Genomic DNA, 63,087 nt, shown 5'->3' on the forward strand with positions numbered 1-63,087 from the left:
GATTCTGACTGGGCTGGTTGTTATGACACACGCGTGTCCACGAGTGGTTTTTGCTTCATGCTTGGAAGCTCATGCATATCATGGTTGAGCAAGAAGCAGCCTACTGTGGCCACTTCTAGTTGTGAAGCTGAGTACAGGGCAGCTTTCACAGCTACGGTTGAGTGTGTGTGGCTCAGACGCCTTATGGCTGATTTGGGTGTTGGGCAGCCATCTGCCACCACCATCTTCACTGACAGTCAGAGCGCATTGGCAGTTGCGCGGAACCCAGTGTTCCATGCTCGTACGAAGCACATTGAGGTGCACTACCATTATGTCAGGGAGAGACTCTCTGCAGGAGAGATCAGTTTGGCTTATGTGCCAACACAGGATAACCTTGCAGACCTTTTCACAAAGGCTCTGCCTCGTGAGAAGTTCGAAGCTTTTCGCAAAGCTTTGGGCTTACTCCCTTTTGTGGATTCGTCCACATAGCTAGACACTTCCCTATACATGAGTGCTAGCTCTTGTTCACCGCATCACTCCAGGGGGGATTTGTTACCATATTATAGTAGTGATGTGTGTGAACACACTTAGGACCGCCGGGGCACTTTTTCCCTCACTAGGAGGTTTTTTCCCCCGTGCATTGTATATACGCCCATTATCTTCTAGGGCTTGTAATCTTTCATTTTTGGCACTCATAATACACTACTGTGTTGTGCTCAAGCTTCCTCATCTTCTTGAAGTTGTGTGTGCATTCCTGCAACCCTAATTCCAACAACCTCACCCTCAATAATGGCGTTAACAAACTCTGAAAATAAAACCAACAACAATGCCCCTCGAGCTCTATCATGACGTTGCAAACCATGCTGAACACAGAAGAAACCAATTATGCCATCACCATCTCCTAGTGCATAGAAAACTAGGGCTATTTTGAGAACATCCAACAATGACCGAGATGTACACAAGTTTACTCCACTTAGATACCCTATTGATAGGTTAAAAAATTATGGATATATAGCCCATCACTATATATGACAGGTTAAGATATGATGGATCTATAGCCCATCACTATACTAACATGGTTAAAGCAATATAGGAGATAGAGCCCACTTATTTTGAGTAGGCACTTGAAAATCAAAAATGGGAAGATGCCTTGGACAAGGAGATGGTAGCATTGGATACAAATGCGACATGGGAATTAGTGCCTTTTCTTAAGGATAAGAAGGCAATTGGATGTAAGTGGGTGTATAAGGTCAAGCATAACTCGGATGGATATGTGAACATGTATAAGGCAAGACTGGTTTACCAAATGTTATGCGTAGATATATGGCATTGACTACTATAAGGAGACATTCAGTTCGATCTGGGAGAATGGTAACTGTGCGAGTTCTCATTACTATGGTTACAGTAAAGGGTTGGCATTTACATTAGATAGATGTAAAGAATGTATTCGTGCATGGTGATTTACTTAACAAAAACAAGTTTACATGATGTAGCCACTAGGTTATGAGAGTGATGCACATCCAAATTTTGTGTGTAGGTTACGCAAAACCTTATATGGTCAAACAAGATTGTGGAGTATTTTATTACCATTTCAGATATCCAATGCAAAATTTTCACTTTATGTGACAAAGATAGATAGAGGGATCGTGCTATTAGTCATTTAATTGGATGACTTTATTATCACTAGTGATAGTGATGCTGACATACATGATGTGAGGATGCTTTTGGAGCACAAGCTCGAGATAAAAGTTTTGGATGAGTTGCAGTATTTTCTTGATATAAAGGTGGTGAGATAAGGTTTTAGCTATATGATATTTCACTAGTATAGAGGTGGTGAGATCACTTGATGGCATTTTGCTAAAGTAGTATAGCTTGGACAAATATGTAAAAGCCATACTAAGACATGTTGTCCAAGTATGGGTATGACAGGATGTAAGCCTGTTTCAGTGCCATTGGAGTAGAACACTAAGCTTTTCCACATATACATGTGAGCTTTTGGAGGACCACACTATATACAGGTGCATAGTGGGTAGCTTGATCTAGATTCTACATGACCATTACTAGGCTATATTTGAGCTATACTATAAGACCTATGAGTCAATTTATGTAGGCCCCTAGGAAGCCACACTTGAATGTGACTAGACAAATTCTCAGATACATAAAGTCCGTTTTGTTAATTATGGACTTTTTTATGAGGCTGGTAGAGAGATGTAGCTACATGGGTATACAAATGTTTATTAGACTGGGTAGTGTCTCAGACAAGAGATCTGCCAATGGCTTTATGTTTTCTTTTGGGAGTGTGGGTGACTTAGAGCAGCAAGAAATAATCGATAGTTGCCTTATCAAGTATAGAGGTAGAGTATAGGGACACTCCTATGGGTAGCTTATGAGGTAGTTTAGTTTCAAAAGCTACTTGGTGTGATATGGGTGAGCTCATGGTGGATAGGGCCGTTGTCATTTATTATGATAACATGAGTAGCATTGGCCAATAACTTGGTCTATTATGTTAGGACAAAGCACATTGAGTTGCATTATCATGTTGTGATGAAGAAGGTTCTAACAGGTGATGTGGATTTGGTATATATCAGCACAGATCAGGTGGCTGACATCTTCACAAAGGCATAGGTGGATACAAAGAAGCTTCGCAAGTTTAGGAGCTTACTTGGAGTGCAGTGTGTAGAGTTGAGCTTGAGGGGGAGCGTTGAGATATCGAGCTCAACTAATGCTACAGACATTGATGACCTGCCTAGGTGATAGCTTCCACACTTATATGCTATTGGCATGGTTAGTGAGATTATGGGCAATATGCCACACCACTTTAGTGTACTAGAGTTATGGCATAGTTATAGTGCCAACTTATATAATTGGGTTCACTCTAGTGGACCAACCTTTGTATGTTATAGCGGAGAGTATTTTCTCTTTTAGTATAGTGGAGAGTATTTTCTCTTTTAGTATAGTGGAGAGTACTTTCTCTTATAGTATGTACTCTTATCTCTTTATGTTATGGTTGTTAAGAAGATAAGAGAATAGAATAAAACTCAGCCATCTTCTCTTATCTACTCTTGTGTGTGTGTGTGTGTGCTTACCCTTTCCTTCTCTCCTTCATTATTCTCAAATGGGGCATGGGCTAAATCTTTTATTCACATAGTGTGTGTATATCTCTTCTAATCTTCTTCATAATCAAAAACACTCTTCATCTATCTTCAAGATCCTATTTTTTCTTTAAGCACACTTGACTACATGCCCATATTCACATGTGGCTTACACATCACTCACTGGCCATGTGGGGGACATTTATTGCTCCTACATGCATGCGTATCTACCCAACACAATTGGCATTCATAAAGCCTCATTTTGATAGTGTTTTGGCTAACTCCCATCATCCCAATGTATCATAAAAATACATGTCATCCATGATCTGTCAAGCTTGCGTTCTCAATAGCTTGTGTTTTCCATGTTTTCTTCTCGCTTAACATATCTTCACTTCTCTCTTTGGTTCCTAAAACCATTTCAAGTATATCCTTCTTTATTCCTTTTGCTGCGTTAAGTCACTTGCTACCGTATAGATCAATTTCTTCAAGTTAAGTCACTTGCTGCCGTATAGATCAATTTCTTCAATTGGTATGATGTCTAGTGCTAAAAATCTCTCCTCGATTTCTTTGGTTGGCACATCTCAATGTAAAGTTGCCATTAGCCTAAGATATATTCTGTAGATTTGTGGTGGACATTGTGATTGTTCTTTCTTGAGCTCAAAGAGTTAATTGATCACTTTCCCAATCATGCACCACTTTATGTTATTTTGGCATCCATTATAATGAACATGGCTTGCAAAACAATTCTTCTATGCTAATGCATTTTTGCTTAATATTCCCTAAGGGCTATATTGTTCTTTGATATGCCATTCTAACTTGAAAAGTACTTCAACTTCAGTCTCAGCCTCCTTCGAGTTTGCTCATTCATAATGTTGACATCTACCCCTCTGTCAATGATGACACCTTCTACTATATTCCCCTTGAATTTCTCATAGCTACTATTGGAACAACATTGTCATGAATTAGTGGAATTTGTTGGTCACACCAGTCAAGTAGCTCCCTCTCTTGTTCTTCTACCATGACCTTTCCTTCCTAAAACTAATTTGGTTTCTCAACTAAGGCCCCTTGCTCATGAGGATGCATTGGTCTACAGTGTGGAGATTGGTTAAACAACTTTCTTTGGTCAGGCTTGGATGCGCATACTTGAGCCAATTTGTCCCAGACAAGTGGGCTGAATATTATAGATCCATATATTCAATGTAGAGCCTTTCTTTGTAAGATAGTGGTGGTCAGAGGCTTTCTTCCATACACTAATCTATGGAAGGACTTGTTTCTCTCTCAATTCTCCATACGTACGTCCATGGGAGTGGAGACTAGCAAGAACAACATATGTTTTATCTTAATAGAGGCAGATTATAGCCCACCTTCGTCTCTCCACATGCTAGCTATTTTTAGAGCTTGGAGTATGATGAGACTCTTCTTGAGACAAAGGATCCTTATATTAGAGGATGAGGTAGACATATAGTCAACATTTCGAGGCTTTAATCTATAAAACCCTTGTAGACATTTTTTACTGAGTGTAGGAACAAACATTTCTAGGTGTTTTTCCACTATTTTAGTCAGTTCGAGGTGTTTTTCCACTACTTCTAAAGTTCTCTAAAGATGGACTTGCCTTAAGTCCATCTCCTATATTGTACATAAGTCATTATTAATAGAAGCATCACACACACACACACACACACACACACATTTTTTTTTTGTAATATGTTATATTACTAGTGGGAAACCTCCAAGTGGAGGAGAAAACCCACAATCAAAATACAAAAAACATGAGGTAAGTTACAAGCCCAGCTGTTCAACTTTGAGACAGCTAAAATTTAAAGCAGTTAAAGAACACTTGTAGCTAGTGCAAGGGAAGAACTCCAAGGTCAAAAGAATCCCAAAGAGATAAAAGAAGGGATCTCCTCAAGAAACCAAAACAAGGGATATCTTGTGTGGCAAAAATCAACCGATTTTTTGTATAATAAATGGACCATAGGGCCCAAAATCTAGTCCATGCAATAAAAGCATGAAATTCTGGCAAAGCGGGGGAAATGCTGTTAAATAGCCATTTTCTTGCCAAAAGATTTGCCCCCAAATCTCATACAAAGATGTCTTAAAAATCTGTTTAGAAGGGCACGGGAATAGGCGCAAGACCATAGAAGATGAGAGACTCTCTCATGTGGATGTGAACACCTTCTACAAGATGTAGGAGCAATACGCCTTTCGGCCATAAAATTGCCAACCGGTAAAGCACCAATGAGGCATCTCCAAAAGAAGACTTTTTGGCTGAGGGGTAATTTACTCTTCTAGATCTTCGAGAGAGACACCCTCCACTAGCCAAAAGGCTTGTTAATGTGCCATAGTGAGTTTTCATGAGCCTGTATCCACGGTGGAGGCAGAAGCAATTTGTATGCACTAGCTGTAGTCAGATTATGAAAGGGCACTGCACAACAGGTTGTATTTTGACCCACCAATATCCAATCTTTCAGGGTATGACTCAATTATAGGGGAGGTACATGCTAAAAATCATGCAGTAAAAGAAGCTATGGTTCATATTGGTATGTGATGTAGACTTAGGTTATTGTAAAGTGTCATAGCAAAAGAAAGTACATAGCCCCTATCATTTACCACATCCTCAACATATCTAACTGCTTTGGTAGAAAGGAAATAAGCCTTTCTCGATTGTAAAATAACAAGAGGCTGCTAAAGTGCACAACTTCAATGAATGCTCTCTCTACGAAGGGAGTTGCCTTGATCATGCGGTATACCAGACCATTTCATTTAAGCCATCAGAGTCTGCTAGTCTTGAATCAATTTCATTTAAGCCATCAGAGTCTGCTAGTCTTGAATCAATTTCATGGAAAATGGGCATCCACGAATGTGCCCCTCTAAGCATCCAAATATAACCTCAAGATGAGTAATCAGCCCAAAGGTTGGAGTTTTCATTGCTGCAAGACTTGATAACATTAAAGTCCAAGGCTATTTTCGCTCCAAGAAACTCAAAAGAAGAGAAGCTTTCCTGGTGATAACATGAAAGTGTGAATTCAGTATGTTGAGACCACCATGTATTCTTGGAGTACATGCCAAATGCTTTTTGAGTAACCTGATGGGTTTTCTGTCCACCTTAGTATGCCACAAACATGCTAATGTTGTAGACATAAATTTGTCGAAGACCAGGGAACAAGAGGCAAGTGCCAATGTTGAAGTTTGAAATTCAGCTCATAGAAAAACACACAGACACACAGACACAAGTGAGGAACGAGCGACAAGTGCACACACCTCTCTCGAGTCTCTCTCTCTCACACACACACACACAAACACACGTGTGAGTCATAACGGCGGTGGAAAAATGGAGCCCTTATTTGAAGGACACTAGGATTACGAAGCGAGACCTAAGTTCTTGGGTGCTTAAGGGTTTTTCCTCTTCGCTTCCGCATCGCCTGAAAACGTTTGCCGCTATGGCTCCTCCCAAAGGTAGACTCTCTTGCTTCTCTGCTTCCTGTTATATCCGCTGTTAGGGTTTCAGAGATTGCCTGATTGCTTCGTCGATAGCTCTCCTTCGAGGGTTATGAGAAATGTCCACTCGCTTTATCCTTTTAGGGTGGAAAACAATGGCCTGCTGTGGGCACGAGCTGCCCCTTGCTGTTAAGCTTTCCCATTGCGAGATCTGTGTCTGTTGTTTGCGATTTCGGAGTTTTCTGGCGTTCCTTTCTCTGCGACGTGACCGGGTTTTGCAAAATGTATGTTAGGGTTTCGGAACGTCTTTTCTCTGTGTGAGGTTTCGTAGCGTGCCGTTCTTGGAATGCATCTGGACGATCCTGGCTTTAGGGTTTTGGATATTTTGTGGGCCTTTTCCTCTGGGGTTTCTATGTACGCTGTGGAATGTAACATGCCATGATGGATTTAATGGGCTTGCCATGTAGGGTTTCAGATCATGTTTGGGGACGTATTCATGTCAGTCAGTTTTAGGGTTTCGGATCTTACCGCTCACTGAATGTACGGCAAGGCGAGTATGTTTGTTTTCAACTGAATGCCTGGAACACTCGTTTATTGTTTTCAACGTGAGTCCATGTGTAGGCACAGCAGGGAAAACCGACCCCAAAGCTCAAGCTGCAAAGGCAGCGAAGGCTCTCAAGGCCAATGTCCACCTTAAGAAGAAGACCCGGAAGGTGAGAACCTCTGTGACGTTTCATCGGCCGAAGACTCTGAAGAGGGCCCGCACCCCGAAATACCCAAGGCTTAGTGCCCCCCACAGGCACAGGCTCGATCATTATGAGGTGCTCAAGTATCCGCTCACAACTGAATCAGCCATGAAGAAGATAGAGGACAACAACACTCTGGTGTTTATTGTGGATGTTCGTGCTGACAAGAAAAAGATTAAGGATGCAGTGAAGAAGATGTATGACATCCAGACCAAGAAGGTCAACACTTTGATCACGTAAGTACTCTGGCCCATATTCCGGTGACGTTTTGGGCTAGCTTTGTGTATTTGAGTGTAGGTGTTTTTTCCCTAGTTGTCATGCATTGGTGAGACACTGGATTCTAAAGAAATTTAGGGCTTTTTGTCAATGTCAAGAAGACCTCTCTATTGATGTTTAAGCACATGCCTGCCCCTAGGACTTTTAGCCATTGGTTTGGTTGTTAAAGTTACATGAGTATTCTGTCGCTATGCCTGCATGTAGATGCAGGCTGATCATGATGCTAGTCCCTTGCACAGGCAGGTTTTATACTTGTGCTAGTGCTTAGAGTGAAGTGTATATGATCTCTGCATTTTCAAAAGCATTTTTTGTCCACCTCTGTTTAATGCTTAACCACAAGTGTTCATTGTTATTCCAAAGTCATTTCTCCTAAAAAGCTTGTCTTTGTTGAACTTCTTTTTCTGGCAGGCCAAAGGGGCTGAAGAAGGCCTATGTGAGGTTGACACCAGATTATGATGCCTTGGATGTAGCTAACAAGATTGGGATTATCTAAATGGTACACATGTTGGTGCCTAGATATTTTACGTGTAGGAGGATCTTTTAAAATTTTGAAACTTGGGCCTTCATATCTGGTCAGACTTTGTATGAATTGATCACTACCTGAGTTTAATCATTTTTAGACTCTCGGAAGCTTTTTGAATTCCTGCATAATTGAATTTAGCATGGCTTGCTTCAGTTTGAGTTTCAAGTCAAGTGGTTTTTTACTTTCTGAATTCGTTACCATTTTATTTAATTTTATCTCCCATGATAAGTGAACTTTTTATTTAAAGAATAAATTGAACTAGGATTTTCCAAGATTTTTAGAGTTGGTGGCCATGTTTATGTGGTGAATTATGATTGTTTATCATATATAAGTAGACATGTGGTTGTAGTTTGTTTCTGCAGTGATATGACTTTAAGGATTACTTTTCTAGAGAGTAAGATTGTAATTGTGTCCTGCAAAAGTTGATAAATTTGATAAATGGGCTGTGATGAAATGTAAGAAGAGTTAACTAGGATTTTCAATATGTTATAAGTTGGTGGGCATGCTAATGTCGAGAATTATGATTGTTCATCATTTAAATATTACCATTCCTGCATATAGTTTGTTTCTACAACAATACCATTTTAAAGATTGCTTTTCTAGAGAGTGAAGATTGTAATTGTGTCCTGCCAGAGCAACACATTTGATAAAACAAGTGACCAATGCATCCGACTGTTCAGTAATTACTGTCAGCCATCAGTTGATGGTTTCTCAACAAGTCCGTCTTGATGGAATGACAGGTGTAGAGTCCGCCACTTGAAGCTATTATTTTTATGTTGGTTTCGTACTATTTTGAAATGAATGTTTATCACTCAAAAGGTGACAAGTGAGTTGAGCTATTAAAGGTTCAGATGAGTGGTGACATTTGAGTACGATTGGCATTGGTCAACAGTCTTAAAGGCCAAGGGGGAAGGGAGGGGTCGGTTGAGATGCGAAGGGTCTGTGGGGAGGATGTTTGAGAGGGAAGAGTGATGGAGCTGCAGGGGAAGTGAGGCAGAATGAACTCACCTGTATATAGATGTCTTGAGATTTAAACATATCACTAACATAGTCAAGAGTAGCTTCTCCTTGAGTGGATTGGGTTATGTGGATGGTGGTGATAGGGGAGCGGGGTTGTGGTGCGGTTGAATGTCTCTTCATTGCAGGACTTGTGTAAAAACAGATGGATTGTTAGATGGCTCCCATTTGTCTCTTTGAAAGAGGTTGGAACTTGGGGGTGCTGGAGATGCAATGCCCCAAAGTGCTAATGGGTTAGGCGAGGCACAGGGGTGGGAAGCTTTGTCAATGGCATGATAGGGGGTCCTTGTGAGCATATATGTAATGTACCTTGCTTGCCAGGCTCTTGCAAGAGTTGAAGAGTTCCATAGTGAAGGCTTTTGCCCAATTTGTCGTGCCGGAAAAGCAGCTTGATGAGGAGGTACAAGGCCTTATGGTTGTTGAGGAAGGTAAGCACATGAGCCAGTGGCACCCATTTTGGGATGTTATGAATGGAATTCCATCATTTGGCAACTAGGTGTCAAATCCCGGTCACAACTCCCTTCTCTGTGGAATTTGGAAGCGTGAGCTGAGAGATGTAGAGCTCTGTGCGCGAGACACTTGGTGAGTAGGATCCAACAAGTGACTATCTGGCATCTCAACCTCATGGCCTTCCGCAACTTATCTCCATGGACCTCAGATTACATTAAGAGTCCTACCATTATAAGGACAATTCAAGAGTTGAAGAGTTCCATAGTGAAGGCTTTTGCCCAATTTATCGTTGGGCTGGAAAAGCAGCTTGATGAGGAGGTACCAAGCCTTATGGTTGTTGGTTATGGTTGCTCTACCACTCAATGCAGATTGCATCTCTAGCTCTTTGACTTCTTATTCGCTTCGAAGTTGAAGCGTGGGCTTTGTGCTTATTAGTAGCCTTGGATGTTCCTTTGGCTTTCGTCCTTGTCTTGGCTTGGAGCCTCGTGATGGCATTGAGAGAAATTGTATGGACAAGTCCTCCTTGTCTGTTGAACAAGTTAAGGGTCGTCAAAGTGGTAGCAGATGCTTCTACCATAGCGGCCATTGTCACTTTGTTGGGACAATCCTTGTAAGCATGGTCAAATTCACACTCGTAGCATGTGCCTTCATAAGGAATTATGTTAAGGTTTGGCACTAGATTTAGAGGGCTTGCAACACTCGGGGGATTTGGTGCAAGGTCTTTGTGAGGGCACTCCGCAATATGGTGTAGGCCTTTGCATCAAATGCATTGCATTTGTGGCCTATGCACCATATTGTTGAGGTCTCTCGCCCTTTATTGCACTATGGCTTTGAATAGAGGCATAGGTTATGGGTGAAACTTGTTTAGGATATCCATAGCGGTTATATTGTTGCTGCTCATATGGGTCTTGGTGGTCTCTCTTGTTCTTGGTTTTTTGTTTCTACAGGCAGAGTCACCGAGTACTGTTGTATTGGTGCAGTTCTTGGTTTTTTGTTTCTACAGGCAGAGTCACTGAGTACTATTGTACTGGTGCAGTTCTTGGAGGAATCAATTAAGGTGGCAATACCAAAGGTAGATATAGCAACTAGGGTGGTCTATACATACCTTGCAGTAAGGGGTTTTGATGGATAGACATACACTAGAGCTTGTGCTTGTTGGTGGGGTTGGCAAGGCCAATGGTTTCCTTGGTATGGGGAGCATCAATGTCTATTGGCTTTTCTTGGTACCAAGAATGACGTGTCATGTTTCCCGTGGCGCTAGCAATGAGCATAAAATTGTTGCTATTTAGGTCTTAGTATTGGACACTTTGAACTTGTATGATTTTGGTGGCAAATTGTGCACCAAACCATATCGCTTCGTGGGAATAGATGTGGGTATCTTGCTTGAGGTGCTACCTAGGGCTGCCACACTGCTAGCTTGAACGGTTTAGCACAACTCATCTATGCTCATGTCCTTGATTAGGACTCTAGTTGGTTGGGCACCTTTGGCTGATAAGGCTTTGGATGATGTGTCCTCTATCTCTTGGTTCAAGTGGACGATTTTTACATCATTGTCTTGCATATCATCCACTAGGTCTATTGCCTCATGGGCAACACTTATCGAAGATGTAGTGCCTAGACTTGTAGAGATGGTTTTGAAGCCTCTTCCTCTTAATACTGATCATGAATCGATCGATAAGCAATAAATTATCTAGTCTTTGTGCGAGTGCTACATCTTATATCAAGATACTTGATCTATCAATGCAATCCTCCATTGTTTTTTCCACCTCTTGCTTGAGGTTATAGATCTATGCCATGAGGCTCCATTTGGCTCCACTAGGTGAGAATCCCATAATGGAAGTGTCTCAAGACATCGTAGCTATTGGCCTTGTCAAGTGGGTTTAGAGATCTAAACCACTAGCTTGATTTTCCTGCAGGTAAAGTCCGAATTAATAGATTTTTGTGGGATCATCAATCCGTCCTATGGCCTCACAATTTTGATCGAACTTCTCTAGGTACTGAATGGGATCTCTAGTTCCATCAAATTTGGTCATCATCCTTGAGATGTGGATTAGCTTGGTTTTACCCTACTCTGAGCCTCTAGGTGCTATATTGGTTACCATCCCCCTTCCCATTTCAAATGCCATCCTTATCATGCCTTTTGCATATTCATATGGCGGTGGAACGAAGGAGGTGGTTACACAAAACCCTCTATTTAGGGTATGGGATCTCTTGCCTACGGGGTTGTACTATGTATTTTCCAATGGCACGTGTCCTCTGCCAACCTGGCTTTGAGGCTATTGTGTCACTATTTCTACGGCTGAGGACATGTTATGAGAATGCTCTCGTGGATCCCTTTGACACTAGCTCTTTACCCTTCCCCGTGTTCCTTGTTCCTCATCCAAAAGGAAAAGAATTAGCACTTGGTTCCGTGATAAAAGTGCTTCTATAATGAGCTCTGATAGAGAGGACTCTTGCTTGTGTTGTGTACACTTGTAATTGGGTGTATCAAGAGATGTTTATCCCGTGTGGTATAGAAAAAGAGACAAGTCCCACTTGTTGTACCTGTCAATTATTAGGTTGCTTGTTGGTTATGGTCAACTTGGTGCCAAATATGTCAAGTCAAGAGCTTACCTTAGCCTTGTCGAAGCATGTGTCGTTGGGTCTTGCCTTCAACCACACTACAACTTCACTTTGTGGGTGCACTAGCTCATTCCTCACTCCATTGTCACACTAGAATGCTCATTTGCCGAAGGGGTGAAGGGAGAGCTCTCTATGCCTAGATGAAAGTGATAACAGATGGTCTTTTGTGATGGTTCTCTCTCACAAAAGGTAGGGAATAAAGAGTAAGCTAATGCAAGAAGTCAACCTATAACCAAACCTAGCTAGCATATCCATCAAGCAAGCAATAAGAGGGAGGAGGAGAGCTCACCTCCTCCCTCTTGTTTGAATCATCAATATTTCTTATTGTAAAAAATGACTTATATACAAATGATAAGTCTTCACACTAGGTCAGCCAAGCTTTAAAAAATGGTCTAGCTTCTATTACTAGTGTCACCAATAAATTTTAATATCTTTATTTTTAACTTATATATATATTTTGGTTGTTTTGCAATGACAATAAAGTGAAGATTGTTCAAGAAGATTGCGGCATCAACAATGGAATAACAATGCGATGGGATGACTACTCCGAAAATTGGCTTTTAATTCCTTATATTTTTTAAGGTTTTATTTTATGCGTCGATGTGCATATTATTGTAAATACCACAAGTATGATCTATAAATATTTTGCTATGATTTTTTAGTCTAGTGATATAGAAACAAAAGTAGACCTTACGTCTATATATCTTAGTAACTCTATTAAAATAAGATGGCAAACACATGCCAAGCTTGTGGAGAGCATCTTGAGTGAGGAAGGATGCATAATAGAGAAGAGTAATTCTAGAAATCCTATGTGAACTAAAGAGACTTTCAAGATGTGTACATGAAGGGCCTTTATGTGGGCTCAAATTGGGGCTAGATCTTATCCTGCAAGTTAAGGTTTCTTTGATTTAAAAATTCAAGGAGACACATGTCAAAAGTAGCCAAGACGGACAATTGATAGTGACATCCAACCTTATGTCACGAGAGTTGAAGACTTCCTTTTTTGTAATTTTTAACAAAAGGAGAGCGGGTGATTCTCCATCCTCTCCCTTTCAAATCAATGAGGAAAGCCACCATAATAGAGTATTCTTGAGTCATTTTGCCATTCTTTCATGCTCTCTTATTCAATAACTCTCTTCACATACAAGAGATTCTCGTTTAGCATAATCTTCTTATGCCTTATCAAATCTTCGATCTCTTGAGGATTCAAACTTATTATCTTGGTGGGCCTATGACTTCTCAAGGTAGTCCTTGTCTTATTACACCTATGGTTTTAGCAGTAGTGTGAGCATATAGAAAGACTTTGGGAACCATGGGTAAACCTTCAATTGTCCACCAAGGAATGTTAATCCTTGCCCTCTTGTTTGAATCATCAATGAGATGAAGGGCAAGAGACATTGTTAAAATTGAAGACTCATGCAAAGAGAGGAGTGTAATTTTTTCTACTTTTAACCAGTAATTACTCTTTGCTCGAGTATTCTTTTCTTAAATTGTTTATGTAGCCAAAAAGCATTCATGTCATTAAACTTTCAATTCGAAGTCTCATTTTAATGGCCATAAATTCTCTGAAAAATGCTAACCTTGAGGCATTTCTGGACAGCTTTATATCCCTATAGTAAAATGCTCATAATTTTTTACTCGATTGCTCATTTTTAAAAGTTTTTATATAGGCGTGAAGCTTTCTTTAAGCTTTGTGCACTTATGTAGTTCATTTTCAATACAATCATATGTATTAAGAACAACTATGCTTTGTTTTTCTTTATTTTTCTATTGTTTTGGCCAGTTTATATCCCTCTTTAATAAAATGCTCATAAAGTTTTGCTCATTTATCCGTTTTGAAAAGTTTTTATGTAGATGCGAAGCTCTCTTCAAGATGTACACACCTCTATGGTTCAATTTCACTGTAGCCATATGTGTAATAAATTATCATGCTTTGTGTTTTCTATATTTTTGGCCATTATTTTCAATGATAATTTTCTCTTAAGGTCCTTATAAAATCACAAACCCCATGCATCCTATCCATCTGTGGATACTTACTACCTTGTTTCTACTCTAAAATCTTTTGCAATCACCCAATTTGCTTAGATAGACCATACCAAAACTCTCCATATGTTTTCGTTCATATACTTCTGAGTTGGAAGATTTTCTTCGAACAAAGTATCACTCTCTTATTTGGAGTGGCAAGATTAGCTAAAATTCTTATCTCTCCCGGGCTTTTTATCTTTTTTTTCCATGAACTATGACCTTTTACATTTGATATTTTTATCTTTATCTTAACTAAAGGAAAGAAAGAGAGGTGAGGAGACTATGAAGTTTCATGCAAGTGTGTTTTGGATTCCAAGAAGTAACTAAAGTAAAATCCCCCAACTTTGTGTCACATAGTTTGGTAGAGATGACGGGTGGGTTTTCCTTATAATCATTCTATCATAACCTTAAGTGCCCACATCATTAAAGAAAGGAAGGTTATTCTTGGAAGAGAAATTTTTTGTTGTTTCTACTCATCTTTTGGTGTAAGATGTTTAACATTCCGATGTTTCATGGAGAAGATGTGGGAAGTTATCTTCAAGAGTTTAACCAATCATACTGATTTTGCGACGGGTTGGTCTATGAAAAGGAGTAAGTTGAAATACTTCCAGATTTCTTGGAGGGTATGGCCTTAAGTTGGCATGAGGCTTTGCAAGAGGAGACTAACAATTATTGGGAAAAGTTGACCGAAGCAATGAAGGAAAGATTTGGGATAGTGGAGTTGCCAAATGCTTTATTATACAGTTGGATAAGTTTTTGGGATAGTGGAGTTGCCAAATGCTTTATTATACAGTTGGATAAGTTTTTCCAAAAGGAAGGAGAGTCAGTTTTTGTGTTTTCAGTGAGGTATGAGACCTTATTCATTAAATATCAACAAGATTCTTTGCATGTTATTGCTTCTTCTTCTTCATATATTGTGGGAGATTCTAAGAATTCTTTAGCAATGGAGCACCTTAAGAGCAAGTTTTTCATGGCTTTGGATCCCCACTTATGCCGAAAAGTTCTAAGCAAAGATCCTAATAATTCTAAAGAGGCTCTTCACATTTCTTTGAAAGAGGTTGATTTCTAAATTGAGTTTCAATCTTCTCCAAGCGTGATGCCAACTCCACCACCTCGAGTAGAGGCAACTTCAACGGCTTAGGTACTAGCTTCATTATTGGATCATAACATTGCACAGCTTATGGCAGAATTTACTGATTTGAAGTTACACTTAGTCTCAATGCAAGGCCACATACTAGGGTTCCACATGTTGAGGATAAACCTAGAGGTAGAAGTAATGCACATGCTATGAATGCTAAGAAAAGGGGCACTATCGTACAACACCAAGTGTCCAAAATTGAGAACAAAGAGGATAAAAGTGTAGCCCTTCTAGAGGAAACATGTTCATAAGAAAAAGAGAATAAAACCTTGATGCCATTAATTATAACAAAAGGGGTCATAGAACTAGGAGTTAAGAAGAAGAATAAATAGACGATAAATCCAAAGAAGAGGAGAAACATAAGAAGAAGAAGAAGTCGTTTCTAAGATTTTCCTCTTGGACAAGGAACTCTCAGTTATGACCTTTTGATAGATCTTAGGGAGAAAACAACACTAATCACATTTGGTCAGCTTCTTGCACTATCTCCAAAGCTAAGAAGGAATTGGGTAAGCTAGCCAAAATAAGGTAATCAAAGAAAAAGAAGAAGAAGGATAAGGGAATCTCTATGGCTCAAAACGTGGACAGACATGTGGGAGACAATGTACTTGTGTGATTGATGTCATTATTGGATGGGCAAGAAATTTCTAATGCATATATTGATGGAGGTGCATCAATTAATGTCATGAGAGTGAAAATATAATAAAAGATATTGATTTGAAGTCATCATCTACTAACTCTCCTTATCATATCAAACTTGCTGTTAATATTAAGGTGAAAACCCAAGCAGTAAAAAATTTGGGAGTGGATGTATGTGATATTTCTGTACCTACAACATTTTAGCTTATCTCTACAAAGCTTGATGCTAGGGCTGACCCATTAATCCTGGGAAGGACATGCCTCTCTCCAAGTAAAGGCAATTCAAAAGTGAGAGACATGTGATCTCATTCTCTAAGAAGACAACAAGAAGGTATGCTACAACATCAAGAGTAGTTGCAAGAAGGTGGTAAAAGATGAGTCTTCAACTTTTGATATTTTTGAATTAGAGTCTATTGATGATGAGACAAAAAGTGACAACTCAGAGGACTCCATCTTAGAAGAAGGAGAGGTGGAGGGGGTTGCACTTGGTCTTAGCCTTGGCATGGATCAAGAAGACTTTAAAGGAGGTAAATCCTTGGAAGGAAAAGCTTCACCAATAACTTCCAAGCACATGGATGTGGATCGCACTAGCCTTCACCACCAACAAAATGAAAAACTACTTGATGATTCCATATTAGGTAATGAAAGAGAAGAATACTTATAAATCCTAGATGGATTTCTAAATCTTTTTGCACATAGCGATTCTAAGTACACCGGGTTAACTTAGTGGAGCACAAGATTGACCGCCCGCAAACCCCAAAGCAAGTCAGTAGTGGTACAAGGACTAAGGCAGTTAGGGGTAGTGCAAGCAGAGGTGCTGAGAAAAGAGGTAACTAACTTGCTTGAAGTTGGGTTTATCTTTCTAGTTGAAAATTTAGAATGGGGTTTCTCTAGTTGTGGTCACTCTAGTTGAAAATTTAGAATGGGTCACTCTAAAGAAGGGAGGAAAATGGCATGTTTATGTGGGTTTATGTCCCTTAAATGCATGCACAAAGAGGGTCATTACCGTTTGCCCTTTTAGAATGAAATTTTGGATTAAGTTGCAAGTCATGAATTATATTCAGTGTGTGATGGCTACTTTGGATACTTTTAAGTCAGGATTCGTGCTGAAGATCAGAAAAAGACATCATTTATTACACCTTGGGGGGGTGTATTCTTGTAGGGCCATGCCATTTGGCTTGACTAATGCACCACCAACATTCCAGAGATTCATGAGTTGGGAATTTACACCCTACTTGGGCAAGTTTATCAGGGTTTTTTTGGATGATTTTTGCATGAATCTAGGTGCATGGATCCCTTGGAAAATTTAAGTTAGCTTTAAAAATTAAGTTAGCTTTAAAAATTATTAATGATGCAAATGGATGTCTCAATCCTCGCAAATGTCTCTTGGCACAAAAGAAGGTGGTTCTCTTGGGACATGTTATCTTAGAAGAAGGAATTAAAATGGACCTTGAGAAGGTGCAAGCTATTTTGACCCTCCCACCACCCACAAATGTAAGGGAGGTAAGAAAGATATTGGGAAAGACAAAGTATTATCAATGCTTTGTCGATATGTTTTCTAAAATGGTATATCTTATTAATCTTTAACCAAAAAAGGATGTGTATTTTCAATGGGGTCTAGAGAAAATTCATTCTTTTGAATTGCTTAAACAATGCCTAGGGTCTAGAGCAAATTCATTCTTTTGCATCGGTTAAAGAATGCCTAGGGTCTAGAGTAAATTCATTCTTTCCTATTGGTTAAAGAATGTATGAGTCATGATCCAATTGTGCAACCTTCAAGGTGGGAAGATGATTTCTGTGTAAATCTAAGTGGGTCGGCACATTTGGTGGGTGTAATAATCCTACATAAGGGTCTAGAGCAAATTCATTCTTTCCTATTGGTTAAAGAATGTATGAGTCATGATCCAATTGTGCAACCTTCAAGGTGCGAAGATGATTTCTATGTAAATCTAAGTGGGTTGGCACATTCGGTGGGTGTAATAATCCTACATATAAGGGAGAACAAGGACGTATGCAACCAATTTACTATGTAAGGTGATAACTCAGTGATGCAAAGGAGAAGTATAGTAAGACAGAGAAAGAAGGATTGTCACTTGTGTTTGAAGTAAAGAAATTTAGTTCATATTTGTTGTGCCTCGCCCTTTCTATTGGAATTATTCGAATTATTTGGCATTTATGGATTTATTTGATGGATATTTATTTTCTGTGCAAGCGAGACTGATCACCTCTAACTTGTCACATATTTTGAGCCTATATTGTGAATGTCAGTGTAGATCAGTGGTGGCAGGGTTAGTGTTGTGCGGGATGTGCATGGATCCATGCACATCCTGCACAATAACCCTCCACTGATCTGCACTGACATTCACAATATAAGCTCAAAATATGTGACAAGTTGGAGGTGATCAGTCTCGCTTGCACATCCCGCACACTAACCGTGCCACTAATCTGCACTGACATTCACAATATAAGCTCAAAATATGTGACAAGTTAGAGGTGATCAGTCTCGCTTGCACATAAAATAAATATCCATCAAATAAATCCATAAATGCCAAATAATTCGATTAATTCCAACACTTTATTCTTTCTTGCCTCCCAACCTTCTTTGTAATTTTTAGTTCACCTGTGTAGGGAGGTTTAAAAAGGACTTTGTGAACTTCAAGAGTTCTCTTTTACTTTTATTATAGAAAAAATAATTAGAGCTAGTCTTGTAGATCTTCTCACATAGGAAAGGAGGAAGAGGAAATAGAGATAAAGGAAGAAATGTGTGAAAATATGGAAACACTACCAACTACTTCCATCCTTTATTTTGGCATAGCTTTTAGTCCCTTTAAGCAACGTGGAGCTGGGGGATGGTTTTATTTGATATGCATAAGGAGAAGGAGTTTCCTCACACTCAATCAAATAATGTGGTTGAGCATAATGCTTTAATTTGTGGATTAGAGGATTGTTTAAAGGATGAAGTGAAAGCCATAGAGGTCGAGGAGATTCCCAATTGGTCATTAGACAGATGAAAGGAGAATACAAGGCAAGGAGTCTCAACTTGCAAGGACTTCATCAAAGGAAAATTAAGTTAAAAGAAGCTTTTATCTTTTATAAATTTTTCCATGTTAGTAGAAAGGATAATCAAAGGGCTGATGAATTAGCAAATCTAACTTTGGCTTCTTTTAAAGTGGCTACTCTTGCGTCTGATGGACATAGGATGGCCAAAGTTTTAGGATGTTCACTACTACTTGGATGAATGATACTTTCCCCATGATCTGAATGCTTAACAAAAGCAAAGGCTTGTAAGGAAAGCTAGAAATCCTATGTGGACTAAGGATACTGTATATGTATACATGAGAGATCTTTATGTGGGCTCAAAGTAGGGTTAGATCTTATCCCCGAAGTCAAGGTTTCTTTGATTTAAATCAAGGAGACACCTATCAAAAGTGGCCAAGAAGGACAATTAATAGTGACATATCAAAAGTGGCCAAGAAGGACAATTAATAGTGACATTTGACCTATGTCACGAAGAGATAAAAACTTGATTTTTGTAATTTGTAACAAAGTGAAGGATGGTGATTCTCCATCTATAAAAGAAGCCCTCCTCTCCCTTTCAAATCAATGACAAAAGCCTCCATAGCAGAGTATTCTCATGTCATTGCCACTCTTTCATGCTCCCTTATTCAAGAACTCTCTTTACATGCAAGGGATTCTCATAAGCTTCTCATGCCTTACGAAATCTTGAATCTCTTGAGGATTCAAGGTAAGGGGGATCAAGAGTTATTATCTTGGTGAGCCTATGACTTCTCAAGGTAGCCCTTGTATTATTGCCACTATCCTTTGGAGGTACCAATGGTTTTAGTGGTAGTGAGAATGTGGATAGACTTTGGAAACCATGGGTAAACCTTTCGTTGTCTACTGAAGAATGTTAACCCTTACCCTCTAGTCTGAATCATCAACGAGAAGAAAGGCAAGAGACATTATTAAAATTAAAGTCTCATGCAAAGAGAAAGGAGCACAATTTTCATAATTCAACTCCTACTCTCAACCGATAATTACTCTTTGCTTGTGTATTCTTTTCTTAAATTGCTTATGTAGTCAAAAAGATCTTTTAATTCTCTTTCCATTCATGTCATTTTAAGCTTTCAATCCCAAGTCTCATTAATGGCCATAAATTATCCCAAAAATGCTAGCTTTTAGGTGTTTTTGAATAGTTTTATATGCCTATAGTAAATTGCTCAACTTTTCGATTAAGGTAGTTGCAAGATCAGGGTGCCCAGTTTTGTCCACTCAAGCACCCTGTAAATAATAAAGAAATAGGCATTTGTTTACCTTTAGTGGCTAATCTCTCCTAGTAAATGAAGGAATTTCGTTTCAAGTTCTGTTGTTGGAACATCATATTCAAAGTTGGAAATATAGTTGCATAATTTGATTAAGCATTAGATAGTCAAAAGTCTTCATTTTCTTAGGTACAAAGTCAATGTATACACCCTGTCCCAAATTTGAACTGATTCCATAAAATGCTAATATCTTTAACATATAAACTCATATGAGATTCCCACTTTGTACCTTAGATCTTCACATAATATGGAGCTTAACTTGATTTTTTGAGAAAATTTTAAGATATTTGTCTATTTTCTTTAAATATTTCAAGGTCTTTAAAGTGTTATAATATACGCCACTTTTTGTGCCCACAATAGCTACCACTTAAAATCCTCAATCTTGTAGATCAAAAGAGTGGGTAGATACTGAGACATTAGTAGAATGTGGTGGTTAGTAAAAATTACAAATCCAATGGTTGGATTTTTAATGATCTCTTTTTCAAAATTCTTCCAGACTATCATAAGGCCTACAAATATTAATAATCTAATTAGTAAAATTACATTTTTGATGTGAATCATCTAAAACCTATAGGGACTAGTGTACTTGTAATGGTGCACCTATGGAAAAATAAATTGGATCACTTTAAGTATGGAAAGATCATTTGTTTATCATTTCATCATATTTTTGTTAATTTTGATTAATTAGACTAATTTATATTAATTTAAGTTATATTAGGTTAATTTAAGGGCAAGTGTATTTTGTATTATTTGCTTGATCTCATTTTAAGTACCTTGCTCCCCAAAATTTGCTCTCCAAGCATTGTCCTAGTCCAGCATAAACTGGATAAAACTGGACACCCTTATCTTGCAACAACCCATTGGCTGTCCATTTTGAAAAGCTCTTTAAGCTCTATGCACCTATGTAGTTCATTTTTAGTGTAGCCATATGTATAAAGAACAATTATACTCTGTTTATCTATAGTTTTGGATAGTTTATACCCCATGTAATAAAATGCTTAGAACTTTTCACTTGTTTATCCATTTTGAAAAGTTTTTATATAGGCGCCGCAAATCTTTTTTCAAGCTCTACGCACTATTATATTTCAATTTTAGTGTAGCCACGTATGTAATAAATTATTATGTTGTGTTTTCTACATTTTTGGCTATTAATTTCTTTAATGATGATTATTTCCTCTTAAGCTCCTTATAAAATTACAAACCCCATGCATCCTATCCATCTGTGATTCCCTACTACCTTGTTTTTACTCTAAAATGTTTCTTCCACAACAAAGGATTTCCCTCTTATTTGGAGCGGTGAGATTAGCTGAGATCCTTCTCTCTCTCTCTCGCCTTTCATCTTTTCTTCCACGAACTATGACCTCATGTTTGATGTTTTTATCTTTATCTTAAGGAGAGACAGAGAGATGAGGAGACTATTAGGTTTCATGTAAGTGTGTTTTGGATTCCAAGAAATGACCAAAGTGTAATCCCCTAACTTTGCATCACACTAGTCTTAAATAAGTAATACACAGAGTCCATAGGCTTTTCCTATTTGACATGAAGCATAGGGTGAGGTCGCTTTATATATTCCAACGCAGTCGCTATTTGACATTGTGCACTTATATATTCCAACAATGTCCCTATTTGATATTAAGCATAGGATAAGGCCGCTTGTATGTTCTAATGCCATCTTACAAAGGATAAGTGCCTGTTTGAATGGGTAAGATGGCAAAACGCCTTATAGGTAGGTCAGGCGCGTGAAACCATATTAACCTACAACGTGGTTAACAATCTTGGGCCGATTGGCTAGAGAGTATGCAGTGATCCTCGAGCGTCTTATGTGGAAGTTCACCGCTAGCCTTTGCAAAACAATCCTCACATGCATGCGAGGAATCTAATTTGGTCAAACTATGTCATCTTACAAAAGATAAGTACCCATTCCAGTAGAGGTAAGATGGCAAAGTGCCTTAAGGTAGATCAAGCGGGTGAAACCATGTGAACCTACGAAGTGATTAACATACCTCTCTTCACAATAATGACCACGTCTTCTTGTCACCCAAGTCAGTGTAGTGAACTTGCTACCGGGGGTGGAATGGTGTTGATGGCCTAGGATACGCCATGAAGTTGGCATGCGAGGTTTAGTATGGTTCGGGACCAATCTACAGTCGGATGCAAGGGTATATTGGTGACAAGCTTTGGGTAGCCCTGGTGGTAGAGGCTGCTTGTCAAGGTGGCATGAAAAGTATAGGTAATGTAGAAGTTCTTCATGCGAGGCCTCCTTCTACTATGGAAATGGCTGGGACCCTTCAAAATTAGGTGCTTGGTAGGAGGGATTTGCCCAGTGATTGGTGGAATAAGTGTTAGGACCACCATGGAATGGTTTGCGTAGGGAGATGGTGGTTTGGATCTTCATGGCATAACATGATATTATACCCCGAGCTCATAGCATGATGCCTAGAGATTGTGCGAATATGTTAGCAATGGCAAGGTTGTGATTAAGATATGAATTAAGGCTAATCACAAAATCATGACTTGCATTGATAAAAGTGAGCTTGCATACAATCATTTGTAGCCACTTTCTAGCTTTTTTCCACTTGCCCTCATACATCATCCCCTACATCATTAGAATATTTCCTTTTTGACCCTTTCTATAGACTCTTCTTCACCCTTTATAGTTTACTTGACTGTCTAACCTTTTCTCCATCATTCCCCTAAGGTACATCCATTCTCATACATGAATATCGTATGACCACATGAATGGCACCACATTTTTAACACCCCCCTTGGTGCCCAAATGGGTCTCATCCCAAGAGAGTAATGTGACATACATGACATGACATTCTTTGCCCCACCCTTTGATGGAGACACACATACATAAATCACTTAGCCAACATCATTTGTGGCTAGAGGTGATTACATCACATAACATCATGAACATAAACATAGATCATCACATCCACACATATATGGGCACATCTTGACCAAGGGTTGCCCAATCCCAAGATTGACATAGACATTATCAATGGACACAGACACATAGCCACTATGCCTCATAATGGGGTGGCCATACACATAACATGGCATCCATGGGCATGTCATCACATAACATGGATGAACATAGCCGCCATTGGCTTCATGGTCTTCATCTTTCTCTTCATCTTCATGTTGAGCTCCATCTTTGTCTTCATCTTGAGCTCCATTTCCATGGTCTTCATACATGTTTCTTTATCATCATAATCTTCATTGTGGTCTTCATGCGGCTCCATCGTTCATGACGCCATTCCTCATCTTGACCCATGAGCCTTTATGAATCTCATACATGGGATAATGCATAGCATTGTAACATACATAGCATAGCATAATGGAAACATCTTGACATGACATCTCATCAACATAATGGCATAGCATAAGGTCATCAAAAACATGCATTAGCTTCATGTAGCTTGAATACACATGAGGAGGGCCTTGCCAAGGATTTATAGTTGTATCTCAGTAGTATCTAATCCCTTACAATGATTTAAACAAGATTTGGTCAGATTTAGATGCTAATCATGATTAGGACTAATCCTAAGAGAAATATAGGCAAATCCCGATTGAGCTAGTTCCACTTAGAATTGAATGAAATGATTTTGGATAGTGAAAGAGTAGCAAGTGAGGAAGGGATTAAACCATTACTGATTGATATTACTCACCTTAATCATAGATTAATGAATCACCAACAATGAAAGATTAATGAGAAAGAGCTGTAGGTCTGGATCTACCCTAGAAGCCACCAATCAATATCTGAGACCACCAGTGTGCTCGTAGTAGTTAGATGTTAGAAGTCATCTCCTGTCTATATTCATACACCAGGGCCTTTGTTGTGGGTGTGCTCGCCCTGTATAAGGTGTTTTATCATTTTTCCACACTCCCCGTATTTTTCCCTATTTTTTCCCATTTTTTCCTAGTGGTGGGAGGGTTGCCAGAGGCTGCCAGGAGCACTCCAGTGCTGGCCGACTGGATGTTTATCAGTCGTGGGCTACTGGGCTGCTGGCCGACTGGATTTCATCTGTCGTGGGCACCTGTCTGCTGGCCGACTGCATTTATGCAGTCGTGGGCCTTTTCCATAAGTCGTGGGCACTTCATCTGCTGGCCCTTCCAGGGATGTATATAAAGGCCCCTTGCCCCCACCACTTCCTCATTCAGTTTTTTCCGGGATCTTGTGTATAGAGAAGAGTTTACACACCTATCTCTCTGTGTTTCTTGTGCTGTTTATTTTATGTAGTCTACTTGCTCTTGTCTACCCAAGTTTGGTTATCATTTCCGCTGCATATTCTGACATGGTATCAGAGCCATAGGCTCTAGATAGATCTTGGGCGTTTTCTGAGCAAGAAAGAGGGGGAGCGTTAGGCTGCTGATTGGTGGACTATTTCGGGCTGAACGGGAAGAGAAGGTACAAGAGGAAGGTGGGCAAAGGTGCTGGACAGCCACTTGCAGATTTTTAGATTTTTTCCCTACCCACCCACCCTTTCAGGTTACTCTCCGCGGTGGCAGATTTACTAGAGATGGCTGAGAAGCACGTGAAGATTCCGACTCTCCCCACGTTCCCAGTGGATCGTCAGTTGGACGGGTCCAATTACGGCATCTGGAAGGTCATGATGGAGTCGGTTCTGGAGTCATATGACCTTGCTGATTTTATTATCATAGGGGTGCCACGGCCAGAAGCTGAGGAAGGGGAGTTATTATCGACGAGGAAGGACCGAGAGGCACACATGTGGGATCGTGTCAACGCCAGGGTCCGGTCGTTTATTTTCCTCAATTGCACACCACAAGTGATCAACCATGTGAAGCACATGACGCTGGCGAGAGGCATATGGGAGCACTTGGCTTCTTTGTATAACAGGGTGTCACCCATGAAATGGATATCCTTGGAAGTGCAGATGCGGGTTATGAACCCTGCAAAGTCTTCGACGATGCGGGAACACATCAACAAGCTGCAGGCCCTTCAGCAGGAAGTCCTTCAAGCTGGGAAAGAGATATCATCCGAAGATATGGCCATCACTTTACTTTCCCACTTGCCTGATCAGTATTCTGCTTTCTATTCCTCGTTGATCACGAGTGGTAGGCTCAGCACCATTACTTGGGAGGAGCTTGTGCCAATGGTCTTGGACCAGGAGGAACGTTTCACGAACCCTCCTCACTCACGGCAGAGGTTCGGAGGCCTTAACTGGCCAACGGTCGAAAGGCCGTAATACCAACAAGGGCAAAGGGAAGGCTTCACTGGAGAAGTCTTCTGAGAAGAAGCCTGATCCAGAACGAGAGAAGCTGAAGGCCGAAAGATCTTGTAATGATTGTGGCGAGAAAGGACACTACTGGAGGAAGTGCCCTAAGCGGACAGGGAAAAGTGCTGATTCCTCAGCCTCAGCTGCGAAGACTCCGGCATTTGTGCACTTAGAGATGGTGGACTCCGATGCTTCATCATCTTCGAGCGAGGAGGCAGTTGGCTTCACCGCAAAGGATACCCGGGAATGGATTCTCGATAGTGGTGCTTCCAGGCACATGACTCCATCCCGTGACTTCTTTCTAGATCTTAAACGGCAGTCAAATCGTATCTTTATTGGCGATAACTCCACTATTCCGATACATAGTGAGGGCCGGATGGAGATTATTCCCGATGGCAAGGAGGGCAAGCATGCTTCCCGTGTTCTTTATGTCCCTGCTCTGGGTTTTCATCTTCTGTCAGTGCATGAGGTATGCAAGACTGGCTTTCGGGTGGAATTTGAGGAGCATTCAGTTGCTCTAAGGGACCGTGAGACAGGCAAAGTTGTTTGGGAAGGCGGTGTGGAGAATGGCATCTACAAGCTCTCTGCACTCTCCTCATTGACAGGCTCTCAGGTCGGAGATTTGTGGCACTTTCGTTTTGGCCACTTAAATGTGGATGCTTTGCGGCGCGCCTTTCGGGACCAGATGGTGGTTGGCTTGCCAGATGTTGGTAATAGGCAAGGACACTACAGTTCTTGCATACGTGGTAAGCAGCACAGGGAATCCTTTCCAAAGCAGGCTTCCAAGCGGGCTTCGAAACCATTGGAGTTGATTCACACTGACTTGTGTGGACCACAGCAGATACCATCCTTGGGAAGATCTCTCTACTTCATGCTGCTTGTTGATGATTGTACCAGATTCACGTGGGTCTACTTTCTTTCCCAGAAGGACCAGGCTTTTGCTCGGTTCAAGGATTGGCACGTGATGGTGGAGAGAGTCTGGATATCAAGTTAAGACTCTCAGGGCTGATAAAGGAGGTGAATTCTCCTCGACTGTGTTTTTTAGGTTTTGTGCAGATCATGGCATCAAAAGGGAATTGGCCAATACCGGATCGCCTTCGGAGAATGGAGTTGTTGAACGTAAGAACAGGACTGTGGTGGAGATGGCGAGGACCATGCTAGAGCATCGTGATCTTCCTTGTCCACTTTGGGGTGAGGCTGTGGCAACGGCTGTCCATACCATTAACTGCTCTCCGACGACTTCTGTACCCCATATGACTCCATTTGAGGCATATTTTGGCAGGAAACCCGATGTCTCGCACTTCCGTGTCTTTGGGAATGACGCGTATGTACATATTCCAAAGAAGCAGAGGGGGAAGCTTGACTCCAAGTCCCGCAAGCTGGTATTTGTGGGGTATAACTCTCTTTCCAAGGGATACAGGTTGTTTGATCCAGAGAGGAACGAGATTGTTGTCAGCCGGGATGTGGTCTTTGACGAGCATGTTCCAGCATCCACTGTCGAGGAGCCGCCACTTCTTGGAGATCCAGAGGAGTCTGATGATGATTCCTAGTCTACTACTCTAGTTGATCCACCTCAGTCATCACAGGAGGTTGAGCCCGCAGCTGGAGTTGAGCCCCCGCGACCACAGGAGGCTCCACGATCTGTTCGAGTACCTAGGTGGTTGTTAGACACCCTTCGGGAGTCAGGTGTCACGGAGCTACCCTCCGAGTGGACCACAGAGGACGGCCCTCGAAGATCACATCGAGTCCGAGATAAAAGCAACACGACGGAGCTTCTTCAGGTGAACTATGCTTTGATGTCTCGTATCATGCGGGATAACGAGCCCACTTCCGTAAAGGAAGCCCTTTCACAGGATACTTGGAGGAAAGCCATGCAGGTGGAACTTGATGCCATCGAGAAGAACAACACTTGGGAGTTGGTACCGAGGCCGTCGAAGCGGTCAGTCATTGGTGTCAAATGGGTCTTTAAGACCAAATACGCGTCTGATGGGTCAGTGGACAAACACAAAGCCAGGCTTGTGGCTAAAGGTTATGCTCAGCGGCCAGGCATCGACTACGAGGATACCTTTGCAGCACCGACAACGCAGATGTCCACAATTCGGACCGTTCTTGCCCTTGCTTCTTCTCAGAGGTGGCCCGTATACCAGATGGATGTAAAATCTGCGTTCCTTAATGGTGACCTGCAGGAGGAGGTGTACGTTGAGCAGCCTCCAGGCTTTATTGTTCCAGGATCGGAAGGGATGGTTTACAGGTTACGTAAGGCCTTGTATGGTCTTAAGCAGGCTCCCAGGGCTTGGAATCAGAAGATTGATTCCTTCTTTATTCGGACTGGATTTCAGAGATCGGTTACAGATCCGAACTTGTATCTCTTTCGGGAACGCGGCATGGTCACACTCATCATCCTTTATGTGGATGATCTCATTCTCACCGGCGGTCATGTGGAGCACATTGGAGTGACGAAGGCTGCCTTGTCAAAGGAGTTTGAGATGACCGACTTAGGCTTACTCCACTTCTTCTTGGGATTGGAGATCTGGCAGACCCAAAGGGGGTTTTTCGTCTCTCAGCAGCGGTATGTTCACGAGTTGCTTGAGGCCTTTGGGATGGAGAACTGCAAGCCTATTACTTCGCCAATGGACCCGAACACAAAGTTAACCGTTACAGATCCTTGTGAGCCAGTTGATGCCTCGCAGTACCGGAAGTTGGTTGGTTCATTGATCTGGTTGCTGAACACCAGATTGGACTTGAGCTTCTCCGTGGGGCTGTTAAGCTCTTTTATGCAGACGCCATTGAAGACTCATTGGGACGCAGGATTGCGGATCTTGCGGTATCTGCAAAGTACGAAGGATCTGGGACTCTTTTACGCAGGAGGGAATGGAGTCAAGCTCCAAGGTTGGAGTGACTCAGATTGGGAGGAGATCCAGACACGAGGAGATCTACTTCAGGATACAGTTTTACCCTCGGCTCAGGAGCAGTTTCTTGGAGCAGCAAGAGGCAGCCTACTATTGCCCTTTCTTCGATAGAGGCAGAGTATCGGGCTGCTTGTGGTGCTACTTGTGAGGTTGTATGGCTGCGGAGGCTGCTAGGCGAGATTGGGTTTCCACAGAGGGAGCCCACAGTCATCCAGTGCGATAACCAGAGTTGTATAGCTATTGCTCGGAACCCGATTTTCCATGCCCGGACCAAGCATATAGAGATACAGTATCACTTTGTACGTGAGAAGATCTTGGCGGGTGACATCTTGCTACTTTATTGTTCGACGGAGGACAATGCGGCGGACCTCTTCACAAAGTCTTTACCTCAGGCTACGCTCAGGCCGCACTCCAGCTCCCTTGGGTTGGTTTCACAGAGCCAGGAGCTGAGAGGGGGTGTTAGAAGTCATCTCCTGTCTATATTCATACACTAGGGCCTCTGTTGTGGGTGTGCCCGCCCTGTATAAGGTGTTTTATCATTTTTCCACACTCCCCGTATTTTTTCCTATTTTTTTCCATTTTTTCCTAGTGGTGGGAGGGTTGCCAGAGGCTGCCAGGAGCACTCCAGTGCTGGCCGATTGGATGTTTATCAGTCATGGGCTACTGGGCTGCTGGCCGACTGGATTTCATCAGTCGTGGGCACCTGTCTGCTGGCCAACTGCATTTATGCAGTCGTGGGCCTTTTCCATCAGTCGTGGGCACTTCATCTACTGGCCGACTGCCCTTCCAGGGATGTATATAAAGGCCCCTTGCCCCCATCACTTCCTCATTCAGTTTTTTCCGAGATCTTGTGTATAGAGAAGAGTTTACACACCTATCTCTCTGTGTTTCTTGTGCTGTTTATTTTCTGCAGTCTACTTGCTCTTGTCTACCCAAGTTTGGTTATCATTTCCGCTGCATATTCTGACATTAGAAACCCCCAGAACTTGATGCAATCAAATCACCTTCAATCGAGGTGAGCGTAGAAGTGTTTCCCCTAAATTTTATGGCTTTGGTTGTTACATACGACATTTTTGCCTCTTTCTAGCATGAACCTTTTGATTTACATGGACATCTTGAGCTACCCTACATCCTCCAACCTCCTAAAAGGGCTTGACCAATGCCTAAGAGGATGAGGAGATCCAAGCACTTCGATGGTAGCAGTCACTTATTCTATGCAGTGGGTAGAATTGATTATGATTAATGAATGGCTTAATTTCTCCTAGCGGTGTTGCTAATCTCCACTAATCTAGGGCTAAGAATGTAATGTTAAACCTTGCTCTGATATACCATGTTGAGAAATCCATCATTTGAGAAGGATTTGGGGTGTGAGTTGCAAAAGAGAGCTATGGTGGGTGGAAGATGAGAGAAGGCATTGTCAAAGCATGAAATCAACCCTAATCGAGATGATTAAGATATGAATTAAGGCTTAAGTCACAAACTCACGACTTGCATTGATGTAAATGAGCTTGCATACAATCATTTGTAGCCACTTTCTAGCTTTTGTCCCCTTGCCCTCCTACATCATCACGATATTTCATTTTTGACCCTGTCTCTGGACTTTTCTTCACCCTTTATAGTTTACTCGACTTTCTAACCTTTGCTCCATCACTCCCCTTAGGTACATCCATTCTCATACATGAATATTGTATGACCACATGACTGGCACCGCATTTTTAACATCTCACGCTCTTCTTTCTTTCTCATCCTTCTATTTTTTAAATAATATTTTAAAAAATTAAGTTCTTTGACATATGGCACACGTGAGCTTACGTTGCCATGTCACACATGTGAGCATTTTTCTTTGAGGATTTTTTTGACACGTGAGTCTGCGTCGCCACTTGTTGCACAACAATTTTTCTTTTTTTCCTAACACGTGAGTCTACGTCACCACATGGTCCCTTTTTGAGTTTTTTTCGGATGATAATGTGGCACCTGGTACGATGTGGCAACGTGTGCAATATTGGGTAATCCCAATAGCTTGGAATGGATGGATGAACAAAGGTAAAACCCTAGACTAGTCCCCAATGATGACATCAAATATGTTCAACTGAAGAGCTTACCTTGGCCTTGCTCAAGCATGTTGTAACTTCTTGATATGGGTACACTAGCTCGTCCGTTGCATCCTCACTTTGTTGTGTCACACCAAAATGTTGCTTGCCAATGGGAGGAAGAGAGAGCTCTCTTCACCTCAATGGAGACAAATAGAGATGGTTCTTTGCAACCATGATTCTGTCTCACCAAAGACGAGGAAGCTGATGCAAGTAAAAAACCTACAACCAATCCTCTCTAGCAAGCACCTATCAAACATGTAAGATTCAATGGCATACATGCAAGCAAGAAGAGAAAAGAGGAGAGCTCACAAGTACTCTATTGCAAGGGAATGATTGTCTATTGCTTATGATAAAAAATGACTTATATACAAATGACTAGTTTTCACACTAGACTGACCAAACTTAAAAATGGGCATGCCTCTTACTAGTCTTAAGCAAGTATGTACACAAAGTTCTTAGACTTTCCGTATTGACATTAAGCACAAGGTAAGGCTAATGTATATTTCCAAGGCTATCTTACAAAAGACAAGTGCCCGCTCGAGTGAGTAAGATAACAAAATGCCTTACGATAGATCGGACAGATGAAACCATGTTAACCTACGGAGTGGTTAGCACATGTAAACTTGCCATTCACACATTAGTCTTAAAATCTTATAATTTTAAAAGTGGGCCTAAAAAATACATACCACGTGCAAAACCCATGTGAACACTTGATAGCCCTCAAACCAAGTCGACTACACAAGCCCACGAGACCTCAAGTCAATAAATCCAAACAATGTCCACATTGGAAATCACGAGCACGTGTATGTTATATGCCAAACAAATATATTTATAGTATTTGTCAAAACTTCCATCTTCTTCCAAATTGGTTAGACACACACATGTCCCCAATGTGTTACTAGAATTTAGACAAGACCATATGATGAATTCAAACATAGGCATGAATGCCAACCGTCTCACATAAACTCGTAAAATATATGTTAAATCAAAACCCCATATTTTGGGATCAAATCAAAGCTAGTGACATCCTTCAACTCAATTTTATGCTCATCCTTAACCCTAACCCCATCTTCCTTCCCCCCCAAGATCCTTCTATTAGTTAAAAAGAAACCTACCCAAGAGACAAGTGCGCAAAACAATGCAATAACAATAAAAGAAGCACAAGAAGTGTGCTTCTTCCATGGTTGGCCGCTCTACGAGGAAGACTACTTCGCTAATACAAAGTAGGAAGTCACACTAGGGGTTTGAGTGGCGACACATGCCAATGTCATCTTGAGGTCAAAGCTTCTCTACTAGACTACCCTCATCTTAACCCTACCTTGGTGAAAAACTTTGACCCGGTTGAATAATACTATGAAATGGACCATGATAGACATGGTGATAATGCAAACGAACTAGAATTCCAAAGTAAATTTGCTTGTTTTCAGCATATATGTCACATTTGCAGTGTGCACATCTTTACTGTTTGGCAAGTTGGTAGATCTGAGTGCACTTAATGTCAGCTAAAAGAAAGCCATCTCCTTCTTAGTCATACCTATTTAGAGCTTGAAGAGAGTGAAGTTTTGGTGAGAAGTGTGTAAGAGCTTGAAAGTAAAGTTCTCCCGAAATATTTTCGCCCTCATCCAACCAAAAAGTCTGAGCAGGATCATGTACAGCATACTAGCTTTGGTCTAATGGACCATTGAATAATGCTTCTGCTGTCAAAAGAAAACAACTGTTGTTATTTGCGATGGTGCCTAGCCAATCTGATTGAACTCTAGGTTAGAATGAGCCAAATGGGCTCACTCCTTGTTCCACGTAACCCTGCTCTTATTTGGGCATTCTAATCAAACATGGGAATTCGTGTGTGGTGATATGGTGGGCATTATCCTCCAGTGTGTGTAGTAATCTCTGTGTCTTCCACAACCTTTATTCTCTTTGGTACAAGGTAGGTCTAAAGCCCAATAGAGGCATACAAGTTGAAAGAGTATATCAATATCAAACATAATCAACACAAAAGATAATAACTTTTGAAGAGACTAATGTGCAACAAACCTGCCAAAAATTGCAATGGCTTCTTTCTGGCAACTAATGAACTTGGCTACACATGATGATGAAATAAAATAAACAGATATCACAAGTAAAGAGTTGCCAACATAACGCAACTCAAAACAGTCATACATTGATTTCAAATGTCTGATACATACCGTATCTTATTCTTGGCACCATGTTACAGTTCACCAATGCTGGACCTCTGATAACCACATCGAATTATCCCTGAAACTGCCATTCTCTTCGGCACATTGGGCAATGAGGACGAGGACTTTGCGAATTTACCCACTTTAAAATGCAGTGCAAATGGAACGCATGGTTGCATGCTCCCCAAACTGCCAAAAAAAACCAGAGACAAGGCTTTTTCAGTCATGTACTAACATGCTACCACATTCTAGTGAGGAGGTTGGTTTCAATCAGCAAAAGGCATTGGCTTCCTAGTAGTCTTAGCCATACAAGCAAGACACATGAATCTCACAAGCACTTCAAGCCAGGTGAATCAAAAACACGTGAAGGGTTGTTTGTTTGTTCTTCTATTAACAAAATAATTGATGTTGCTCTTCACTTGCAGAGGTGACAATCAACAGAAAGAATGCAGCATGTACGGTAAAATAGCTTTACTTTGGTATCAGAAGAGATCCAACAGAATAGTAAGGTACTCTGCAAGGAAAGAGTCCGGAAGGCAAACCAGAGGGAAAGGTGCACCTTCCAGGTAGAGAACAATCCCCTGACCCGCTTCTCTGTCTATCCAAGGGATGGACGGAGAAGCGGGACGGAACTCTTTCAACGATTCTTAGATCAGTTTCGAGGCTGATGCTGTCAGACAATCGAATAATAGGTGGCATTGCCTGATCGAATTGATCAGGTTCTGCAGGAACAAAGTTCAAACCTCTCGGTCTGTTAGGATGAAAAGCATATCCCCCTCAAAGTCCCGGGAATAGAACTAGCCTTGGAAATGGTTAGTAAGGAACCATCCAGTTTTGCCACGCGAGCAGCGATAAGCCGGACGATAGGCGTGCTACTGTCTAGGCCTAACGAAGAAAGAGGTGGGACGGGTGAGTCTCACACACCCCAGGGTGGAGACGAATTCCTCCAGGGGCCCTGTCTCCCAAAAGCTGGCTATACTGGCGGTTGTTTTTGGGGGCCCCACGTGGTTCAAGGTTTAACCACGGTTCAAGGTTCCTTTTTCCTGTCAATTTTACTCTTCCTTTTGGACCAACTAATTTGACTATTCCTTATTCGACTTTTTCGCCAGAAGATGCCACATAATTCTACTCGTTCCCCATTAAATTCTCTTAAGATTGCACGGGCTCCCTGGCCCTACCACCTTCTCTCTTCCTACCTCTCTTAGGGACTTCCCTCCGGCTTACCTCTTCAGGATCTAAGCCCTGTGGTCTAGGTAAAGTGGTTTGCTCTCTCTCTCTCTGCTTAATCGCTCGCAGCCCTTATCTGGGACCTCTTTCCAGCCTCCGTCCCCACCCCATGCCTCTTCCCGGGTTGAACCACCCGCTCCACTACCGCAGTGCGTCGGATCGCCCCGGCGCACTACCGCGCTCATCACCCCGGTCGATTTGTTCAATCCTAGTATCCCATTTCCGACGAATGGCTTGAATTTGTGATTGAAGGGCCGATTTAATAGCGTTGATTTTGTCATTAAAGGCCAACTCGAGATCGTCGATCTCTCGAATACATTCCTTCTCAAGGTTGTCTCTCGCGATCCTTTCTTCGACTCAGATTAGAACTCTAATACCTAATTACATAAATAGAAAGGGTCACGAATTAATTGGCACTTCGGGCTCTAACTTGACGTGCTTGATCTGTGGTTTCTCTAGGGTTGTGCAACAAATGAGAAGAGGATTATACATTTGTTGGCCTGCAAAATCTGGTTGGCATAAGAGGGGTATCACATTGCAAGACACAGCTGCTATTTTTCAAGGCTATTGGTGCAATCCCATTGCTCCAAAGAAGGGTTTTATTTATAGGCCCCAACACAGTTGCATACTAACATGTACCTCTTACCATTGGCAAATGCAATGATTGCATAGTAGGAGTCATAGTGGATGAAGTTGAAGCTAAAGGAGCTATCAAAAACCCCATCCCAAGGGAAGATGGATGATCAAAGGCCACTCCAACCTGTTGGAATATTGAAAGAAGTAATCATAACCATCAAAGCAATGACTTTTCAAGCAACTTTTATTGTCTTAAAGATCGAAGTAGAGAGGTCCTACCCAATGCAAACGCCCTTGAGGATGGGCTTCTAGTCTCTTTATTTCTTCGTCACTGGGATTTCATGGAAGGCGGCCGCTTTCAATGAGATTATGGCCACAGGCTTGATGCTAGAGAGGCTGACTGAGGGTTTGATCCATTTGATTCCCAAGAAGGGTGGAGAGAGATTGGAGATTCGGCAGTGATCACCCTCCTAGGGACCGCCTACAAATAGCCAAAACCATCAGCCAGCACCTTCAACATTTCCTCCCTGACTTGATACATGGCACTCTGACAAACTTTGTTCAAGATCGAAGTATCCTCGACAACATCTTTACTTTTTGGGAGGCGACTAGCTAGGCCCGTGATTTTGAAAGCCTACAACAAGGTGGACGGGGGATTTTTGGAGGGGACTGTGCAAGATGGGATTTCCAATGGAGTGGGTTTGAGGTGTTTCCGGACTCTACTCAGCCTCTCATCACAGTCAAGTGCTCATCCAGGGGGCCCGAGGTGACAATTGCGCCTTTCTCATTTGGTCCAGCAGAGCTGCCCTCTCGCACCCTTCCTTTTCTTGTTTGTAGTCGAGGCCATGAGCAGTTTCCTCTGCGCCCCGGAGACTGGTCTACAGGGGCTGGGCCTACCTATCCGCTCACAAGAGGAGCTGCTTGACTGTTTGTCGATGACACAGCAGCATATTTGTCTGAAGATGTGAGGAATCTCTAGAGATTCACTGATGTGATAGAGATCTTCTGCCATGCATTTGGCGCACAAATCAACTAGCACAAGTCGTGTGGATTTCGGGTTGGTTCCTCGCCCTCCCCAACCTGGAGGCCAGTTGAGACTTTGCAGTGGATCCCAAGCGGCATTCCAGTTCATTATCTTGGATGCCAAGTTGATATTGACATTTCCTGGGAGCAGCAGAGCTAGCCCCTCTTCTTTTGAGCATTTGGAGGAAGTTGGGCCAGCAGATGCTACTGTCGGCCAGCTTTGGACATCAATGTTCCTGAATTATCTTGAGAAATGCTGCGCTTCAATCAATGCTTGCCCACACTTGCCGGTCTCCAACCTGATGCTGGCCCGCCTGCTGCCTGGACTCCCTTGAAGGCTGCTGATGCTGATGCTGATGCTTATACTGATGCTACTGCTAATGCTTTAGATGTTGTCCTAATCAGGGATTACGATGTTCCTCTGAAGATTAGCCATGACACGGGCATGCACGTGACATGCAACCGTCCGGAAATCAACGATCCCAGACAGTGGACCAGATCCATCTCTGAAGAGGCAGTGGGACCTCCCTTCTATCTCATAATACACTGGACATTTTGAAAAGGTAGTGCTCCTTCCTCTCTACCTCTAGAGAGCAGTCTACAGATCATGTCCTCCTTTGCAATGCCCTTGCTCTCACAATCTTTAAACTCAAGCGATGTGATAATACTCATCTCTCTCCAATATCTGCATGGCATCTGCGTAAGGCCAAAAATGCTTAGGAGACCAAAAATATCTGTAATAGAACATGCCTAAAGCTCCATATCTCTCTCAAAAACACACACACAAAGGTTCAGGTGTCACGAGCTGCTGGAGCCTCCCCCCATTGCGCATCTGCTGCCCGCGCCAGCGCCTCCTCCTCTGTCCCTCCCTCGCATTCACCGTCTCTTCCACCTCTCCCACCCTCATCACCTGCTTGCTCCCTCCAGCACGCTGCTGCCCCAGTGGCCTGCCTGCACCTGTCTCAGTCCCCGCCCTCCTTCCGTTTCGCCTCCCTCCCTTGCCTCAGCCCCCACCATTGCTCCGCTTTGTCCTCCTCGCTGTAGGCTAACCCTTGCCCCCTGCGCAGCCCGCCAGGCTGTACGCTGCCCCCCATCCCCTCCTTTGTACCTCCTTGTCCTGCTTTCTCCTCCTCCTCCACCCAAGTGCCGCACTGTCCCCTTTCCGTGCGTGTGAACGGCAAGAACCTTGGTATTGAACCAAGCTCTACTTATTGGAAGCACACTTCATCTTGCGCTGATGTGGTGCACTACTTGCAGAGGCTTAGATCAAATCAAACACTAAAAATAGGGAGAAAGTGTCACGACAAGGGTCACCACACTAAAGATTGTCAATTCTATTTGTGTAAGTACTGTAATGCAAGGGATCACCGGAAGTCGTATTGTGCACTATCATTGAAGAATGAGTTCAACGGAATCTTGCATGCCTTGCACAAATCTAAATCACATAAGAAAGGTAAGAAGGCAATTAAAAATCTAAAGGATTTCATGAGCACATTAAAAGAAACACAGATATGGCATACGACATATTGGCTTTGATGATCCAACTAATCTATGCCTACTGCATGGACTACAATGGAACACATCCTTCACCTCCGTAGGAAACTCAGGGAAGAAGACCTAATGGACATAGATGGTGAGTAATTTGCCAACTGCAAATAATTGTTGAACGTCGCCTTGAAATATTGTATAAATAAAAACATTAAAAAGAATGCGACATGAGAGCCGGAGAAGAGGCCTAGAGAAGTCCCTACCGTGTCGCCTGTAAGTCCAAGAAGGAGGCATGAGGACCGGAGGAGAGACCCAACGAGGTCTCTACCGAGTCGCTTGTAAGTCCAAGGAGACATGAGGACCAAAGAAAAGGCCTAACGAGGTCCCTACCAAGTCGCCTTTAAGTCCAAGAATGAGGCATGATGGCCAGAGGAGAGGCCCATGAGATCCCTACTGAGTCGCCTGTAAGTCCAAGAAAAACACAATGTAGACCAAAATGAAAATGTTAAAAGCATAAGAAAATTATAGAGAAAAATGATGTAACAATTTCTAAAACGCAACTGTTGTAATTTTAGGACTCAAGGGAGGACTCTCTTTGTGGACACACGGAGTGGAAGCAAACTTCCTGGGCTCTCTGAGATGGACTTCCGGAGATGAAGCTAACTTCTGAAACACATGGAACAGCAACAAGCGGCTACATCGAATGACCTACACCGACTTATGATGGAGTCGACATGGCCCAAATTTTTAGCATCCCATGCTCATGGAGCATTGACACCATTATCACTACATGATTCTTGCCTACCTCATGGAGTGCTTTTTATGATATATGGAGGACTATGTTGATGGTCTAAGCTAGCAAGCTTCACTGACACAGATGGTAACACACTTGAGTGCCCATGGATGAGATTCTTCATCGGCATATGCTTGTGGATTCTTCATCGGATTGGTAGAAATCATCTTCCCACCATCTCCTTGATCTACCATCAATTTTATGTGGTTCTAAATGATTATATTATATGACTTGAAATGGCTTGCATCATACGTTCTAGCACCCACTTATTCAAGAGAGAGTACACCCCCAATTAAACAAAGGGGAAGAGAGGTGTGAACACCTCCTAGCATTTTGGTATTGTAACATGCGGAAGCTTTGGGTAGTCTTCTTTCAGTCCTAAACACTCCTGGAAACCATCTGATGCAAAACGCAGATATAGAGAGAGAGAGTAGAGAGAGAGAGAGAGATGTGCTGGAAATTCAGTATATTTCATATAGTACAAAAAGGTACTTTGCTACAGCCCTAGGCTGTCTTCATAAAAGGTGGTAAACACCCAAAATCTAGTCCCTACTTGGACCCTAAGGGGACTCAATCCCTAGAGGACTGAATGACTAGAATGAAGAGCCACGCTTGCTATTTATAGTCTTTCTAGAATAATGCAGGAGCTAGCCGACTGCAGTCGGACCAGCCGACTGATGCTTGGTCTTCTCCTTTGCTGGTCGTGCTGCGCCACACCCTGTACTGGACCGCCTCCTTGCAACCGACCTTCTTTGGTACAACCGACAGGCTCTGATCTTCAGCTTATGTCATCTGTGGGCAGCCAACAGGCTTTTCCTCTTGCTCTCCAAGCCTTGCTCGAGTCCACACTGCCCATAGCCTTCTATGCTCCAATTTCTGATTCTGTCTGGTTCATACTCTTTTATCCGGTTGCCTCTTCTAGATCAGCACCTGAGAATGTCCATGGCATTTATCATGCACATGACAGGTATTAGCTTGGGTGTGAACACCCCCTAGCATTACTAACATTGGCTTAGGCTAACGAGTTGTGGGATTCGGTCATTAAAAGATGTCATATCAAGATGTGGTTACAAAAGGACTAGTGGGGAGTTAGGATCTTGTGGAGGTTATGGGAGCCCAATAGTCACATGGGTATCCCAAGAGTCCCATGGTTGGATGGTTGTATAAAGCCCCTCTTGTATGCAAATTGGACATAGTGCTGTTTCGCTTGTATTTTTATCTTGTTCTTGATCCATGTCTCTTACTCCATGCTCATGTGTACATGTGTACTTCATGGCTATGTGTGTAGGAGCATGTGTTTTCCACCATGTTAGCAAGGCTATGCTAACAAGGGATCATTGTAGGCAATGAAAAATAAAGCAAGCTCTCAAGACTCTTTATGAGTACAAGTCTCAATCTTATAACCTAATTATGCTTGAGTATAAGCTTAATTAGTTTAGTAATCAATCATCATGTTTATGCTTAGACGTTACCCACCATAGATTAGCTTAATTACCAAATTAATATAAGATTAGTACTCATCACCATAGCCATGCATATGCACATAGTACCCATGTTTCTCAACACATAGGAGGAGGAGAGTGGAGAACTAGCCCTTCAAGTCTCTCACCTTCGTATTTCTACAATGCCAATCCCAGTTCCATCTATTGGTCATTGGACTCTAGATTCTTGCCAGAGACCAGAGATTTGCAACAGTATTGCTGCATGGCACATTTGGAGAGCTCGATGCAGTAAAGCCATCGAAGGCACCCTCACCCCGCCAACAAAGTCCATCAGAAGCATCTAATTCGATATCATTCAAACCATCCGCGGCTAGTGAGAGAAGCTTCATGGTGGTTCAGACCGCATGCGTAAGAATTGGGAAGCCTTCTTGAGGATTTGGTGGCCTGGTCCCTTTCTCACTGCTAGTGGTGGTGGTGAGCCCGCTTGGCTCTATAGACCACCTGTGTGGTTATTTCCCCCTCCCCCCATTGTATGAGATAGCCTTCTCCTCATAGAGCGGCCACCTGGAGGAGAAGTGCATCCTCCCCCCTCATTCTGTTCCTTGATTCTCGCTCCATATGGAATCGTGTTTGTACTTAGCCTTGAAGGCTGTTTTTTCTTGGTAACTAATAAAAGGATCTTTTTCCCAGGGGAAAAAAAATGCGTAAATGCTACTACAATAAAGAAATGATACGATAAATGAATTCTAACCTAGCAGATGCCAAAAAAGCACTGTGAACTGCAATCCTCCGCCAAGGCTTCAAGCTCACTTCGTGTCAAAGGTATAGGGCTACAAAGCCGGTGAAGAATCTCAGCTTTTAAGGGCCTGCATGGTAAACCCTTCATGGCTCCATGGAACATATCAATGATTTGCATCTTCCTTGGCTGATTGCATGGTTGCTATCTCCTCTAGACTCTTTGTGATCGCCTCTTGGTTGTAGATGTGACTCCATGAATCCTAGGGCTGCGAGATGCTGCAAATATCCGAGATGTCTCGAGACAAGTCCCCTCTGGGCATGCCTCAATCTGAGTTCCAACTAGGCGATCTTGTGGGCTGGTGCCATCTGCTCCCACAATCTACACTGACTAATCCCTTGAAAGAAAGGTGAAGATATTGGTGTTGGTCTTCCCACCTGCAATTATGCTTTTTCAAGAGTTGCTCCCTATGCTTGAGAAAGCGAGAGAGGCCATATTTATAGAGTTCAAACTGTAGGTTGGTTTGTGTTGGGGTTAGTTGCATTCACACATTAATTTGATGCATATATAACCACTAGAACTGTGAATGATTACATATCTTGTGCACGAGACTCAAAGTTTTAAGCTAAATTTCCAAGGAATTTGTGACGTAACAGCCGATTAACATCTTGTCACATAGACTGCAACTCGAGAGTTTGTGCCTGACCTAGAACTCAATTACAGCACGAACACAAGAAATTACAAAAGAAACCAATAAAATAGAAGATGAAGAGCTTGAAGAAAACCTTTTCCACAAAGAAACTGGTAAAAGCCTCAAAATAGTATTCTAATAGCTTCTGTAGGTTAATACGTGAGAAGAGGCATCTGGCTTATAAATCTCAGGGAAATTAATACTTTTTTTCAATAGGTGTCAGAGTTCGAACTCACGACCTCTCAGGTATAGTGGATCGTGAGATAACCACTCCAACAAAAGCCCCCTGATGAATTTTTCCTTCTTTGGATTTGAAGCTTGAAGAATGCTAATTGAGAAAAGGATGCCATTACAAAGCAACAGCCTTCTGATAAATTAAAAGCAGCAAGGATTTGAAAAAAGTCAAAGATATGAACTCTGAAAAGGGCATTCAGCATTGGATGATCCTTTTTTAAAAACCTTGAAACAACAAAATCACATAAAGACGACACCTCTGAAAAGCCAGCTTAATCCAAATAGGAAAGAAAAATAGTAATAACGAGTGACGAGTGAAAAGAATGAGATGAACAAAAAACATTTGCACAAAAATGCAGTAGAAAACAAATTAACATTTCCTCTGAACTCACTTAAAGGGCAATCATCCCCTGGAACTTTGCAATCAGGACAGCAGCCATCAAACGCCATTCTGCATATTCCACATGCATCGTCATGCGCATCCCATGTCCATGCAGCTACAGCATGCCAACTGCAAAGAACAAATGATCTCTCTCTCTCTCTCTCTCTCACACACACACACACACACACACACTTCTCTAAGAGGGCAGTCCAGGATACCTCACAGCCACCCACCACAAGGGTGACACACCAGACGATGACCTTGAGGGCCACTAGATCCCAAGGACCCTCCTAGGAGAGCCAGATGGCACATACAGCCGGACAACCACTCTTAAGTGTCACCATGAATAGAACAGAAGACTCGATAAAGATTGAGAAGTTGTTTCCAAGATCCATTTCAGAACCAGATAGCAATTCAAATATGGGTGTGATTGAGGAGTGACTGATCAAGGCGGAGCTTTGAGGGTGATAATTTATCCATATGTTTCAAGATAAGCAAGAGGGAGTGTGTTACCATTTGGTCCTGACACCCTTTTCTCCTGAACAGTGCCCAGTGAGACTCGACGTCCAGATGCAAGTACTGAGAACCGGAGATTTCCAAGTTTATATGAATTTGCACCACTCATATTTGCATGCTTGTGTAGTGGATTTTGCTAGAGGTTTGACTTGTTTAAGTGTGTTGCCTGAGATGTTGTGCTGGCAGCTCTGATCTCCAAGCCTCTCTGTAGTGTGAGCCCTCATTGGGAGAAGAGGACACAGTATTGGGTACCAAATACCATCTGTAGGGGCCCCACCACGAATGGTGTATTTGCTTTATTAGAATGATGCAAATCAGAAAATAAAGACTAAAACTTGACCTTCAGCTTTCACCCTTGCGTTAGCTTCTCCCTTGGCTGTCCGGACTCCGGGCCCTTGAGATGCTTAAGCACTTTGTGAATGATGAGATATATGACTGAAAACATGGCTGGCTTTTTATACTCTCTCATGTACCGAGTTGGCCAGCAAACAGAAGTCCGGTGGCAGCAAAAACTCTCCACAACCTGAATAAATAGGCATTTAATGCCTATTAAGTCGTGTTTTCACACCTTTCTCTAGGCTGGCCATCCACGCACCCTGCTGGGCTGCTGGGCAGCTTGTGTGAGTTGTCCCACACCTGGCCGACAGCCCCTATAGGGCGTGGGGCCCAGTCGGGCTGGCTGTCTACTGGCCATAGGGCTGGCCGACAGCCCCTTCCAGCCCAAGTCATGGTTGATGGGCACAGCCGGGGCCCTCCTGGCCCCTTGGGGGTGGTTCTACACCTCCCCCATGCCCACACTAATAGTCTTGGGCTAGCCCTATGCGTTGGCCCCATCTCTACATGCAAGCCTACATGCCTACACAAATGTTTAGCATTCAGTTGCAAACCAGATAAATAGAACATCTGACATCATTCCAAAGAGAGGCTCACAGCACGGACTAGCACTAGTTCATGTGTAGGACAATGCACACCTGACCATGGACGCATAGAGTGGAACCCTAGCTGACTCGTCCTGGACTGGGCTCACATGGGAACAGTTTCCACTCTAGGTCCTGCACCTTCTTGTTCAGATATGTCTACCTGGCATCCAAGTGCGGGATGCACATGACATTCCCTTCTACTTAACTTGATGGAAATTGCATAGCCTCCAAATAGTCCATCAATAAAGCCGAATAGTTGTTGGAGAACTCTTTGTCAAGCCATACCACTTCGTGTATCCCTCGGTCCTAAAACTTTGTGAGGAACTGTCTTTGTCTTCGATCTGAGCCATGCTTGAAGCGGTGCAAAAGGATCTGTTCTGGAACCATCACTTCATCTTCATCAATGATATTTGGTTCCGCTTCGTCTTTCACTTCTGAAGAGATTGGACCTGCATACGGTTTTAGCCAAACTGACATGGAACACATCATGCATAGTCCAACTTGGAGATAACATCAACTTCATTGAAACCTCGTTAATCTTTGTCTGGATGGCTGCTTCAATCTTTGCTTCATGAACTTCATATCCCTTCGGTCTTTGTTGGCCTGTCTAGTGTAGGCCTTTTACGCTTTAGCCAACTTGTCTTTTACTGATTGCAAAATCTCCTGGTAAGACTCCGTCATTCTGTTCGCTTCAGGTACTGAAGACAAGGTTCTGGTCAATAGCGACCGGAATGGTCTTCCAAACGCTGCTTCATATGGAGTCCTGCCAATAGCTGAAGAAAAGGAATCATTCAAAATAGCTTGAACTAAAGGCAAATACCTTGATGATCATGGACATAACACTTCAGCACATCAAAGGCCAATTGGTTGTAGATTTCTATCTGGCCATCAATCTATGGGTGAAATGTATTGGAAAAATTCAATTTAGTACCAAAGTTATCAAACAATGCCCGCCAAAAATGACTAGTAAACTTGGCATCTCGGTCTAACACTATGGTCCTAGGGATCCCACCAATTGGGTACCAATGCCGAATGAACAAATGGGTAACATCCTCGTCGGTCACATTGGCCCTGCAAGGGATAAGCATAACAACTTTACTAAATCTATCAACAATAGTCAAGCACTGAGTATTACGCTTACCCGGACTAGGAAGCAGATTCATGACAAAATCCATGAATATATCTTGAAAAGGTTCTTCAGGAATCGGTAAAGGCTGTAACAACCCTATCTTCTTCCCATGAGGAGCTTTGACTTTCTGACAAATATCACACTGTTGTACATGTGCAAACACATCTCGTCTCATTCTTGGCCAATAATATTGCCTTTCTAACTTCTCCAGAGTCGAATTCATGTCCCGATGACCACCAGTGATGGCATCATGGGCGTCATGGAAAAGAGCTGCCTTGAATCCGCGTACGTGTGCTTCATGTCATCTAGTCCCGTACCAGCAAGGTCGAGTCTAGTGGTTTGAACTTTGAATCAAAAGTCACTTGTCCCTTCCTGCTCAAAGGATCGGCCACTGGGTTGGCCTTTCCTGAAAGATACTCGATCATAACCACCAAATTGTTGAAAGATCTAGCTCCAACGGTGCTGTAGGTCACTCCACTGTGTACTTGGCATAATCTGAATCCAGCGTAATGCGTGATGGTTAGTGCGAACCTCAAATTCATGGCCATAAAGGAAATGTTTCAAGGCCTGAATGACTACTAGGAGTTCTCGACCGTAGGCCAAGTAATTCTTTTCTGCGGACAGTAACTTATGAGACATGTAAGCTACTGGTGTCATGTGCATCACAGATGTCATGAACATTTCTAGGGCTAGATCCAGAAGAGGCAAGCAGATAAAGACTAGGAACCAGATAGAGTCAGACTGTGGAGCACAAGATGCAGTAGTGGACAGGTTGGACTTGGAGAAGCACCAAGGAGGTGTCGGCTGAACCAGGAAGCAAGGCGCATGAAGGCCAGACAAGAATAACCAGTCGGCTGATATAAATGGCATTTAATTCATTTATAACTGGCCGACCAGCAGTCGGCCAGTTTCCAGCAGTCCTAGAAGTCCAAGAGCAAGTATAAAAGGCCAAGGGTGCTCCTCATTTGAGTCATTCCACCCACTAGGGGTGTGAGTCAATAGGAGGTCCCATAGGGGACAGAATTTAGGGTTAGGAACCTTTTTATGAAGGCAGCCCATGGCTGCAAAGATCTGTACCTTTTTTGTACATAGTATATACTGAAATTCCAGCACTTCTCACTCTCTCTCTCTACTCTCTCTCTACCTGCGTTTTTGCATCAGATGGTGCGTTTTGCATCAGAAGGTTTTCAAGAGTGTTTAGGGCTGAAAGAAGATTCCCAGAGCATCCGCGTGTTACAACTGGATAGCCATTCTGTTGTAAAACACCTCAAATTGCAATGTTACTCCCATCGGTGATCACTTAGAACGGCTCATCCCACGGGGCAAGCGCTAGATAAGGCGCTTCTGACAAAGCCACCTTGAGGTTCTTGAATGCCTCTAACGCTCGTGGAGTCATTCGAATCCGCTGCCTCTTGACACCCTTTAGCAGATCAGTGAGATCCGCCAAGAGGTCAGAAAACTTGTCTATGTGGGTGAAGTATGCCTGGTATATACCCACAAAGGATCTGATGTCAAATGCAGTCTGTGGTACTTCCCAATTGACAATCTCAAGGGACCCGAAGAACTAGGGACAGCCGCTGGGGTTTGCGTGGGAGTTGGGCTCACCACTGAAGCTGTGGAGGCTGGGGTCATTGTCTGTGGAGTGGTAGTCTTCTTAGGACACTCCCTAGAAGTGTGTCTTTTTGTATAACAAAAGTGAAGGAGATAGCACAGGCGGAAGCATAAACAATAAACATATGAGAGAGTGGAAAGGAGATAGAGAGAGTTGGATAAGATCACCTTTTATAATATAGCAGTAAAGCTTTACAATGGCAATAGCCAACAACTGAGTGTTGAACAATGTGCAAGGAAAGTGGAAGAATGAGTGAATAATGAAAAACTCCTTATATAGTGCAATAGGGACTTGGCCGACTGCCTCTAGGGCTAGCCGACTAGCCTTGGACAGATAAATAGAAGTAAAATGTATAAAATACCAAATAAATGGTAGGGCCAACAATCTGCATTTATCCCCGCCTTGAGGATGCAGATAGTAGCTAGCAGCTGCCAGTATCATTTTATTTGGACATGTTATTTAGTTTGAACTTTGGACATGTTATTTATTTTGATCTTGGATTTTGAGTCATGACTCATCACCCACGTGGTGATCCTTTTGATTTCTGTTTAGTCATCAGTGATCACCCACGTGATTTGTGATATCATCATATCTTACATGTATTTTGTTTTTATTGAAATGAATTCAATGTTGTCTTTTATAAGTTATGTCAACAGTTTTTTCTTTTGTATATTTCAAGTTAAAAATATACATGTTTTTCCTATTTTGTATGAAACCTTTTTGTACCCGTTTCTTACCTTTTATGAAACGTTTCAAAACGTATGAAACCCGTTTCATACCTGCCGTTTCAGAAACGCCTGGCAACACTGCGTCCGCCCCCCCTTTCGCCCCCATCCGCGTCTCGCTCCCTCCCCGCTTCCCCTCGCCTCCCCCCCCCCTCTGTCATCTGCCCCTCCCCCCCTCGCTTTCGGTCTTTCCCTCCCCGCTCTGCGCTTCCCCCCATCCCGCTTCGCCCTCGACTCAGCTTCAGACTCTGATGGAGGCCCCTCCCGCCCCACCTCGGAGGGACTCTTTCGCAGCCCCCTCGCCCGCCCCTGAGGATACCCCCATCAGGCTTTCTCTTTCGCCAGAAGAGGAAGCGAGCCTCGCCGCAGAGGTGGAATGCCTCCAGGCACATTCCACCATCTGCCGTATAGTTGGCACCCGCCCCAGCAGAGGGGAGATCCAGGCCCGCCTTCTTGCAGATGTGGGCAAGATCCTGGACGTTCAGTTACTGGGCCACGGCCATTACCAGATTGAGTTTGAGACAGCCCAAAGCGTGGCCCAGGTCCTAGCCCTGAGTCCCCTTGACATCAGGGACGCTCGGGCCTTCTTCAGACATTGGCAGCATGGTTTCGACCCAGCAACGGCCGAACAAGGAGAGCGCCTATTCCATGTCACAGTTTGCTTTCCTGGACTTCGCCGCGGGTACCTTCCGCTCCTCTCCAAGATAGGATCATTGGTGGGCTCGGTGCTTGAGACTAGCCCCACAGCAGCTTCAGTGGTGGCTAGAGCAGCAGGCCTGCCTTCGGTCAAAGTTTTGGTTCCTGACATCTCCTCCCTTCCGAAGGTCATTCAGTTACCTAGGATGGGGGGGGGGATGGATCGATCAGAGAGTGGAGTTTTCGGGGCTCCCGAACAGTGTTTTATATGTAGGCTGGTCGGCCACCTGGCCAAAGCCTGCCCTCGCAGGAGACCCTGACCTTCACCGCAGCAGAGCAGACCTCCGATGGCCCGTCCACAAATGCGGCTCGGCAGGCAGCCTCCGGGACACCTGCTCAGCCCACAGAGACCTCTGATTGGCAGCCTGGACAGGGGCGCCATAGAGGGAGACAGCCACAGCAGCATGCCCCGAGACCGACGCAGCAGTAGACACAGCCTCAGCATCATTGGGTTCCAGTGAGGAACCGCTTTGCTCCCCTCCAAGAGGAGACCCCAACGCAGACTAAGGATCAGGAGATGCCACTGCCCCCTCCCTCGTCCCCCCTCCCGCCTCGCTTCCACCCTCGCCTCCTCCCGTTCCCGCTCCCGCATTTTCAACGTCTCCTTTCCCACCCCCTTCTCCCCCCCCCCCCTCCTCCCCCTCCGCTCGAACCCCGGGAGGCACTGGCAGTGCCCTGGCACTCACCTGCAGTCCGCACTGAGCACCGACCTTGCTCGTGTACCGCAGAGGAGACCTACCATGCCGATTCGTGCTTCACGGATATCCTCTATCCGCAGTCGGCTGAGTAGTCTCAACACTAGACAGCGCTCGGAGGCTTTCGACTACTCCTTTACACGCCTATTTGGAGCGGAGGGCCCCCATGAGCCAGCACCTATCAGAGTTCATGTGGTGATACTTCCGGCCCGAGGGGAGGAGGCACTTGATTCAACGGTGGCCTTCTCCTTCCCTCTTTGCGGCACTAGCGACCGGGAGTGGACTCTGGATCTTGCTATTAGTATTTTGCAGACACACGCAGTTGAGTTTTCTCACCATGTGAGCGATTTGGAGATTACAGACATGGTAGGCCGACTCTGGGAGTTGGCACATTTCTTTGATACCAGGACTGCGGATGCCTCCAGGAATCGACACTTGGTGGTTCGCATAATGGCAGACCTAGCGCGAGACCCTGGCTATGTATGCATACATGAGGATTCTTTCTCCGAGCGGGAGGCAGTCGCTATGGGACACAGCCACTGGCGCCTGGTCCGAGACTCTTGCAGCACACAAGGTGGGCAGATTCGTAGTCGCTCGGATGGGGATTACTCTCCATCCAAGCCACTTGCGAAGGCTCGCTGTATCGCTGAGACAACCTCCACCTCAGCAGGTCATCCATGAGGATCGTCTCATGGAATGTACAGGGCCTTGGCGGCGCACACTATGTACGTTATCGTGGTTGCTTGAGGCAGGAGCTTCACAGATGCCTGGTTGGGGGTAGTATTGATATTTTGATGATGCAGGAGCACCATTTGAGTGAGAGCAAGATTTGGAGATATAGTTCGGTGATGCCTGGTAGATGGGACAATTTTTGGTCTGCAGGTTTTGGCCCCTTGGGAGAGCAGGGAGGAGTATGTATGGTCATTGCGGATGCATGGCGGCAGGCCATTGTGGATCGCGGGGTCATTGTGCCTGGTAGAGCGCAATATGTTATTCTGAGGATGCACGATGAGCACATTGGTGTGCTCTGTTGGGGTAAAGGCATTATGCCCACCCTTATAGTGTGTACAAGCCCATAAGTTATAGTACATAGTACACTTAGTACTTTTAATGTACTAAGTGCACTATGTGTACTAGTGCAATATACATGTGTGATAGGGAAGTCACACACTCACACTTGGTGAGTTGACTTATCCCCACAACTCTCTCTCTCTCTCTCTCTCTCTCTCTCTCTCTCTCTCTCTCCCTTGTTTCTCTGTGTATGTCTCCCACATGAACTCTAACCCTAATTAAATCTCCCATTCAACTGGTATCAGAGCCTTGGCAATCAGAACTGTAGAGACCTGCTGAGCTCTCGCCTCTCGCTTCTTCAGAACTGCAGAGACCTGCAGGAGCTAAGTTTGGATAGCTGTTACCTTCCTCGAAGAACTCTGGTACGCCCACTCACACCCGCGCCTTCGAGAAGCAGCCCAATATTCCTTGGAGCAGCAGCACACGTCCATACTTAGGCGAAGGGCAGGCGTGTCAACGCTGAGCAGCCAGGCGTCCAATTCAGGCGGACACGTAGGCAGGCGGGCATCCATCGAACGCGCCAGCTTCGGTGAGGGCCATCGCGTGTAGCGCAGGCGTGTTATCGCTGGGCGAGTTCAACTGGTATCAATCGTGCGCGCTTACAGGTTTTACTCCAACGCGGCCGATACCAGTTCATGCGCTTCCAAGCACAGGTCACGCGGCCCTTGTTCACTATCGGCAACGAGGACAGACTAGAAGAGCTCGTGAAAGAAGACTTGCAGGAAGCCAACTCTTTGAGAGGTGTCACGAGGCCTGATGGAGTGAATGTCAAGGTAGACGCCATAGCTCACAGCTCTCATATGGTCTTGGCTGGGAGCGAAGCCTCCTGTGGGCAGAATCGAATCCACAGCAGCATCAATACAGCAAATTCGACGCCTGTACCTGCCCGACTACAAAGCAATAATTTTCTGCAACAAAAAAAAAAATCAGCTGATTGCAGAGGTACACGCTTCAATTTTCTTTTGGGATTTGCAATTGAGCAAGTACAATTCAATCAATTGAGCAGGTACAGGTGCCAAATTGCTCAATTTTTTGAGCAAAATTGGCAAAATTGGGTGACATTGGTCACAATCAGGATCAATTTGCAAGAAATTGGATGTCAAAATTTGGGCTTTTTGATGTAATTGTGCAATTAAGCATTCATACATGCTGTATGATGTGAGAAATCGCACATTCGGGCAAAATTGCAGCAAATTGCAATGCAAATCAAGGGGCTTTTGTGCCGATTGGATTGATTTGCATGCAGGCAATCGCATTTGATGCTTTGGGCAATGTGTTGATGCCTGTAAAGCACTCAATGTGCCTGTAAATCAAGGGGCTTTCATGTATTGGATGTATATGTGGCCAGGGGGAAGCATCGCGAAGACTCTGGATGCCTTCATGTGCGTCAATGTACCATGTATGATCAGCAATTGATCTTAAATCAAGGGGCTTTTCAAGATCGTATGCTTGTTGAGCTTGGCAAAGCAGCAAGCAAGACATTTATGTCTTGAATCCTCAGAAATCAGCTTGCAGTCAAGGGGCTTTTGCCCAATTTCTGTTCGGGACTGTTGTATGCAGTGTTCGGGACTGTAAAAGTCTGATTTTCACTCATTTGGACAGCCAGGAGAGCATTTATTGCTACTGTACCTGCTGGTACAGATTTGGTACAGCTTTGTACAAGTTTTGGCATGGTTGTACACTGATTTGAGTGAGGAAAAGGTTCAATTTCAGCTGCTGTACTTGCCAGTACAGGTTTGGTACATCATTGGTGAGCACTTGGTACTGTTGTACAGTACTCTGGAAGGGCAACAGAGCACATTTAAGGTGCTGTCCTAAATCTGCAGCAACCAGATTTTGGTGATTTTATCACATACAGTGGGAGAAAAGTTGCATTCTTGCTTCCGCAGTGGGAGATAAACTTTGGGAGAACAACTGTGAGCACTTTGTGTGTTTTTGGTGCAGTGTTTGCACATTTTGCAGGGAGTCAGGCATTGACAGGTTGCATATTGCTATGGCAACCACAGGTGAGAGCTCTTCATTGCTTCACATCAAGAAGCTTGAAGGCTCACATAACTATGATATTTGGCAAACCCAGTGCTATAATGTGTTGCTCCAGAAGAAGCAGCACAAGCCCATCAAAGAAAGGGGTGTAAAGCCCGCTTCTCTTACTGCTGAAGAGTGGGAAGATATGGATGAGCTGGCAAGATCTACTATCATGTTGTCTGTGTCAGACTCTTTACTTTTCAGCAGATGAACAGGAAGAATAACTCTGTTGGAAAGTCCAATGCAATGAATGCACGTGGGAGATCCCAGCAAAGGGGTAAAAGCCAAGAACGGGGAAGGAGCAAGTCCCGCTCCAAAAAGGACTTGGAATGCCATTATTGTGGCAAGAAGGGACACATCAAAAAGCAATGCTACAAATGGAAAAATGATCAAAAGGAAAAGGAAAAAGGCAAAGACAAAGACAAAGATGAAGCCAAAGATGTAAAGCCAAAGGGCAAAAGTGGAGTCAAGATTGAAGAAATCAATGTGTCACATGTAGGTGACAGTGAGGATGAGGTCCTATTCACGTCTTCACTTGATGCCCATTCACTTCTTACAGGAGATGGTCATGGTATGCACTCATGGATCATTGATTCAGGTGCCTCCTTTCATGTCACAAGTTGCAGAGACTTGTTTGTCAGGTATACTGCTAGCAATGAAGGAGTAGTTTATTTGGGTGATAACCATGCATGCAAGATTCTTCGCAGAGGTGATGTGAGGCTTGTGTTTTCAGATGGCTCACAGCTTATGCTCCATGATGTCAGGCATGTGCCTGAGATCAAGAAGAACCTACTTTCTACTGGACAGCTTGATGATGCTGATTATGTTACCACATTTGGTCGTGGAAAGTAGAAGATTAGTAAGGGCTCACTGGTTGTTGCCAGAGGCTCTAAGGTGGACACTTTTTATTTCATGCATGCAGGTGTTTGTCACCATGCTAATGTAAATGCAACCGAGCTGCCGGAAATCTCTATGTGGCATAGCCGGTTGGGACACATGAGTATCAAAGGAATGGAGCAATTGTCTCGTTTGGGTTACTTGCCTTCTCTAAAGTTTTCAAGTTTTCAGTTTTGTGAGCATAGTATATATGGTAGGCAACTCCAGTGCCCCCACAAGAAAGCTCTTGGACAGAAAGATGCTCAGTTAGAGCTTGTGCATACAGATGTATGTGAGATGCCTCAGCTTTCTTTGGGAGGGGCAAAATACTTTGTCTCTTTTATTGATGATGCCACACGCAAGGTGTGGGTTTATCCTCTTCGTTTGAAGAGTGATACATTCTCAGTGTTTGAGAAGTTTATTGCTCTTGTTGAGAATCAAACTGGCAAAACATTGAAGGCTTTGCGTTCCGACAATGGTGGAGAGTATATGTCCAAACAGTTTCAGGACTTTTGTGATGCTAAAGGCATCAAGAGGGAGCTCTCTACTCCTTATGATCCTCCACAAAACGGGACAGCAGAGAGGATGAACAAGACCATTCAGGAGAAGGTCCGTTCTATGTTGTCACATGCTGCGTTACCTCATGGTTTTTGGACTGAAGCTGTTATGACAGCCGTTCATCTTATAAACAGGTCACCTAACACGAGGCTTGGTGGGAAAGTGCCAGAGGAAGTATGGACAGGGAAGCCTCTGTCATACAAGCACTTGAGAGTGTTTGGTTGTGTTGCGTACGTGCACATACACAGGGAAATGCGCACCAAACTTGATCCTAAGTCTCACAAATGCATATTCCTAGGATATGGTGACAAAGGTGAAATGGGGTATAGACTTTGGGATCCCGTGAATAGAAAGATTATACGCAGCAATGATGTCCTTTTTGATGAAACATGCATGTATAAGGAGCCTGCAAGGCAACAGGAGCCTGGCAGAGTCATCTTTGATGATGATGGACATCATGGACAACAACCAAGGGCTGTAAATCAGCCATTACAGCAACAAAACCAGCCCTTAAATGGTGCTGAAAATGGTCCAAATGGACAGCCAGAGATGGCAGAAGATATCCCTATGGATATCCCACAGTTAGAGGAGATACCGGGCATGATTTTTCAGCCTTATGGCATGGAACAGGAGCCACCAATAGGTGATATGTAGGCTGGACAGCAACCTGCAAATGATGGTCATTGGGTACGGAGGTCCACAAGACCCTCCAGAGCCCCTGACAGGTTTGTTCCAGGGATTGACTACTTGATGCTTACTGACTGTGGGGAGCCCTCATGTTATAAGGAGGCTTTACAGAGGGCAGACAAGGCTCTTTGGGAGCGTGCCATGAAGTCAGAGATGGATTCTCTGCACAAAAATGGAACATGGAAGTTGGTGCATTTGCCTGCAGGCAAGAAGGTTTTGCCATGCAAGTGAGTTTACAGGCTCAAAGTTGCACCAGATGCAAAGCCAAGATACAAAGCCAGGTTAGTGGCTAAGGGCTTCAAGCAAGAATATGGTGTTGACTTTGATGAGATCTTCTCTCCAGTGGTCAAAATGACCACACTTAGAGCTGTGTTAGCTTTGGTTGCGCATGATGATCTGGACTTGATTCAGATGGATGTGAAGACTGCTTTTCTTCACGGTGATCTCCATGAGGAGATATATATGCAACAGCCAGAGGGTTATGCATTAAGTGGAAAGGAGAAGCTTGTATGCAAGCTGAAAAAGAGTCTTTATGGGCTCAAACAGGCACCAAGAGAATGGTATCATAAATTTGATACATTCATGAAATCCCATAAATTTAGGAGAAGTGACATAGATCACTGCTTATACACCAAGAAAGCTTTGGATGGCAGTCTATTGATCCTCATCTTGTATGTTGATGATATGTTGATTGCCGGGAAATCTCGTAAGGAGATGGATACCTTGAAGAAGAGGCTGCATCAAACCTTTGATATGAAGGATTTGGGTGATGCAAATCACATTTTGGGTATGCGGATACTTCGGGACAGAAATCAGCATGTGTTGTATTTGTCTCAGAAGGAATACATTGGCAAAGTCTTGCAGAGGTTCAATATGGACGGGGGGAAGAAGACTAGTACTCCTTTGCCTCATATGTGAAACTCAGTGCTATGGACAGCCCACAGTCAGATAGTGGCAGGGCTGATATGGCCAAGATTCCGTATGCTTCAGCTTGTGGCAGTCTCATTGCATTTGCAGTGGGAGTGGTTTCTAGATACATGGCCAACCCTGGCAAGAAGCATTGGGAAGCAGTGAAAGGTGTCATGAGATACCTGAAGGGCACACAGGATATGTGCATTTGTTTTGGCAAACAGGATGCATTAGTGCATGGTTACACGGATTCGGATTATGCCGGTCATCCAGATAACCGGAAGTCTACTACGGGTTATGTGTTTACATTCACAGGAGGTGCTGTGTCATGGATATCCAGGATGCAGAAGTGCACAGCCTTATCTACTACAGAGGCCGAGTATATTGCAGCCACAGAGGCTTGCAAGGAGGCATTATGGCTATCTCGGTTAGTGGTTGATTTGGGCTATACAGGGGATATTCCATTGTTGCATTGTGACAGTCAGAGTGCCATCCAGTTGGCAAAGAACCCTGTCTTTCATGCAAAGACGAAGCATGTGGATGTGAAGTATCACTTCATCAGAGAGGTGATAGAGAACAAGCAAATTCAGCTTGTTAAGATTCATACAGATGACAACCCGACTGATCTGTTGACAAAAAGTTTGCCTCCGGAGCGGTTTGCTCATTGCAGACACTTGATGGGCATTGGATGAGGCCAGTTTCAGCTTTGATATGGCCTTGTATATTATCATGTACATGCTGATTTTTTCTTTTCCTTCATTTAAGGGCACTTTGCCTTTAAGTGGGAGGTTGTTGGGGTAAAGGCATTATGCCCACCCTTATAGTGTGTACAAGCCCATAAGTTATAGTACATAGTACACTTAGTACTTTTAATGTACTAAGTGCACTATGTGTACTAGTGCAATATCCATGTGTGATAGGGGAGTCACACACTCACACTTTGGTGAGTTGACTTATCCCCACAACTCTCTCTCTCTCTCTCTCTCCCTTGTTTCTCTGTGTATGTCTCCCACATGAACTCTAACCCTAATTAAATCTCCCATTCATGCTCAATGTCTATGCGCCCAATCATGCTAGTGCCAGAGCAGAGTTGTGGATCCTTGTTACAGATGCATTGCCCGAGGCCGCACATTGGTGTGTTGGGGGAGACTTCAACATGCTTGAGGACCCGGTCGATAGGGTGGGAGGCAGTCATGTTACAGTGCACGGCACGGAGCTTGCAGCTTGGGAGTGGTTTTGTATGACACTGCGGATCACTGATGCATGGAAGCATAAGGCTTTCTCCCGTTCTCAGGACAGTCTTAGTTTTTCTCGGTCGGATCGCCGACAGGGAGGGACTAATTTATCACGGATTGATCGCTTCTATGTGAGCGACAGGGTCAGGGAGCGTGGTGGCTCCATTGGCATTCTCGCTGGCACCTCTTTCTCAGACCATGCGCCAGTTATTTTGACTCTTGAGGAGAGGACACGGAAGACCAGCTTGCAGTTGAGGATCCCAGAGAGGATACTTACAGACCCCAGTCTTTTTGAGGACATTGAGAGGATATGGCAGGATAGCCAGAGCTCTGACCTGGATGCAGCAGGCCAGTGTGCCCAGGGGCTCATCGAGCTCAGCCCTTTTTTGCACGCTACAGCCTTGACACGGCTAGGAGAGACATGAGAGCGGGGGGATCGCTTGAGACGTAGCCTTGCTTCGCTCCAGCGCCTTCAGCAGCCCACATGTGAGTGGGTGGCGTCCCAACTGAGCCAAGCACGTCAGGAAGTTCGAGAGGCAGAGGAGCAGAGACACGAGTTTTACTATCATCGCCAGGCCTGTCAGTGGACTCAGCTTGGTGATAGAGTGATTGGGGAGTTTTTTGAGATCACCGGACCCCGCGATGCTCGAGCAGGAGTACGCCAGCTTAGGAGGCAGGATGGATCGTTAGCCACTGAGCCCGAGGAGATTAGAGCTATTGCCACTGAGTTCTACAGAGACCTGCTTTCAGCGGAGCTAGCCACAGAGGCACGTGATGCTTGCAGACAGACTGTGTGGACCCATGTGCAGAGGAGAGTCACAGATCGTATGCGCACAGCTTTGGGTGCGTCCCTTTCATAGGATGAGCTTCTTGAGGCTTTGAGGGCCCTCCCGCGTCATAGTTGCCCTGGGAAGGGCGGTTTGACGCCTGCCTTTTTTATGCGCTATTGGGACCTTTTGGGGCCAGGCCTCCGCAGGGGTTTCCAGCATGTTTTGGGCACTGGGGTGATGCCACAGAGTTTTTCAGAGGGCTTGATCTTTCTCATCCCCACGGGGGAGGGAGTGTCAAATGATATTCGGCAGTGGAGGCCTATTACGATCCTCAATACTGTTTACAAGGTCCTAGCCAAGTCCTTGAGTTTGAGGATCCAGCCCTTCCTTGGGGATTTGATTCATGCTACCTAGACAGGCTTTGTCAAGGAGTGCAATATCCTTAACAACATCTTCACCTTCTGAGAGGCGACGGCCCGAGCTAGGTTTCTCGGCGAGGACTTGGTCGTTATGCTTCTCAATTTTGAGAAGGCATACGATAGAGTCCATTGGGGTTTTCTGGAAGGCACTATGCTTCGCCTGGGTTTTGAGCCAGACTGGATTCGAGGAGTGGCGGCTCTATATTCCACAGCTCGTAGCCAGGTGTTGATGGCAGGAGGATGGGGGCCGAGTTTTGAGCTGACCAGATCAGTCTGTCACGGAACATTGGCGGCAAGCCCAGCTCGCAGTTTTGGAGATTGGCAGGCCTTTTGCACTCTCCCGGAAGAGATCCAAGCGGAGAGGTTGAGTCACTTCAGAGGAGGGCTGATTATGAGAGATGACATTCAGGAGGCACTCACTGAGGAGTGGTTCACGCCTTTCGAGCCAGCGGCCCCACGGTGGATGGGAGCCTTTACACAGTTGGAGATCTTGATTGCTATCAGAGCTTGCACTGAGGATGGTAGATGCCTCTACTATGAGATACAGGATAAGGGCAGACTTCAGAGAGTGGAGGCGGAGTCGCCTTTGGTTGCAAAGTGCATCTTTCAGAGGATACGGGTAGTGGCCGCCGCTTCTCGGAAGTGGCATATTGATCCAGACCCTGCAGATGTGGACTCTGATTGGTGCATATGGGCATAAGCTGCGCGTCCCTTGGCCCGGCTCCAATGGGACCCTGGCGAGTACGAGTGGCATGATCCTTATGCGTCCCCCAAGGCCACAGAGATCACCTTTTTCTAGTACACTGTTCGGTTGGGGATGCATATTTTGACTGCGAGGAGGATGGTCTCTCCAGCTGCATCGGAGCATTGGCGTCTACAGGGACTCTCATAGGAGTTCCTGGAGGATTTTTGGACCAGGCTCTGGGCTAGCAGACAGGCACGCAGGATCTCGGCTTTCCAATGGCTGGTTGCCCACAGGGGCTCTGCAGTTGGCACCTGGCTACAGTGGCCTTGCGCCGACCTGCGCTCGATGCGGCCACCCATTGGAGACACAGCGACATTGCCTATGGGACTGTCCACAGGCGCAGCAAATTTGGTTGAGGATTCTGCGCATTTTGGCCCCCCTCTCTCCAGAGGGAATGTATACGTGGAGAGCCGCTACTTGGTCGACTTCGTCAGGGCTAGCTATGGGATACGAGACGGAGCAGGCCAACCAGGCCATCAGATTCACTGGGGGCCAGTCTCGCCTTGTTCCTTCACCGGATTTCTCGACAGCCGGCTGGACACAAGAGAGGGATTTACGATGGGAGCTCCTCAGCAGCCTCACCATATGGTTCACCTGGAGAGCCCGTTGTTTCAGGGCTTTTGAGGGGAGACTGGAGCCACCAGCAGAGACTGTTCGGGCTATCTGGCAAGAGTTGATTCACACCCTGCGAGGACAGTATGACCGCATCCGGGGCGACTCGGATCAAGCGATCTTGCGACGCCAGGCTTTCCACACCACTTGGCGCAACAGCCCTTTCTATACTCTACACGCGGGTACCCCCGCTGGCACTACAGGCCACCTGTTTGGATTTTCCCCCCTCCTATTGTATGATATAGCCTCTCAGTTTAGTTTATTTGTACTTTTCTGCACCTAGGGAGAGTCTCCTTAGCTGCCTTGATTGGTCTCTGCTCTGCCTTCTTATGAGCAGGAGAGGTTTCGTAGTCCATCGGGCTTTTTTATAACTAATGAAAGGATCTTTTCATGGGAAAAAAAAAAGTGCAGGATGCACGTAACAAGTGATAATTTTTTTCGATGATGAGCCCTTTGGTAATGATCTGATTAAGGACTTATGTGTCAATGCACACTTTGATGAAGATGTGTTTCATACAAGCATGCTATAAGTTTTACAATATGAAGATTTTGGCACATGTGATGATACCCAAACCACACATGTTGGTGACAAGACCCATATGGCATTTTTGAGCCCCACATTTTTTTGCGTGTGAACCACCTCTTAGAGGGGATAAGATTTTCAACCTTTGAAAATTATTATTATTATCTTTGTTTTTCAAAACAGAAAATATCCACTTTAATGTGTGGAGGTCGATGCCTTGCAGGTTTTCGCATTCATACTACAAACCACCGCCGAAGTTTTCTCTCGCAGCTGTGTGCTGATTAGTTGTTTTCTCCTCTTCTCTGCAGGTCGCGTTGGGCCTCCTCCTCTCTCTCATGCGGCACGCTTCTCAATCATGACTCGCTACTTGCAGAAGCCGGCTCCACAGAGTCTCTCTCTCTCTCTCTCTCTCTCTCTCTCTCTCTCTCTCTCTCAATATATATATATATATATATATATATATATATATATATATATATATATTGCGTAGATTTTGTACTTTTTCCTTCTCTTGGCCGTGCTCTCAACGTGTGGTAGCCTCTTGCCTTCTCGGACTACTACTGGCAAGCACGCTCGTCCTTTCTCTCCGATGCACAAGGAATAGCGGACTCCCTCTTTTTGCCTCTATCTTCAGAGGCAAGCATAAGCTCGCAGCAGCTCCACCTTCTCTTCTCTTGATGCATAAGAGCTGGCTCTCTCCTTCTCTTGGCTATGGCGGATAACAGCTCGATGCCGTCTCACTCTCTCTTGAGTCGCCCACCTTGGCTTGCTTCACTTGCTTACCCTACAACAAGAAAACATAAACAACTTCCTCTTGTTTTATTTTTGAGTGCCTCTTTGCAAGAGTGAAACTCCAATGAAATTTCAAAGCTTGTATGAGCTTGCATTCTAGGAGTGAAGACTAGATAGACCTGTAAATGAGAGAATAAAAGTGGTGAGCAAATGCATTGATAGCGAAGGTTCATATGGGCGGGTTTACTTTGCAAAACTGAATAATGACAGATAAGGACATCAACCACATAAAACCCTAATTTCTAATTACCTATAATAATATAAAACTAATGATAGAAAGAAAGGATTCTAAACCCTAATGAAGTGAAAAAAAAAACTAAGCTAGGAGAGCAACACCTAAGCTCTGATACCATGTCAAGAATATGGATAGAGCTCTCCTAATAACAAACGAGATGCTAATCTTACTCTAATGACAACACAATTAACATGACTAATTTAAGGTAGGTGATACCTAAGTGAATTCATCATGAGTGAGTAGTGCTAATGAATTCAAGTACAATTAGGCTACAAGATTAAAACTTGTACTCATAGAGAGACTTAAGATTTATTCAAGTGATATAATTTCATTGCTTAAAATGGCCCCCTTTTATATGAGGAAGTACACCCTTGAGCTTGTACATCAATGTGGGATAATTCCCTTTGTTCATGTGGCTGCATGCTGGCCTTTGCTTTTGTTTAGCTTACTCAACTCACTCCTTATCTCTTCCTTGTGCTCTTTGAAACCACATTTCTCAACAAGGTGTGGAAAAGACAAGTGTGCCATGTGTCACTTGTCTAGTATGTGTGCACTGTGTATGATTCCCTTTGAGTCAAAAGATAAGGCTTACAATCTATAAAACCATGTACTTGGTGTAAGCTTTAACACATCTAATCAAGCTTTTATTGAGTCGTGCAAATACTCTCTATGTAAGAGCCTCTCTCTCTCTCTCTCTCTCTCTCTCTCTCTCTCTCTGCACACACCATGTAGATTTTTCATCCTCCATAGTCTCTTGTGTGCAAGTTCCCATGGCTCAACATTTTCAACAATGGAGGCCTGCATTAGGACACTTTTGCTTTTGACAGCCAGCCAGCCAGTGGCTATAATGAAAAAGTACACATACTTTGGAGTGGTATTCTCAAGGCCAAGTTTCCATATGAAATCAGCATCCGAGGCAAGATTGGCTAGGGGTTAAGCATCTTTCGCATGCCTAGAGATGTAATACTTCTAGGCACATTTGAATAGTCACACCCCAGCAGCCATGTATGGAGCACCATCTTGGGTTGTCGATCTCCCATCTCTTGTTTCGAGCTTGATAGAGAGGTTGTAAGGACACAACGCTCTCTCATCTTATTAGTAGCGAACCCTCCATCCCACATCACATCAATCTAGTAAAGTTTTGTCCCACATCACATCATTCTAGCAAAGTCTGCAGCCCGACTGCTGCATTTAGATGCCTCATGTCAACTCATCACGTACACGGAGGAGGAGGGAGGGGGAGGGAGGGGGGGGGGGGGGGGGGAAATCAATATCCAGCAAGCTGGCACACCCATCAAAACCTTAAAAGCATTGCAACTAGTATAGTTTTGGGCATCATTAGAAATTGATTTTTAGAGGGAAAAAAACCCAGTTTTAAGAAGATATATAACCCAGATGAGTAAAAAGGGGAAAAAAACGTTTACATACCCTGAATCGTGAGGCGTCCAGTGAGGAAGGGAAGGGGCCTTGGGTTAAGGAAATCAGAGACCAGTGGGTGGGAAAATCAAACCACAAATGTTTCGTAAACTCTTTTCTTGCAGTTACACAAGGATACTGAGGACCTTCACTTTCATCTTCGCCTCGTTCCTGCAAACCCCAACCCTGCAAACTATACTGCTTTGAAAAAACGCCCTACACAATAACCAATAACTTTCAACATTTCGAAAACTTAAGCATAGGTTCTCAAAATGTTTAAAAAAATATCTAGAATTTGTCTTCAATCATGACAAATATATATATATATATATATGTAGAATTTGTCTAGAACACTCATGACAAAAAATCGATAATAAATAAAAACTTCCTCACGAGTAACTAGCAATGAAACAACAAAACCTTAGCAAAAAAGTTTTCCAAATGTTAAAAAAATATGTAGAATTTGTCTACAAAAGTCATGACAATATATGTGTGTGTGTGTAGAATTTCTCTAAAACACTCATGCCAAAAAAATAATAACAAATAAAAACTTCCTCATGGGTAACTAGTAATGAAACAACATTGCTCGCTTTCACATGTTTCATATCAAAACTTTGAACCATTCATAGGCTCATAAATACTACCTACATTACTAGAATTAAGCTATCCTTGTTGAGAAGATTCCTTGCCATGATTGAACTCACCAATTCGAAACATTGCAACGCTTGAAACAATACAAACAAATAACATGGAGCTACATTAGCTTTGCCTCTTAGAAACCTTGGCTTTGAAAGCCAGATTTTTCATAAGCCACACTTGAAATCCTTGTAATTGTTGATTGGATATTTAACATTTCTACATTAAAAATTGTTGATTGAAATCCTTGTAATTGTTGATTGGATATTTAACATTTCTACATTAAAAATGAGATAAGTATTTGCATATGTTATTGTTGCTAATTGGATATTTAACATTTCTACATTAAAAATAAGATAAGTATTTGAGAGCCAATTCTTCATAAGCCACACTTGAAACCCTTGTTGCTATACAAAGTGGTAGGTACATACAATTTATAAAAATCTAATTAATAAACTACATAGAAAAAATTACATTCAATAAACAAGAACCATAAATTTACCAAAAAAGATAATTACCAAAAACGACCCATAACTCAACAAAGCCTCATGAAGTTATTTATGTCAAAGGAAACACATGCACATACATATAAGCTGAAAATATCTTTCAAAAACAAAGAGTTTTTTTTTTATTAGCCTTAGGCCCAAGATCATCTTGTTAGGCGATGCCACCAAGGAGCACAAAGTGGGGGTTTGAACCCAGGACCTCCCAATCCCAAGACAAACACTTCACCACTTCAACTATTGGCCTTTCAAACAAAGAGTTATGTGACACTTTGGGTTCTAAATCTGAGGTCTTAACCAAGATTAAGCTTCAAAGTAATATATTTTGCTTTAAACATACCCCAAAAGCTATCTTCCACCATAAGCATATAGGTATATGCAAGAATTTAGATTGAAAATGACTTCGAAACAATCCTATAAAATCAAGAGTGAATTCTAAGAGATGAAAACATGTGAAATCTCAAATACATTATGAGAAATATAATGTATAACTTCTTCTATAACTAAAGCGACTTGCTCACACGGACTCGCCACGTGTCGCAATATTTAGCCTGCAGCATTGGCCTACATGGCAGAGCCGCCTCTGTTGTGGGGCATTCAATGCACCCTGCGCCCATATATGCTCCCGGCTCCTCTCCTACGCGTTTGCATTGGCCTGCATGGCAGGAGCCGCCTCTGTTGTGTGGCATTCAATGCACCCTATGCTTGGTTGCTCTCCTACGCCATCTACATTGGCCATGCCAGTTCTCTTTGCTTTGCTACATGCATGGAGGTGCCCACGTTGCAGCGCGTTTCACTACCACCGCCTCCATCCCTCTGCCGATGCAAAGGTTTGCAGGAGGGTAGATTGCCGCCGCCCTCCATTCCTTGTCGTCGGCGCCCTCGTTTCCTCCCTATTCAAATCACCTTTCAGGTTGGTGTTGCCTTTCTGTTGTGTTTTCTCCCTCGCCTTTTGGAAGGTTGTTGCGTTTTCTCCCTCACTCTTTGAAGGTTCTCTCTCTCTCTCTCTCTCTCTCTCTCTCTCTCTCTCTCTCTCTCTCTCTCTCTCTCTCTGGTGTTTGGTGTTTTTTGCAAGTCTGCCTCTCTTTGTGAGTCTGTTACTCGGGTGGTTGATTGCAGCACCCTGGAAGGTTCTCTCTCTCTCCTCTCTCTCTCTCTCTCTCTCTCTCTCTCTCTCTCTCTCTCTCTCTTTTTTATTAATTTGATGTTTTTCTTTAATATCTTTGTTTTAAATTGTTTCTCCCCATTTCTCTCTCTCTCTCTCTCTCTCTCTCTCTCTCTCTCTCTCTCTCTCTCTCTCTCTCTCTCTCTCTCTCTCTCTCTCTCCTCTCTCTCTCTCTCTAGTGTTCGTGTGCTGTCAACCCTAGGTGGTTTTTGCAGGTGGCCACTCTCTGTGGCGCAACAGCTACCTGCGTGGCTCTCTCGCCGCCGTCAACCCTCTTCACTGTGGTTGCTCAGGGTGTTCAAGGTTCGCTCTGCTGCTCTCTGTCATTTGTTAATACCT

At 43.5% G+C, this 63,087-nt stretch overlaps 2 protein-coding genes across 5 annotated transcripts; one reads left to right on the forward strand and one right to left on the reverse strand.

Moving 5' to 3' along the window:
• The first annotated feature begins 6,378 nt into the window (after window positions 1–6,378).
• Window positions 6,379–8,206, forward strand: LOC147628688 (large ribosomal subunit protein uL23-like). The gene is made up of 3 exons (XM_086813900.1): window positions 6,379–6,527; window positions 7,131–7,491; window positions 7,940–8,206. Exons 1-3 carry the CDS (start codon window positions 6,512–6,514, stop codon window positions 8,022–8,024), a joined length of 462 nt encoding a protein of 153 aa, XP_086670026.1. The 5' UTR covers window positions 6,379–6,511; the 3' UTR covers window positions 8,025–8,206.
• A 23,232-nt stretch (window positions 8,207–31,438) lies between these two features.
• On the reverse strand, window positions 31,439–60,737 carry APC11 (anaphase-promoting complex/cyclosome 11). Of its 4 annotated transcripts, none has more exons than XR_015268159.1 (5): window positions 60,584–60,716; window positions 60,457–60,493; window positions 41,289–41,407; window positions 32,696–32,875; window positions 31,439–32,206 (listed from the first exon to the last, which is right to left on the reverse strand). XR_015268159.1 is itself a non-coding variant. In XM_086813901.1 (4 exons), the coding sequence occupies exons 1-4, from the start codon at window positions 60,600–60,602 to the stop codon at window positions 32,760–32,762; spliced, it is 291 nt and encodes a 96-aa protein (XP_086670027.1). In that variant the 5' UTR covers window positions 60,603–60,715; the 3' UTR covers window positions 32,556–32,759. The 4 variants fall into 4 exon arrangements, 2 of the variants coding, with proteins under 2 accessions (XP_086670027.1, XP_086670028.1); XR_015268160.1 differs by having other exon boundaries at window positions 31,440–32,203; XM_086813901.1 differs by lacking the exon at window positions 31,439–32,206 and having other exon boundaries at window positions 32,556–32,875; window positions 60,584–60,715.
• Window positions 60,738–63,087: the final 2,350 nt, after the last annotated feature.

This window comes from Cibotium barometz, chromosome 19 (assembly GCF_041138505.1).
Source record: "Cibotium barometz isolate CiBa-2024 chromosome 19, ASM4113850v1, whole genome shotgun sequence".
In the NCBI taxonomy this organism is placed as follows: Eukaryota; Viridiplantae; Streptophyta; class Polypodiopsida; order Cyatheales; family Cibotiaceae; genus Cibotium; species Cibotium barometz.

Bases quoted from the DNA above. Each gene is read 5' to 3' on its own strand.
- APC11 (XM_086813901.1), bottom strand. The intron at 41,408-60,456 runs GTATGTAAACGT...TGTTCTTTGCAG, and splicing joins TGGACGCCTCACGATTCAGG to TTGGCATGCTGTAGCTGCAT. The intron at 32,876-41,288 runs GTGAGTTCAGAG...TTTTTTTGGCAG, and splicing joins AGGGGATGATTGCCCTTTAA to TTTGGGGAGCATGCAACCAT.
- LOC147628688 (XM_086813900.1), top strand. The intron at 7,492-7,939 runs GTAAGTACTCTG...TTTTTCTGGCAG, and splicing joins AAGGTCAACACTTTGATCAC to GCCAAAGGGGCTGAAGAAGG.